At 58.6% G+C, this 67,824-nt stretch overlaps 3 protein-coding genes and 1 long non-coding RNA gene across 8 annotated transcripts in view; 3 read left to right on the top strand and 1 right to left on the bottom strand.

Moving 5' to 3' along the window:
• The window catches only part of AIRE (autoimmune regulator), a 9,912-nt gene extending 9,493 nt beyond the window's left edge, over positions 1-419 (bottom strand). For all 4 annotated transcript variants that reach the window (XM_072970093.1, XM_072970102.1, XM_072970110.1 and 1 more), the window contains exon 1: positions 63-419. In XM_072970093.1, coding sequence (XP_072826194.1) covers positions 63-212 — 150 coding nt within the window. In that variant the 5' untranslated portion in view covers positions 213-419. The remainder of the gene's footprint in view (positions 1-62) is intronic.
• Positions 420-17,142: 16,723 nt separating this feature from the next.
• On the top strand, positions 17,143-30,713 carry DNMT3L (DNA methyltransferase 3 like). Its single transcript, XM_072970080.1, has 11 exons — positions 17,143-17,355; positions 17,635-17,679; positions 18,326-18,405; positions 18,479-18,591; positions 19,350-19,521; positions 21,402-21,489; positions 22,611-22,699; positions 24,527-24,602; positions 25,128-25,267; positions 28,415-28,500; positions 30,247-30,713. Exons 1-11 carry the CDS (start codon positions 17,250-17,252, stop codon positions 30,458-30,460), a joined length of 1,209 nt encoding a protein of 402 aa, XP_072826181.1. The 5' UTR covers positions 17,143-17,249; the 3' UTR covers positions 30,461-30,713.
• Positions 30,714-35,338: 4,625 nt separating this feature from the next.
• Positions 35,339-52,920, top strand: ICOSLG (inducible T cell costimulator ligand). Of its 2 annotated transcripts, none has more exons than XM_072970068.1 (7): positions 35,339-35,869; positions 37,412-37,452; positions 38,350-38,709; positions 39,400-39,684; positions 41,835-41,999; positions 42,870-42,905; positions 52,723-52,920. In XM_072970068.1, the coding sequence occupies exons 1-7, from the start codon at positions 35,856-35,858 to the stop codon at positions 52,734-52,736; spliced, it is 915 nt and encodes a 304-aa protein (XP_072826169.1). In that variant the 5' UTR covers positions 35,339-35,855; the 3' UTR covers positions 52,737-52,920. The 2 variants fall into 2 exon arrangements, with proteins under 2 accessions (XP_072826169.1, XP_072826175.1); XM_072970074.1 differs by lacking the exon at positions 52,723-52,920 and adding an exon at positions 43,786-45,887 and having other exon boundaries at positions 35,342-35,869.
• Positions 52,921-62,309: 9,389 nt separating this feature from the next.
• LOC140686164 (uncharacterized) lies at positions 62,310-63,983 on the top strand. The gene is made up of 4 exons (XR_012059748.1): positions 62,310-62,523; positions 62,665-62,874; positions 62,992-63,078; positions 63,364-63,983. It is a non-coding gene; the product is annotated as an uncharacterized lncRNA (long non-coding RNA).
• The last annotated feature ends 3,841 nt before the right edge of the window (positions 63,984-67,824 follow it).

The following is a 67,824-nucleotide window of genomic DNA, read 5'->3' as shown; positions in this document are numbered from 1 at the left end:
GGCGCTGCGGCGGGGAGACTACCGGCGCGTTTCTGGAGTTTCCGGTCTGCTTGGGGACCCACCTGGAACTTGTCCTCGGGGACCACGTCGTGGTCGGCCAGCGCGTGCAGCAGCGGGAAGGCGCTGTCCACGGCCACGGCGATCTCCGTGCGGTGCAGCCTCAGAAGGCGGCGCAGCGCCGCGTCCCCACCGGCCCGGGCCTCGCCCGCCATCGCGGGGCCCGGGGACGCGGGCCCCCTCTCCCCGCCTGGGATCCCGCTACCTCGGGGCGCCGCCGGACTTGCGGGGTGTCTGGGCCGTGTCTGCCTCCCCCAGGCCGCCGGGCACACCTGGCCGGGAAGGAGGAGCCGGCCCGGCGGGGCCGAGCGCGGCCGCGCCTGTTATACCGGGCTGTCCCCGGAGCGGGCGAGCGCCGCGCAGCCCGAGCCAATCAGGGCGCAGGGCGCTTCCTCCCGGGCGGGGACGGAAACTTCCCTGTGACTGAGCGCGAGAGGGCCCCATCCACCCGCCAGCCCGCGTCTGCACCGGCCAGAGGCTGTTGGCTTTCTTTCCTTGGTAAAGAAGCTTCTGGAATGGGGCCTGACCCGACTCAATTCCCTACATGCGGTTCTGGCCCGCATCCCACAGGGCCTTGTTTAAATGGGGAAAAGCCAGGACAGGCACCCCTCACCTCACCCAGGGCCCGGCCTCAGGCGCCAGAGGGGCAGCTCCGAGAGGCCGAGACACTACTGCCGCCACAGTAGCTGCTCAGGGGTCCCAAGACGGGGGCTGTAGGCGGGGTCAGGTGGAGGGGTGCCTGCCTGGTGGAGGACCTGGACTAGGACTAGCGCACGTCAGCGGGCTCAGCTCTGAGCGTCACCTGGAGGCTGGGTGATGCCGGGCAGTTGCTTTCCTTCTCTGGGCCTCAGTCCTCTCATTTTTAAAATGAGCACATTCCACTGGGAGTCTCCAGCAGCAGCCCACCCTCGACTTCCTCCAGGTGTGTTAGAAAATAAAGCTTCTAGAAGGCGGCTGACCCCGTGGGCAGACAGGCCTGAGTATGCGCTGTGGGAGACTCTGTCTTTGTCTGGCTCACAGCCTAGGGAGGCTCCCCCGGGTGTCTGTGGAACGTGCAGGCAGGACAGGCAGGAATGGTCCCCAAGTCCCACGTGTCCACGGCTGCCACCCTCAACACTGCAGCCGGCGCCCCAGAGGTGGGCGGTGCCAGGGCCCTGCTCCCGTGTCCGTCCCCAGAACATTCTACCAGATAACCAGCCTGTTCTGACCCTGAGTTGCCAGAGAGCTCCACGCTCAGGTCCTGGTCCCTGAAATAACAACCCCCACAGCCCTCGCCAGTGCCCCCTGCGCCAGGCACGGGGCCAATGGACCTCATGTCTCTACGTCCCACCCCCCACCGCAGGCTTGCTCCCCACAGTCCCAGTGTTCAGCACTGAACCGTCAGTGGCCCAGGCCTGGAGATGGGGAAACCAAGGCAGGGTTCCCGCATCAGGAGGAGGGGGCCTTCACAGCTGAGACGTGTGTCCTCTCCCAGCCCAGGGCCCAGCAGCTGCAACCGGCCTTCCCTGTTCTCTCCTGCATGTGTGTCTACTATTAAGACGTGAAAGAAAGCGTGAGCCGAAGTCAGCCCTACACTCAGCGCCCAGCGGGATTCCTGAGTTCTCTGGAGCTCCCAGCCTCCTGGTCACTTCCTGTCACCTCTGATGACACCCGCTGGGCCAGCAGGTCCCCACGTTCACACAGAGGCCCCCAGGGGACCAGGGAGCCGTGCTTCTGGCCTCGGGGTGGCCGGCCCAGAGCCCCTGGGTGCCTTGGCATCACCCAGCACCACCCTGCACCCGGTGCATTTTCTCCCTGGGGGCTGAGTGGTCATCAGGGGTGGGAGAGGGACACCTTAGCCACAAGCCAACTGCTCAAGGGAAGTGACAACTGCTGAGAAAATGGAAGTCTGCACTTCACTTTCCTAAAGCCTCATCCCCTCCCAGGAGCCCCCAGGTCATCAGGCGGGCTTGGCCGCTGCGGACATCACTCAGCCTCTTTCTTGGAGATTAGCAAACGGGCTCCTGTAGAGTTCTGGACTTTCCATCACCCTGGGGGTTTCCAGGCAGCCCTTACCTGCAGGCGACCTGCAGCGGCCGGGGATGTATGGAGGTGGCCCGCGATCACAGCGGCCCGGGCGAGGGCCAGTGCTGCCTCCAGCCAGGTCACTGCCTCGGGAGGCTTGAGCCTGAACTGCTCCTCTAAGCACCGGGGCAGCAACTTGCCTGCCCCTTGGCAGTGCCATCTCAGAGCCTCTGTCTTCACCTGCGAGTAGCCCTTCCTGCCGCGTGGTGGATTTACATACCAGACCCCACCACGCACCGGGCCCTGTTCTGAGTACTTGGCAACTGCACTCACTTAATCTCAGAACTGCCCTGTTGGGTCAGCATTACTATCACCCCCAATCTACAGATGGGGAGACTAAGGCACAAAGAGATTAAGGAGCTTGACCAAAGTCACAAAGCTAGAAAATGGCCTTGGATGAATGGTGCCCAGGTCCAAGATCTCAGCACTTGGGACACCCCTTGGTGCCCAGGTTGTGGCAGGCATCACCAGCTTAGAAGGAGGAGGAAGTGCTTTCTGTGGGAAGTGCTCCGAGGGGGGGAGGGGGGAGGCTGCAGTGGCAGGGTGAGGGCTGGAGGGGCCCTGTCCCTTGGCTGCTGGCTCCTGACCCCTCAAGGAAGCGTGGACACTGAAATATTCCCCTTTGGCTTCAGTCTGTGTGGCTCCCCTGAAGGGGCTGGGTTCCCAGGGGTCGGGAGTCCTGAGCCAGGATGACCTCAGGGGCCTCAGATCGCCAGCCCAGGCCTCAGCTGGAGGAGCAGGGCAGGAGAGGCTCTGGGCCTGCCCCTGAGGACATCCCGGGGGTGGGGCTCGGAGCGGGTGTCTCTCAGTGACTCTCTACCAGGACTTTAGCACCCTCTTGTCCTCCAGCTGGGTGTGTGACCCTCTCCAGACCGCAGTTTCCCCAAGAAAAGATGCTCAACATCATTAATCATTAGGAAAATGCCAAATATCAGCAAGTGAGGTACCACTTCGCATCCACTAGGACGGCTATTAGCAAAACACAGGCAATGACAAGCGTCAGCTCAGCGGAGATGCAGGGAAGCGGGGACCCTCACGCTCTGGTGGTGGGACTGGTGTAAAGTGGAGCAGCCACGCTGGGAGAACGCTTGGCGTCTCCTCAGTGAGGTAAACGCAGTTTCCGTGTGACCCAGCAATGCCACTCCCAGGTGTGCACCCAGAGGAACTGAAGACAGGTACTCAAACAAGAAGTGGTGCACGAATGTTTATGGCAGCGCTATTCACAGCAGCCAAAGGGTGGGAACAGCCCGATGTCCCTCGACAGAAGAATGGATGAAGTGAGGTCCATCATGCAACAACGTGCATGAGCCTGGAAAACGCGACACCAAGTGAGGTAAGCCAGACGGAAAAGGCCTTTAGTGTGTGATTTTATTTACGTGAAGTACCCGCAATAGGCAGAGCCTTAGAGACAGAAAGCAGATTTCTGGGACGTGGGGGAAGCGGAAGGGGGCGTGCATACTTAATGAGTATGGGGTTTCCTTTTGGAGTGCTGAAAAAGTTCTAAAAACAGATAGTGGTGATGGATGTACAACATTGTGATGCACTAATTACTCCTGAAATTTAAACTTCCAAATGGTTAAAATGATCATTTTTATGTTGTGTGCATTTTACCACAATTTAAATTAATTAGTGAAAACAATCAATTGGGCATATTTCTGTAATCTATTTGTGGGTTCTCTATTCCATTCCGTTAATCTCTGTCTGTCCATCCATCCACCTCAGTTAACTACTGTAACTGAATAATAAATCTTTAAACCCAGTAGACCAGTTTCTCCCATTTTATTCTTTTTTCAAAATTGTTTTAACTATTCTAGCTCCTTTGATTTTTCCATATAAATTTCAGAATAATCTTGTCTCTGTCTATAGGAATTCTTGCTAGGGTGTGGATAGAAATGACCGTTTGGGGGAAATTGGCATCTTTATTATGCTGAGTCTTCCAAGCCATGTTTGCATGCTCCTCCACTTATTCAGAACCTCAGTGATTTCTTTCATCAGTGTTTTGTAGTTTCAGCACACAAGTCCTACATACGTTTTGTTAGACTCACGCTTAAGGGTTGAGTTTTTCTGAGCAGGTGTAAGTTTTGTGCTTTTTAACTTAAATGTTGGTGTCCACATACTCATCGTTAGTACTTAGAATTACAGATAACTTTTCACACGTACATCATATGTCCCACAACCTTGCTGAATTCATTTTATTTGTTCTAGGGGTGTTCTCACTTTGTTTTGTTTTGTTACGGAATCCGAGATTCTCTACAATCACGTCCCCTGTAAATAGGAACAGTTTGACTTCTTCCTTCCCAATCCGTATGCCTTTTATTCCCTTTTCTTGCCTTATTGCACAGGCTAGAACGCCCAGCACTATGTTGAACAGAAATGATGAAAGTGAATGTCCTTGCCTTGTTCCTGATCTTAGAGAGAAAGCTGTAGGCTTTTGGTAGATGCTCTTCATTTAAGAAGTTCTCTCTATGCCGACGTTCATGAGAGTTTTTATCATGAATGGGTATTGAACTTTGTTGAATGCTTTTTTGACATTGATTGATATGATCACATGATTTTTCTTCATTAACCTGTTAATACGGCAGATTACATGGATTGATTTTTTTAAAATATTGAACCAGCCTTGCATCCCTGGAATAAATTCCTCTTGGTCATGGTATACATTGTTGAATCTGATTTTCTAATATTTTGTTAAGGGTTTTTGCATTTATATTCATGAGAGGGATGCTGAAATCTCCAATTGTATTATGCATTTGTCTATTTCTCCTATAGGTTTTTTTTCTGACTGTATGTCTGGTTTTGGTATCACAGTGCTGTTAACTTCATACAATGAATCAGGGCGTATTCCTTCTTCTTTTATTTGCTGGAAGAGGTTGTGTAGAATTAGTTTTATTTCTTTTTAAAACATTTGGTAGAAACCTCAGTGAAACAATCTGGCCCTGGAGATTTTTGGGGGGCCAGGGGAGGGCAGTTTTTAAATTAAAAACTCAAATTCCTTAATAGTTACAGGCTATTCTAATTATTTATTCTATATCAGGTTAGTTGTGGCAGTTAGTATTTTTTTAGGAATTGTTCATTTCATCAAAGTTGTCACATTTATGAGTGTAGAGTTGTTCATACTATTCCCTCATTTTCCTTTTGATGTCAATAGTGACATCTCCTGTGTCCGTTTTGATATTAATAATTTGTGTCTTCTCTCTCTCTTTTTTTGGTCACTCATACTAGATAGTTTACTGATTTTTAAATTTTTTTCTCAAAGAACCAGCTCATTGTTTCATTGGTTTTCCCCGTTGTTTTTCTATTTTCAGCTCTTTTTTTCCTGCTTACCTTCCCTGTCTTTCGCTCCTGCTTGCTCTGGCTTTATTTCGCTCTTCTTTGCAGTCCTTGAGGTGCGGGCATAGGGTGCCGCCCTCTTTTCTAATATCCGCGTTCTGTGCTATGAGCTTCTCTCTCCCAGCACTGACTTAGCTGCATCCCACAAGCTTTCATAGGTTGTGTTTTCATTTTTCAATGTGTTTTTTGAGACTCTCTCTTTAATTCATGGATTTTAAGTGTGATGTTTAGTTTCCAAGCATTTGGAGACTTTTCTGTTATCTCTGGATTAATTTCTAGTTTGATTCCACGTGATCAGAGAACACACGTTTTATGGTTCCAATTCTTCTAACTCTGTTGAGGCTTGCTCCATGGCCTAGGAGGTGGTCTAGCTCAATGTATTTCTGTGGACGCTTGAAAAGAATGTGTGTCCTGCTGTCTGGGGTGAAGGGTTCTATAAATGTGGTTAGATCCTGCTGGCCGATGGTGGTGCTGAGTTTCTCTCCGTTTGTCCAGTTGCCCCATCGCGGGCTGAGAGCGGGATGTCGTCTCTTTCTCCTTCAGGTTCTATTAGTTTTGCTTCACATGTTTTGCTGCTCTGTTGTTCGTTGCATTTACACATCTAGGCTTGTATGTCTTTTTGGTGGGTTGACTGTTTTATCATATGATGATAAAGGGTCAGTTGTCAAAGCTCTGGTCATTTTCTTTGCTTTGATGTCAACTTTATCTGATATGAATGTAGCCATGCCAGCTTTCTTTAGATCAGCGTTTGCATGACATATCTTTTTTTTTTCCAGAAAGAAAAAGAAAACCTCTCCACCTGGAAAAAGACATAACAGATGTGAGCCCTGGGGCAGGACAGAGACGGTGAGATGGGGGTTCCCTGTTTAATCTGTACCCTCGAATGTGGTTTGAATTTTAATAACGTGCCTATGTTAATTTGTGCATTAAAAAGAAGAAATAGGATATAATGGAAAATATTCACAGTACCAATCAAAATATCAGATAATTAGAAATAAAGATAGGAAAAAACCTGCAGTGCCCACGTTTCATTTGATTTACTTTATTTTTATTATTTATTTACTTATGTGTTTGTATCTGTTTATTAAAGTATAATTGACATATATAATTTTTAAAAAGAAACAGAAATGTACACCATGATTTATTTTCTTAATTTCATTTTTGAAAGGCAGTGCTTCCTAAAACTAATGTAATTCCAATCCCATTACTAAAGAGGTTTTAGAACTTGCATCTAATGTTCTTTTGGAAGATGAATGAACAAGAGAGGAGACATTTTTGAAGAGGATGGTGCTGCCCCAGATAGCTCACGTATTACAAAACTACAGTGAGGAGGGCAGGAGGGCTGGTGCAGAGAGACGCAGACCTCTGGAGCGAGACCCAGACACCTCTGAGGATGCTCACGTGACGAAGACATCGTGTGGAATGCAGGGAGGAGAAGATGGCTCAGAGCAGCTAATCAGCACGAAAGTCATGACGAACACCAAAAAATATTCTGACTAGACTGAAGACAGAAGTTAAAAAGTGAAGTAAGATGCTAAAATAAAGATGAAGGCTAGTATCATCTTGGGGTGGAGAGGAAACTTTTAAGTATGGCAGGAAAGTGAAAACCATGACAGGTACAACAAAGGCAAGATATTTGTGTGTAAAGATGTACGGAAACATTAAAATCAGTATTCGTGACATACATGGGAGGATGAGGTAAGAGTTAATACCTTTAATATAGAGAGTTCTTGGATCAATAACAAAAAGACAAACACTCAAGTCAAAAAAGAAAAAGGAAGAAACAGAGAGGAGAGACTCGATTTTCATGAAAGGTTTACTCCACCGCCCGACCTCGGGGCTGGAACCCAGCACCACGCCACCATCTACTTGGGTGCGTTGGAGTACTGGCCTGTAGAAGCGTGTAGCCCGTGCACTGGTGGGAGATGGCACTTCCCTTAGTGTCGTCGAGGGGCCGTCTTGGCATAGTGGGCTTGAAGAAACAGCAGGTTAGATCGAGGAAGCGGGCGGGTCAGCACCACACTCTCAGAGACATGAATGCGGTGACACCACTGTGAACGAGGGCCCAGACACCAGGGTCCTGGCCGGCGGCCCTGCTCCCAAGGCCCCCCTGTGGCAGCTGTGGGTGGGGTGCTGATGGGCAGGGGAGCGGTTCTGGGACTGGGCATCTTCAGGACTCACACCCAGCGGCAGAGGAGAGGCAGTCACCTGGGGAGGGGGCGTCTGGTCCTTTTGTGGGTGGCTCACGCCCTTGCTTTCGTGCTCAGGCGGACTGGGAAAGGCTCTAGTTCTTTCCACTCCCACAGTCACACACGGAGTGGCCTGTCCGAGGCCGTGCTCTGTGAGATCAGTGATGTCCACCAGGAGTACACGGAGACCTGGCTGTGAGGCCGGGCCGGCTTGCAGCTGTCAGGGCTACCTGCTCTCCCTGCATATGCAAAGCGTCATTAATGGTCAAGGCAGCTGCAGTGGGGGCAGGGGGGCCGGACCAGAGCCTCAGGACGAGTGGGTCACTTCCTGGTCCTCTGCAGGTCAAGCCCCATGCGAGGGCAGATTTCTCTTTAACTCCCACTGCTCTGTTTTGAGAAGGATGAGTGTTGGTTCATCCATCCATGTGTTCCCTCAGCGAGCGTGACAAGCACCCCCACCCACCAGTGGAAATGGGTCACGTGACCCGATTTGGCCACTGAAACTCTGGGTCGCCGTGTTCCCTCCCCCTGCCCTGCCACACACTCCAGGTGGGAGGGCACTGTCTGCCGCGCAGGGGCCAAGACCCCAATGGTCAGGAGGAGGCGGCAGGTTATCAGCCTGTGCTGCCGCAGCCCTGGGCCCCAGGGTGTTGGTGCTACAGCCCGACTAGCCCACCTGCCGGCGTGTCTAGCCTTGGGCCACAGCCCGCAGCTCCTCCCACGCTCTGGCAGCACAGTCACAGGCAGCCTTGGGAACAGGGCGCCGTGGTCAGGACGGTCTGGGCTGGGCTGTGTACCTTCCCCTGCTTGGAGGTTCACAGTTTCCATCACTGCATAAAGGCTCTGATAAGTCCCACAGGAAAAAAAGTGCCCACTTAACCCTCCACTTCCCCCAAGCCTATTTCAGCAGAGGTTGTTCCCTTCGAGGTACATTTATGAATGCTGCACGTGGAGTTGGATGCATGAAGCATAGGTTGGGGAAATCAGCCCCAGAAACGTAAGGTGACCGAGCCCAGCCCGTCCCAGGAGCCTGCTGTCCCGTGGAAGCATGAGGGTCTGGAGTCGGCAAGCCCACTCTGGGTGGGGACACAGTGCTTTGCACCTCTCCCTCCCCTGCCACGGCCCACGGCCCACGGCCCACTGCCCAGGAGAGGCGGTCTCTGCGCCTCCTCTGCCCAGAAGACCTACAAGCAGCCAGGAGCCCACACCTGGTGTCTGCAGAAAAAGGGACAGACCTGAATCCCAGTCCTCCACGCTCGCTTGCATGCCTGTCGCTTCCCGGATGCGGCTTCGGGACAGTGGTCCCAATGCCCCCCGCCAGTGTGCGTCCCAGGAGAGACTCGGCCCTCCGCCGGCTCCCAGACCCCTCCCTGCTTCGCATGCCTGAAAACCCTTTCTAGTTGCCCGATGTGTGGCCCTGAGACCCCCTGCTACTCTGGGGGCCTGGCAGGAATGTGAAAGGACAGCATGGGGGCTGAGCAGGGTTGGGGGTGTCTCTCCCCAGTGCCAGGAACCCTGGCCAGTGCCCTGGTACCGGGATGGTCTCTGCCCAGGTTGTATGTGGCCACTGCCAGGCCCAGCGGGGCAGGGGGCCGAGGTCCACTGGAGTCAAGATGCCCTTGGTCCTGTGAGCCCAACTGGGATCAAGTTGTGGGTCACCCTGTCAGGCCAGCACACAGAGGGTGTTCGCGGCCACCTGGGGGTGACCACCAGGCCAGGCAGGATCTAACCACGTGCCCACTGTAGCCCTAGGGATGTGGGGGCTCGTGCAGGGCTGTCAATGGGTCCTCACCTCGCCCACACCAGCCCTGCACATGTCCTGCCATAGCAGTCTGGACTGTTGGGGGCAGGGCTGGGGTTCACCCCAGAAGCTTCAGGACCACCACTCGTGGGGTGCGGCTGCTGCTGGGTACGAGGCAAGGGGGAGATTTAGCTCGCTAGTGGTCCCTGTGGAGATGAGATGGAGCCCCGTTTCACGTCCTGCCCTTCGCTCCCATGGTGTGAACGTCAGGCTGCCTGGGGGGTCCGTGGGTGAGGACAGGTGCACATCACCGGCAGAGTGGCCTGACATCTCAGGGTCTAATGCTGGTGGTGGCCTCGGAGACCGAGCCGGTCACCAAGAGGCCAGCTCCTCCGAGACCTGTTTCCAAACCACATGGGCCTCCTTTCTGTGCTTCCCCCTAGACGACATTGGTCTCTGCCAAGCTGCAGCAGGGCCTGCAGGACCCGGGACTCCGACAGGAAGGCACCTGCCCCAGATGTCCTGGGGCCACAGCAGCGCTTGTCCCGCGCTCTGGGACCTTCCATGAGCCTCTGCTCCACGCTGCCAGACCAAGTGCTCCTGACCCCCAGGACGCCCTCCCTGCTCTTCACGTCCAGCAGCGAGACGACCATCCCTTCCCCAGAGCTGGAAGGGGCCCCCAGAATCCCCGCACCCCCTTTCTGTCAGGGAACAACATGGTCAGGGTGGGGCTGCTGCGTGACATGGGGGTCAGGTGACGTGGTCGGGGGGTTGGGCCTGCACCCCAGTCACTCTGGTCCTGATAATCATTTTTAATCTGGTGTCCAAGTTAAAAAGCAAAGCCTAACTAAACAAAAGGAGGAGAAAGCAACCAAGACAAGGTGCTCAGACACGGGGAAAGTGGTTTCACTGTCATCATCAGCATTCGCTTCCCTCCACTCGAAAGAGTTTTAATGAACTCTTTTGGAATAAACGTTCTGGGGGTGGGTACAGCTCAGTGGTGTAGCGCATGCTTAGCGCGCACGAGGCCCTGGGTTCCCTCCTCAGCACTCCATTAAAAACAAGTAAATAAATAAATCTAATTGCCTCCCTTCACCAAAAAACAGAGCACATTTTAAAAACTAGAATAAAGATTCTGAAGTATTTAGAATGATACACTCATGGGTTGGAAGAGCTAATACTGTTAAAACGTCCATCCACCCAAGGCAACCTACAGAGTCGATGAAACCCCTTTCAAAATCAGTGGCATTTTTCAGAGAACCAGAAAAGAGAATCCTAAAGTTTGAGTAGAAACACAAATGATGCAGGAAAAACGGACCTGAAGCGTGAGGAGGGCCGAGTCCCAGGTCTCAGCTCAGCCCGTGGGACGTGCCCCGCCAACAGCAGGTCCTGGCTTCACGTAGGAAAGAATTCAAGAGTGAGCCACAGTTGGAGATTTATTTGGAGAAACACATGCTGTACAGAGTGTAGCCTGTTTCAAAAGACAAGAGAAAGGCCGTGAGGTGTGTGGGTGGTGCCCAGGTTACAGTAAAAGCAGGCACTCGCTCCACAGACAGGTGCAGCCGCCTCCAAAGGGGAGGGAGCAGGAGAGGCGGCGGGAGGGGCGGTGCTGCTGGCTTTTACCGCTGGCTTTTACAGCTTCACACCTGCAGGTGCGAGGGCTACTCCAGCCAACCTGGGGAGGGGGCTGGGGTTCCCGGGGGCTGGGCCACCGCCCACTCCGACCTTCGGTGGTCGGCCTCGGCCTCGGGGCTGTCCTGGCGCCTGCGGGCGTGCTATTTATCATGCTGGTACGCTGCACTGAGCATGTGATGCAGCTCAAGGCCTGCTAGAAGTCAGACCTCCTGCCGTCTTAATCCTCAAGGCCTAGTGGGAGTTGAATCTTCCTCAGCTCTGGTGTTAGTTGCTGCCATTCCTTGAATGGCTGTGCCCTGCCCCCTGCCCTCCTGCCTCACAAAGACCCAGAATTGCCAAAGCAACCCTGAGAAAGAAGAACAAAACTGGAGGTGTCACATGCCCCGACTTCAAACTCTATTACAAAGCTGTTGTAATTACAACAGTGCGGTACTGATTGCTGGTCAAGATGGCAGAGCGGTGAGACCACGGGCTCGCCTCTCCTTGTGACTACAGCAAAACCACAGCTGACGGCTAAACAACCACTGGGGAAAAAAGGCTGGAACCTAGCAAAAGAGAGCTGCTTCAGCTGGAAACACAAAGAGGGGCCCACAGCAGGACGGTAGGAGGGGCGTGCTCAGGACATAATTGGGCCCCATACCCCCGGGGCGGGGGGCGACCCACAAGCTGAAGGACAGGTAAGTTGCAGCGGCCCTCCCGCAGGGGTGAGCGCTCTGAGCCCCGCGTCGGGCTCCCCAGACTGCGGCTCTGGCACTGGGAGGAAGAGGAGACCCCAGGACATCTGGTTTCGAAGGCCAGTTGGACTTAGCTCCAGAAGTCCCACGGGACTGGGATAAACAGAGACTCCACTCCCTTGAGAAGCGTACACAGAAACCCACGTGCACCAGGTCCAAGGGCAGAGGCAGTGATTTCACAGGAACCTGGGCCAGACCTGCCTGCTGGACTTGGAGGGTCTCCTGGGGACGTGGGGGACGGCTGCGGCTCACTCAAGGAACAGAAAAGCTGCTGGTGGACATTTGGGGAGTGTTCATCCACATGAGCTTTGCTGGAGGCTGACACCTTGACTGGATCATTAGCAGCAAGACCCAGCCCCACCCAGCAGCCTGTAAGGAAGCCTCAGACCAAACAACACACAGGGTGGGGACACAGCCCCATCCATCAGCAGACTTCCTGAGCCACAGAGGCCTCTAGACACAGCCCTACCCACCAGAGGTCCAGGACCGAGCTTCACCCGGCAGTGGGCAGGCGCTGGCTGCTCCTGCCAGGAAGCCTGCATAAGCCTCTGTCCAGCCTCACCCACCAGGGCAGGTACCAGAGCTAAGAAAACAAGCCCAGAGCCTGTGGAAGGAGCCCACAAACACGAAAAAAAGAGTGAAAAGAAATGAGGGTAATCTAAGAGAACTCTGGGATAACATGAAGCACATTAATGTTTGCATTATAGGGGTCCCAGAAAGAGAAGAGAGAGAGAAAGAACCTGAAAAAATATGAAAACCAGCAAGAGAGAAGCAACAAATAACATACAAGGGAGCTCCCACAAGGTTATCAGCTGACTTTTCAGCAGAAACTCTGCAGGCCAGAAGGGAGCGGCACGGTCTATTTAAAGTGATGCAAGCCAAGAACACTCTGTCCAGCAAGGCTCTCCTTCAGACTTGAGGGAGAAATCAAGAGCTTCACAGATAAACAAAAGCTACACGATTTCAGCGCCACCAAGCCAGCTTTACAACAAATGTTGAAGGACCTTCTCTAAGTCATCAAGCCACAAGAAAAGAGAACAGAAAGAAGAAAGAGGGAAAAAAAACAAAAGCCCTACAAAAGGTTGCTTTGGCTGTTCGGGGCCTTTCATGGCTCCATAAAACTTCGGAATTGCTTGTCTAGTGCTGTGAGGAATGTCGTGAGTACTTCTACAGCGGTGCCCTGGGTCCGTGGTTGCTTTGGGTGGTGTGGCTGTTTTGATAATGTTGAGTCTTCCAATCCAAGAGCACAAGATACCTTTCCATTTCTTTGCATCATCTTCAGTTTCCTCCGTCAACGTTTTACAGTTTTCAGAGTATAAGTAACCACCTTGGTTAAGTTTATTTCTAGATATTTTGTTGGTTTTGGTGCAATGGAAATGTTTATGCCAGTTATAAAATTCTGGGTTTTGAAGTGCGAAAAAAAAAAAACTGTGAAAGAAGGGCCGCAAATGGCAAAATAACATTCCTTTTTATGGGTGAGTTGTATTCCATTGCATATGCATGCAGCAGCCTTTTTATCCATTCAGCTTTTCACGTGCACTTAGCGTGTTTCCGCTTCCGGGTAGTGATAAATAGTGCTGCTGTTAATAGCAGGGTGTGTGTATCTTTTTGAGTTAATATTTTTGTTTTTCTTGAATACATGCCCAGGAGTGGAACTGCTGGGCCATAGGGTGGTTCTATTTTTAGGTTTTTGAGAAATCTCCATATTGTTTTCCATGGTGGCTGCACCCATTTGCATTCCCACCAACAGTGCACAAAGGCTCCCTTTTCCCCTCATCCCTGCCGACCTTTGTTGCTTGCGTTCTTTCTGATGCTGGCCATGCTGACAGGTGTGCGGTGGGGTCTCACTGTGATTTTGACTTGCATTTCCCTGGTATTAGTGATGCTGAGCAGCTTTTCATGTTCATGTTCCTGTTGGCTGTCTGCATCTTCTCTTTTGGAAAAATGTCTGTTCAGTTCTTCTGCCCATATTTAAATGGGCTCTTTGGTTGTTTGTTTGCTTTTTAATTGAAGTGCAGTTGATTTACAATGTTGTATCTGTTTCTGGTGCACAGCGTGGCTGGACTCGGAGGGCACTGTGCTGAGTGAAGTGAGTCAGACAGAGACAGACAGATACTGTAAGACATCACTTACATGTGGGATCGAAAAAAATACAACAGACTAGTGAGTATAACAGAAAAGAAGCAGACTCACAGACATAGAGAAGGAACCAGCGGTGACCAGAGGGGCGGGGGAGGGGGCGGGGCCAGATGGAGCCGGAGGACTAACAGGCACACACTCACAGGTATAGAATAAGCTACAAGGCCGTGCTGTACCGCATGGGAATACAGCCAACATTTTATAACTATAAATGAAGTATAACCTTTAAAATTCACGAATCACTATATTGTATACCTGTAACATAATACTGTACATCAAATATACTTCAATTTAAAAAATATGTTGTAAAATAAATACATAAATAAATTAAAAACGATAAAAACTGGCTTAAAGGTAAAAAAAAAATTTAAAAACAGTATGGTGTATGGTACTGGCACAAAAACAGCACATAGATCAATGGAACAGAATAGAGAGCCCAGAAGTAAACCCATACATATATGGACAATTAATTTACCACAAAGGAGCCACGAGTATACAGTCTCTTCAATAAATGGTGTTGAGAAAACTGGGCAGCCACATGCAAAAAAATGAGACTGAACCACTATCTTACACCATACACAAAGATTAACTCAAAATGGATTTAAGACTTGAGTGTAAGACCTGAAACCATAAAGCTCCTAGAAGAAAGCATAGATGGTAAACTCTTTGACATCGGTCTTGGTGATGGTTTTTCCGATTTGACACCAAAAGCAAAGGCAACAAAAGCAAAAATAAACAAAAAACTTGATCATACTAAAAACTCCGTCACTGCAAAGGAAACCATCAACAAAATGAAAAGGCAATGAATTGAATGGGAGAAAAGATTTGAAAATCATACATCTGATAAGGGGTTAGTAGCCAAAATATATGAGGAATTCATACAACTCAGCAGCAAAACAACAGACAATTTGATATAAAATCCAGGCAAAGAATCTGAATAAATATTTTTCCAAAGAAGACATACAGATGGCCAACAGGTACAAGAAGATGTGCTCAGCATCACTAATATCAGGGAATTACAAACCCAAACCACAAGGAGATACCACCTCACACCTGTCAGAATGGCCATCACCAAAAAGACAAGAGACAGCAACTGCCGGCGAGGACGTGGAGAAACGAGGCTCCTTGTGCACTGTTGTGAGAATGTAATTGGTGCAGCCACTATGGAAAACAGTATGGAGTTTCCTCAAAAAATGAAAAATAGACCTACTGTATGATCCAGCAATCCCATTTCTGGGTATTCATCCAAAGAAAACGAAAACTACTTTGAGAAGCTATCTGCAGCCCTGTTCATTGCAGCGTATTTACAACATCCAAGACATGGAAACAACCTAAGTGCCCACCAGTGGATGAATGGATAAAGCAAGTGTGCCATGTGTATGTATACACACACACACACACACGCACAATGGCATGGGAAAAAAATGAAATCTTCCCATTTGTGACAACATGGGTTGACCTTGAGGGGATTATGCTCAATGAAGTAAGTCAGAGAAAGACAAATACCATATGATCTCACTTACATGTGGAATTAAGAAGAAGAAGGGAAAAAAACCCCAAACTCGTAGATTCAGAGAAGGTGGCAGTCAGAGGTAGGAACTGGGGGCTGGGTGAAATGAGTGAAGAGGGTCAAAAGGTACAAACTTCCAGGTAAAAAATAAGTCAATCATAGTTAGGGACGTAACGTACAGCATGGTGACTGTAGTTCATTATACTGCATTGTCAAAACAGAAACTAGTTTAGAACAGGTTGTATCTGCAGGAAGTCTGCAAAGCTGATGCAGAATCCCCGCAGCCCCCACCCAGTCTCCCTTACTATCAACGTCTTGCATCCGTGTGATACGTTTGTTACAGTTAATGAGGCAGCACTGACACCGGATTCCTGACACGGCTAAGCCGTGGCTCACTGGACGTCTTTCATTCTCCCCTAATGTTCCTTCTCTGTCCCATTTAGTCCACAAGTCTCCTTAGGCTCCTCTTGGCTGTGACAGTTTTTCAGACTTTCTCTGCTTTTGATGAACTTCACAGTTTTGAGGAGCCCTGGGCAGGTGTTCTGGTGGCTGTCGCTCCCTTGGAATTTTCTGGTGCTTTTGTCATGGGTGGAGGCAGGGGTTATGGGTGGGGAGGGAGCCCACAGAGGGGACAGGCGTTCTCATCTCCTGGTATCTGGGGCATGGACTGTCAACCCGACAGACCACTAGCCAGCAGAGCTGTTTGTCAGCAGAGTTACTCCCGCCACCTCCCAATGCAATTTTTACGAGGATGTCGGGAGACTCAACCCACACCCAAGCCGGAGAGAGAGGAGTTATGCCTCCCCCGGGGTCCCAACCAACACCCCTGCTCCCCGTTCCCCCTCTCCCGCCCCGCTGACTGCCCTTGACCCACCCCACCCCACCGCATTAAGCCCCTCCTCCCCTCCCTCCTGCCCAGAGCACTGAGCGCCCTTAGCCCCGCCCCTGAGCACCCCACCCCCGCACTGAGTGCCCCATTACTGAGCCCCCCTCCCTCGCCCTCAAGACCCCCCTCCTCTGCACGGATCTCTTCTCTTCATCCCTCCCCACTCTGAGGAATCTCCTCCCCCTCACCCCCTTGGGCTCTCTGACCCCCCCCCATCCAGCAGAAGCACCCCCCACATGACCCCTCACCTTTCTACCCAACACCTTCTGGCACTAAGGGCTCCGCTACACTCCCCCCTCCCCCGCTCCTGTCCCGCCCCCGCACGTCACGTGGGGACCCTGCCCCCACTCTGCGTCCCCCAACCCGGCCAGCCCATCACCCCGCTTTCCTGCTGGTTTCTGGAAAGCACTTTCTGCGGTTCCATGGCCCTCTCCTCCCCCGGGACCCTGAGTCTGGAGACCCTGGACGACTCGGACCCTGACCCAGCGGGGACACTGGATGGGGCGCGGTGGCCACCACCCTGTGAAATCCATGAGGCCCTTTCTCCTCCCCAGCCTCCTGCCTTTGAGGGTTCGACCCCAGAGCCCACAGGCTGGGGCCTGGGGGACAGTGTGGGAGGCAGGAACATCGGCCTGGCTGAGGGGCCCACAGCCGCAGGTGGAGGTACAAGGGGGGTGGCGTACCTCGGGCCCTGTAACGCCCTCTGTTCTCCCGCTTGTGGGGAGAAGCGGCCCACCTGACCGACACTGTGGCGGGGGCCTGGGTGGGGGCATCCACCCAGCCCCCTCTCCAGGTGGGCGCTCACCACCCAGATTGGGACAGGGAGGTGTCACCGTGGGAGGCGGGTAGGGGTTAAGCTGGGCGGTCTACTCAGTCCCCACGCTGGGGACCGGAGGCTCCAAGACAGGCTGACGGGCCATTTTCTCCCTCTCTCGTGCGTGTCCTGTCTCCTGGTTTGTGTCCCATGGCCGCTGCCCTAGTTGTGGACCTGGAGGCAGAGCACAGCATGGACGTCATCCTGGTGGGCTCCAGCGAGCTGTCATCCCCTCCGTCACCCAGGTCACGCAGAGGTCAGGGCTCCTTCAGGAACTGGGCCTACCGCTTAGGCTGCTGAGCCCAGGCCCGGGCAGCGTCTGGGGTTCCGTGCTTCTGCAATGTTCACACGTCATCCAGGAGCAGGAGGGCCTGACCCAAAGCGTCCCCACCCCACCCCCAAAGCGCGGATATTCGAGGTGCAGGAGAGGGTGGCGGTGGTCCTCTGGCTCCTGCGACGCCAGCAGATCAACTCGCCTCTCTACCCATTTAAATGAGGAGACAGGCAGAGGAGGGCTGCTGTTTTTCTTTTTCAGATCTTGTCGCCTATGAAGTCCAGGTGAACCAGCGAGACATAGAAGGTGAGAGGCCGGACGGTGGCCCAGGCAAAGGGGCGTCAGCCTCGCCCAGGTGTCCGTCCCTGGGAGGAGGCAGCGCGCGCCCAGCTCACGCCCTCCCCCGCCTCGGCGGCCCCCAATGCTCCATTTAAAGTGTTCACGCCAGTGTCTTTTAACGTATTCACAGATAACGTGCAGCCAACACCACAATCCAGTTTAACGACATTTTCATCACCCTCAGAAAGAAACTGCTCCCCATTAACAGTCACTCCCATTCCTCACCCCTCCACCTCCCCTCTTTCAGCCTCAGGCAACCACGAATCTGCTTTCTTTCTCTGTGGATTTGCCTAAGTGAGATCCTCCGCATTTTCATATGAATTTTAGGATTAGCTTGTCAACTTCTGAAAAAAAAAAAAAACAGAACAAACAAAACCAAAGCCGCTGGGATTCTGAGAGGGATCTGCCGACTGCTCTGGGGAGGCTTGCCGCTCCAACGATACCTCGTCTTCTGATCCATGAGCGTCACGTCTGTTTGATCTTTCATTTCTTTCAACAGCGGCTTATGGTTTTCGCTGCACGGGTCTTGCACTTCTGTTGTTAAACTTGTTACTGTGTCTGTGTCTCTGTCTGACGGTATCATGACACGGCGCCCTGTGCTTTTCCACCTTAGACATGTGCATCTGCTGTGGAAGCTTCCAGGTGCACACGCAGCACCCTCTGTTTGAGGGAGGGATGTGTGCTCCATGCAAGGTAAGCGGGGAGGTCGGCGTGGCTTCGTGGAGGCCTCGGAGCAGAGGAGGCAGCCTGGTTTGCCCTCGCCAAGGACAAGTTTCTGGAGTGCCTCTTCCTGTACGATGACGACGGGTACCAGTCCTACTGCTCCATCTGCTGCGCGGGAGAGACGTTGCTCATCTGCGAGAACCCCGACTGCACCCGGTGAGGCCGCGGTGCCCGGGGGCCGGGGGGGGGGGTGAGGGACCGCTGCCCACAAGCCTAGGAAACTCCCGTCCTTCCGGGCTCCGCACCCAGGAGCGCAGGGGGAGTTCCCCCTAAAAGGATGAGTTTCTCCAAAGCTTTCAGTTTCCGTCTCAAATACTTCATTTGGTGTAGAGCCTTGACCTATGGGAGGGAGGTGTCAAAAGCTGCGTTTGTGATTCTTCTTTCTGTTTTTATCACTGAGACACAGCTGCCCCCTGGATCACAGGCGCCCCTTGCAGCCGGGGTCAGGCAGGGCATGTTCATTTGCCGTTGCACACCAGCCCAAGCTCCACCTGTGGTCCCCTCCCCTCAGTCCTTCCGGGCCACCCTCCTCCACCCCAAATCTACCCCCTACCTTAGGGATTTGGGTTTACTGGGAGACCTGACCTGGTTCCACAGGCTCCGGAGTTTGGAGGAGGAGGAGAGCTGGCTTGGGGGCGTCTCTGAAATCTGCTGTTGCCCCGGGTTCCCCGCTGTCCTCTGCAGATGGCTGGGTTCCTGACTCCCCAGGTCCCTAAGAGCGGCAGGTCCCCTTCCCTGGCCACAGACTCGCCTCCCCGCACGCCACCTCTGTCTCCTCCCTGAGCCTGAGTGTGGCCTCCACCGCGCGCTCAGGGCGAGGAGCGGGCTCACTTCTGCCTGAGGATGCTCCAGGCTGTCGCCAGGCCGTGGCGGCAGCGCCATTCCTGCCGCCGTGGTTTTCTGTCCGGCTCTAGATGCTACTGTTTCGAGTGCGTGGACACGCTGGTCGGCCCGGGGACGTCGGGGAGAGTTCACGCCATGAGTAACTGGGTGTGCTTCCTGTGCCTGCCCTTCCCCCGCAGCGGGCTGCTGCAGAGGAGGAGGAAGTGGCGCGGGTGGCTGAAGGCCTTCTACGACCGCGAGGCGGTGAGGAGCGGGACGGCTGGGCCCCGAGGGCAGGGCGCAGGCACGGCCCTGGCGCTGTTAGTTTCCCTGGTAACTGGCCGCAAAACGCCCATCTGGACACGTGGTGAAGTTAAAGGCTTTTAAGCCGACGCACTTCTCTGTCTTCCTCTTTGAGAGCAGTTTCCGCTAGGTGGTCTATCTGCTAAGAATTACTGTAGCATGGCAATGGTGTTTCTTCCCAGCCTGGAAGGAGGCATTTGTAGGCGGTAGGGGAGGGGCTCAGCAGAGGTGGGCCTTGGAGTCCGGCAATTGGGAGCAAACCCTGCGCAGGGTCAGCCTGGTTCAGCCCGGACAGCATCATGGATGTGGGACCGCTCCAGGATCAAGGCCAGGAGCCGGGAGCTGGGCAGGAGCTGTGGCCTCATCAAAGCGGGTTGAGCTGAGTCCTCCCCAAAAGATACATCTAAGTCCTAACCCCTGGTACCTGTGAACTGGACCCAGTTTGCAAATAGGGTCTTGAGGGAGGTCATCCTGGATCAAGGGGACAGGAAGTGCAATGACTGGTGTCACCTAAGGAGGGGGACCTGGGAGACAGACGCAGAGGGAGGGTGGCCAGGGGATGGGCAGGGGTGTGGACTGACCCGGGCAGCATGGAGCCAGTGCTGGCCTGGGGCTCTCTTCTATGTGCTTGGCGGCCAGGCTGGCTCTGGAGAGTCAGCGCACGGCGTTGCTGGCCACCCACCCACAGGGGCACATGGTGGGCCCACCGTCCCACACTCCCTGACACCGGATGGGAGCAGGCGCCTCTACGGTGCTTGTCAGAATCAAGGCGCCTTGCTCCCAGTGGAGTGTCTTCAGGTCCATTTAGTGGCAGAAACCTTCCCACCCCCCACCCTCCGCGCTGGCAAACTGCAAGGGGAGCTCGCTGCTGAAAGCAAAGGGAGCTGACATTCAGACCTGCTGTTACAACAGCTCAGTGCCAGGCCGCCAGGGGGAGGAGACGCTGCGCCTGCAGCTGCCGTGGGAACCAGGACTGTGTCCCCAGTGTCCTTCAGGGCCGCACCTGTGCCAGGCCCTTCCTGCCCTCCTCACCTCCTCACACCTCTGGGCAGCCCCAGACCACCTGCCCGCCGCCCCGGGCTCACTGGCTCCTCCCCCTTCCCTGGCTGGGCACCGTCCGTCTGCTCCAGCCCTGGGTAGACCCTTCCCCAGTGGCTCAGGGCGTCCTGCGCGCCCCCGGTGCAGGCAGACAGGTTCAGGCCTTGTCTCCCATCCGCAGCTCGACGCCGGGCTCCCCAGAGGCCAGGCACCCCCCAAGGGCAGCCTCCTGGGGGGCGGGGGCTCTGGGGGTGCTTGTTTCGCAGACGGACCCCCGGGTCTCTGCGGTCTGGGTGTCCTGCAGAGAGGCTGGGTTACCCCAGGCCTTCTCGGCTCCATGGTCCTCAGCCTGGCTCCTCCGTGGCCGGACTCAGGCGCTGGCCCAGTCCTGGCCTGGGAACGGCCTGATGCTGGTGGCCTTCCTTTGGGAGTGCTGGGTGACGTGGGCCCTGTTCAGAGCCCACAGAGGGGACGGAGAGGGACGGGTGAATCCCACTGCTGAGCGTGTTTAGAAACACAAGGGAAGCGGCCCCTCTCGGGTGGAATTCTCTTCTTCCGCAATCGGGAACATCCCCTCGAACCTGCGAACCCGCGAACCCACGGTTCCTTTGCTAGAGATGGCCTGGGGCGGGCAGAGTCTTCCCCGGAGGGGGTGTGGCTGGGGGCAGCCGCCCCGCAGGTGTGCCTCTGCTCATCAGGGCAGATGCTTCTGCTGGGCCAGAGAGAATTCTTCTTGTCCCTCATGGGCTCTATGACCACGTAGTCATCAGAACATCCTTTCTTTTTTTCTTTTTTTTAAATAGGAGAGTCCCCTTGAGATGTACAAAACTGTGCCTGTGTGGAAGAGAGAGCCAGTCCGGGTGCTGTCCCTTTTTGGGGACATCAAGAAAGGTGAGTGTGGTGACGTCCGAGGACTCACCCTGGAAGATGGGTCAGCCTGGAGCGAGACCCCAGGGGACCCGGTGTGCGTGTCTGGGGAGGGGGCACATCCCCAGTGTTGCGCTCGCTGCAGGTCTAGAGCCAGGCGCCGAGCACGAAGACGCCTGAGGGTCATTTTCAGGAGGTGTTAGGTTGGGGGGGCGTTGCTGCAGCACTTGGCGCTCATCCCTTCAGCAGCGGAGCCGTGGAGAGAAGGTGCAGGTGGCAGGGTGGCGGCGTGGGGGCCTGATGAGGCCCGTGGGGCCCAGGGCTCTGCCCAGGACAGCACCTGGGCCCCGCCCTGCCCACGGCCACCCAGCCCCAGACACCTCCACACGCCTGGCCACCTTGCAGGGCTCCCCACACCCTGCCTCTCCCCTAGTCTCCCGGATTGCCCTGGCTGGTCACATGCTGCGTTCCAGCCCTGCCTGGCTGTCCTGCCCCTCCGGCCCCAAGCAGACCCCCACCTGCTGGTGCCTTTGGAAATCTTACAGATTCTTCTCGGCCCAGCAGACACAAGAATCCATGAAAATACTCCTTAATCTCTGGCCAGACGGAATGGGGGGTGGGGATCTACCCAGGGCTGTGCGGCGTGCCTGGTGTCATGTGGTCCAGCGCCTCACGCGCACCCGAGTGAGGGACCTGGGGCCTGGGACGCACAGAGCAGACTCATCGTGTGCCCGAAGAGACCCAGGGATCACGGCCCACGGCCACCCAGCCTTCGAGTCCCTGCCTGGATGGCGCATCCCTAGTTCAGTTTGTAGGCTCCTTCCCGTGCCGGGGCCACGGACGCCCCTGCAGCCCAGTGGTGCCACGCAGCCTGGCTGGGTGACGTCGTGTGGGTTGCCACCACCAGGAGTTTCCTAACCCAGAGAGGGGCACCGCAGCCAGGGAACCCTGGTTCTGCAACAAATGGCTCGACTTTCTGAAGTTAGTCCCGGTGGAGGCGGCTGCTTACCCCTGCCGGGTCGTTGAAGAGACGAAGTTTGCTCGTCAACGAGGGGGGCGTTTTCCGAGTGAGTGCTGGCCTTCTGATTCTGCGAGGGGTCAAAACCAGCACTAGCCCTCCTGTGCCCCCTCTGCTCCCCACCCAGAGCTGACGAGTTTGGGCTTTTTGGAAAACGGCTCTGAGCCGGGAAGGCTGAGACATCTGGATGATGTCACCGACGTGGTGAGGAGGGACGTAAGTACTGCTGTGTTCCTCCAGGCACCAAGGGGAGAGCGACGTGCCAGCGGTCCCAGGGGTGCTGTGGGGATAGGGGACGGGGAGGTGGGAGGGTCCCCAGCAGGTCCGGCGTGGGGGGGTCTCGCAGGGACTGGCCCCCACGGTGGGCGAGATGAGAGGACATCTTTGTGGCCCCCACGCTCCCACAGCCCACAGCAGAGCGATTGGCCAAACCTCCTGTCTGGCTTGTTGAAGTCCAAGGGGCCAGTCCCACCCCCTGTGATGACGGGGCAGCCCCAAGACCTCCTTCTGAAATAAGACACTGAGTCTGGGAAGCCACAGCTGCGGATTGTCCGCGCACGTCCTCTGGGTGCTGCTGCGAAGTGGTCAGGGCCCCTGGGAGGCTAGTTCCTGCTGTCCTGGACGGCGGCCTCGGAGAAAGTGCCTGAAAACGACTCGCCAGAGCCCAGCTCGGCCTCGAGCCGTCTCCACAGATGGGAAAGGCCGGAGCCTCCTCCCGTGGCCTCGGGGCAGGAGGACCCTGGGCTCTCGCCCCCACGTGGGCACAGCCTCTCACCCCAGGATTAAAGCCCACTGTCCCCAGAGCCCAGCAACCATGTGCAGAGGGGCTGAGGGGCTGGAGCGCTGGCCATCGAGAGGCGGCAGCAAGGAAACGGCCAACGTGGGGGTGGGCTCTGCCCTGGATGCTGGCCGAGGCCTCACGGCTCTGCTCCCCTCCTGGCCCGGAGCCTGGAGAAGCCTCCTGCAGCATCCCCGGCCCCCATCGCCCCTGGTCCACCCTGCCCTGAGCCAGGACAGTCCTCTTTGTGCCCTCCCCGACGCCTTCAGACGTCCCACCACGAAGCATTTCGGGAGCCTGCCCCCACCCGCACGCCGCCAGCCCCCACCCAGGGCAGGGTCCTCCCTCGCAGGGCAGGATGGTTAAGACGTGACATGAGGGTGACAGGAGGCCTCCCCGAGCTGCAGAACTGCAAGATCCTATCAGAGAACTGGGTGTTCCCTCTGAGGGAACGTGGGGTGGTTAAGGGAGCACGGCAGCCTGTGGCGTACAGTGTTGGGGTGCGGGCCTCGCCAGCCCACGCCCACACCCACCTCCTCTAGTCCCCGCGCCCCTCCCCACCCAGACACCCCCGGGCCTGCTCCGTCAGCCAGCCGTGACAGAGCCCGGTGTCCAGGTGCCACCAGGAGCGCACCTGGGCGGGGTCACAACCCACTGCCACGTGGGGAACAAGGCTGGGGTGGACATTGAGTGCAGGCTTCCGCCAACTGCCGTGGTGGGAGGTGGGGCGTCAAAGGAAGCCAGGTCTGCTCTGGAGGGGGTGCTGTCGGAAAACCAGGGGTCCAGGATTTGGGTCTCTGACTAGATTTTTAAGAACGACAGTGGCTAGAGTCGTCATGAGCAAGCCCCTGGGTCGCCTGGGCCACCTTGGTGGTCTTCCCGCCTCTCAAGGGTGCCGCTGCTGGGCAGCGCTGACCTGTCGGGGGCCTGTAAAGTATTTTCCAGCAGCACACAAAATCCCCATGAATCCCTGGGGGCCCATGTGTCGCGTTTCCACGGGGGTCTGTAAGGGCCACACCTGGTGCGAAGGAATCGTCAGTGGTCAGGTTCCCAGGGCTCTGTGGAGGGCTGGCCTCTCCCAGATGGGAAAGCCAGCTCTGTGTGTCCCCTGAACCACACGGGCAGGTCTGGCCCGGAGGGTCTCATTACCCCCAACCCTCAGGGGCCTTTGGGCTGAGGGTCAGCCTAAGCCGCATGGTTAGACGAGCAAGGTGTGGGGCCCTGGGGGACCCCTCCCACTCCTGAGCCGCCATGCTTTCCTGCAGGTGGAGGAATGGGGCCCCTTCGACCTCACCTATGGCTCTACACCCCCACTTGGCCACACCTGCGACCACCCCCCTGGTAAGAGACCTAAGTCCGCTCCAACTTCGGGGCCTCTTGTCCCCGACCCCCTCCCATGGCCCCAGACCTCCTCAGGGAGGGCAGAAGTGGCAAGTCGTCTGCACTGAGGTGTCACAGACCCACAGAAGTTGTCTGTCTCCAGTGAGTACAGTTTGGTGGTTTTGAAGTGTGCACCCTGTGAAGCCATCATTCTACCCGAGACGGTGACTATGTCTGTCACCCCAGGGCGGCCTGGCACCCCTCCCGCCCTCCTTCCGCTGAGCTGGGTATCCCTGTGAGGTGCTTGCCCGGCTTCTCTGTCACCTGCCTTGTCTCAGTACCGGGCCCACTGGGTGAGGCTGGGTCTGCAGCCCCAGCTGACAGGGAGCCCTGAGCCCTTGAGCCCTCTGTGGGGGCGGGGCTGTCCTGGGGAGCAGGTGGACGCCCGGGGCCCAGGCTGGCCGCACCGCAGTCACCCTGCCCCGCCAGGGCCCCTCACCCCCGCCCCCCCGGGCAGAGCCCAGACGTACCCGCACACCCCCCCAGGGTGGTACCTGTTCCAGTTCCACCGAGTCCTGCAGTACGCGAGGCCCCGGCGGGGCAGCCAGCAGCCCTTCTTCTGGATGTTCGTGGACAATCTGGTGCTGACCGAGGAGGACCGGGCCGTGGCCACTCGCTTCCTGGAGGTGTGTGCGGGCCAGGGCCCGGGGTGCCAGCAGCCCCTTGGTGGGGGTGGCACCCCTTAGATCCCTGCCCCCGAGGCCTGAGTTTTCAGAGTTTGTGGGGAGCACGAGGGCCACCGCACCACTGAGCCCCCACCCCCACTCCCAAGGGTGCCTCCCGGCTGCGCTGGGTTCAGGACGCTGCCCCCGGGGCTCGTGTCCTTCCCCCTCCCCTCACGCCATCTGCGCACACGCCCTGTGCACTTTCACAACTCAGCACACACTGCGCGCCGTCACACACTCACACCCGTGTGCACACACGTCAGTCACGCTCACACCCCACAGCGCACAGTGCACAGGGCACTTGCACACACCACACACACGCACTCACACCCCTCCTGGGCCACCGACAGCCTTGCTGTTTCCTCCGGTCTGAGTCCTGACCATCAGAGCATTCACGTGTGAGCTCAGTGACCAGCCTGTCCAGGGATGACCAGGCCCGTCCTTGCCCGCTACCCCTCCCCGACAAAGGGCAGCCCCAGCCCAGGTCCAGTGTCCCCTCCTCTTGGGACGGCTCCCCAAGTTCAAGGGTTCATAAACTGGTAGCCAAAGCCCACCGCCCCCACCTCCGCCACCCCCTCCGCCTCTGCCCTCAGGTCCTTGGCTTCCTCCAGGACGTCCTCTCAGGCGCCCGGGGCTGCCCGCGCCGCTGCCTTGCGGCTGGCTTTTTGCAATTAACATTTCCCTGGGAAATCCTCCCGTTACGAACGGCTCTTCCCTGTTCTTTGTTTTATTGCATCCGTCTTGCTTTGTGCGGTTTTACTTTGTGTGGAAAATGCATTGAACCTGCTCCCACTAACGGATAAGGGGGATGCTTCTAACCTGTTGCTCTTACAAAGGATACCCAGGGCAGGGGCGCGTGGGGGGACACCTGCGGGATGGAGCCTGGAGTGCAGGTGCAGGACCCAGGCGTGGTCCCCAGGGGTGCAGCGCGCTGCCCGGGAGGGTGTTCCCCGCGGCCCCTCCAGGCGCTGCACTGCGTTTCCCTTGCCCGCCCACAGGCGGCCCCCTCTCTGCGTTCCCTGGCCTTCTCCCAGACGCGGCAGGGTTCCTCCTCCCTCCTCTGCAGTGGGGGTTTCCCCTCTGTGTCAACTGGTTTTGATTTGTGCGTAAGAAACTATTGCTCCACCCACACTAGCCCGACTCGGCCGCCTTCCTGGGCTACTTCGTAGCCGGCAGGACCTGCAGATGGTCCAGTAGCCTGTCTAGGGAGGGGAGCAGATCGTCTGCCAACAGTGACTGTTTCTCCTTCTTTGTTTTGCACCTCGAATGTCTGTTTCTTGTACACATTGCTGGTGCCTCTGGGACAAGGTTGAATCACAGGAGTGACGGGACATGCCTGTCTTGTTCCTGACATTCGTGGAAATGTTTCCAGTGTTTCCTCTACTAAGCTGATGCTGGCTCTCAGGTCGAAGTTGATACAGTCCACTGTGTTAAGGAAATTTCCAGAAGTTCTCCTGGACTTCCGCTTTTTGAGTTATTCTGTCGAGAGTAATTGCTGGATTCTGTCAAGTGTTCTTTCTTATGTCTGTGGAGGTAACGAGACTTCTTCTCTGGCTCTGTGACTGTGACCTCCTAGCAGATTCCCTAGGCACAACTGTCCCTGCTTCCTGGAAAACACTCTTAGTCGCGGCACACGGTTGTGTTGCCGTACTGCTGACTCCCGGTGAACAGCAGTTCACGTGGGGTTTTTGCTCTGATAACAGGACAGAGGTGGGTATGTGAGGTTTCTTGTTTTGTTTCGTGCCGTGTTTTTTTAGTTGAAGTGTTTTGTGCCTCCGCTACTGAGCTTGGGTGTCGGTGCCAGCGTGCTTCCCACGCGTGCCCGAGCCTTTGGCAGGACTCTCCCGGGACGTCGTCTGAGCTGGCCGTGGCTGCCGCTGTTCTCACGTGGGAGTAACTCCTCTGTGGAAACTAATCTATTAAGGTTTTCAGTCTTTTCTGAGGTCAGTTTGGTAAGTTATGCTTTCCCAGAATATAAGCCATTAAATTAAAGTTAACAAATCATTTCTATAGAGTTGGGCAAAGAGTCCTCATGATTCCCGTGCTTTGATCCGCGTGTCTGTGGTTATTTCTCCTTTTTATGAAGCCTGGCAGTTTTAATACTGACACGTCGCCACATACCAGCAGTCAGGACCAGCTTTGTGAGGTGCACCATTTATCAAAAAATCTGTGACTAAGTGATCGTGAGTCCAGCCAAAACCTGGGCAGCAGTGATCAGCACACTTGCAGCACAGCAGATACTGGCTCCTGATGGTTTTGTGAGCACGTCTGGCAGATCAGAATGGGTCCCAAACCAGAAGTCGGCAAAAGAGAAGTTCCACCTGTCCTGTACCTGCTCCCACCTCGCTGTGGACTCGTTCCCGCTGATGGCAGGGAAACAGCGAGACGTGCCGATACAGGACCTGCCTCTTTCTGCTCTGCAGCTGGTGGTCCGTCCAGGTGTGAGCCTCCTCCCGGCCAGGCGTCAGGACACAGGAGGAGGCTGATGTGTCCAGGGCGGTCACGCTCGGGGACGGTTCAAGGAGGTGGAGTCCAGGCCACCTCAAGTTGAGTGTTGGCAGCTGGGTGGCCTCAGTTTCTCCTCCCTGCCCTCATCCTTTCCACAGCTCCCACCACTAGCCCTTCCTCCCCTGGCTGCCGGTGCTTTCCGGGGAGACGTGACCAGGACCCAGGTGCTCACTGGACTCCCCACGGTCCCCGTGAAGCACCAGCCCTTTAGGAAACCCTGCTCTCTGCCCACAGAGCCTCTCATCTCCCTGAGACGAGACTCCCCTGGTTCTAAGACCCAGGACTTCTCTGTCTTCACAGGAACCCACCTCCGCTCTGGAGCGAGTGGGGAGTCCCTGGGCCATGTGCCCTTGGGAATGAAATATCTACCAGTTAAAAGTCTTACAATACTATCTCAGCTTTTTTCCTCATGAGGTGATTTACTACAAAAACAGAGATGTGAGATGTCAGCCATGTGGACCAGAGGACAGTCCAGGGAGGCTGGGGCCCGTGTTCAGGGCTCAGAGATGGTGCCCATGGTGGCCGAGGCCTGTGGGCGCCGTGGGGGTGGAGGTAATGGTCCGGGTCCCCCAGTTCACCGCCAGCATTCTCATCTCTCAGACGGACCCCGTGACCATCCAGCACGTCCGAGGCAGGACCACCCAGAACGCCGTGCACGTGTGGAGCAACATCCCCGCCGTGAGGAGGTACTTCCTGGGCACTCGAGGCCCGGGGAGGCTTGGGTGGGGGGCTGACCAGCGCCGGGTTCACCGAGGTCAGAAGTCTGAGGGAATGGAGGGCTTTCCAGACAGAGCCTCTGCGTCCAGGTTGGGGGCTGTGTCTGGGGGCCTGTGGGGCCACCCCAAGAATTCTAGACAAGCTCTGGGTTGGGGTGCCCCCTTTCCACTTGGAGAACTTCTCCCTGCTTTCGCACTGCTGCCTCTGAGGTTCTCACCTCTGGACGAACTCCTGGACACGGGCCGCATGGCTCGGTGCCCCGGTCCTGGGACGCCCTCCCAAGCCACTAGAGCACCTGCCTCCCTGCACACTCACATTCACACACTCACATGCCCACACCCGCTCACACTCATCACACACACACACACACAGAGCACGCGCTCACACAAGCCTGTGTCCTCACGCTCGCCCCGCCGTGCACTTCTGGGCTGCGCCACTGAGCTGCTTCCAGCCCCTCACACATGCCTGCCCTGGGTCCTCACACACACGCACACACCCTTCTCTGCCTCCCGAGAATTCTCAAGACTGTTCATCCTCACGATCACCCCCTCCGCCTCACCGCCCCGAGCAGCCACCCCGCTGCTCCCCACGCTGGCCCTCCTGTCCTGTCTCTGCCATGCGCCGTCCCCCCAGAGCCCTTGGGCAGGTGGCCATCTTCTCCCCCAAACCCCACGTGTCTGGCCTTTGCCCTTGTGCTGAACCAACGTTGACTGCATCTTACAGGACAGTAAGTCGTGCGTTCTCCCGACAGGAAGTTTCTGGAAACTTCTTCTCGGCACCTCCTGATCCCAGCATTGTCCCGCTGGCGCTGTGTGTGGGGAGGGGGTGGCGGGAACGAGGTGGAGGAGGTTTCCAAAATGTGACCTTCTCAGGAGCCTTGAGAGTCACTCCGCCCCTTCCGCGCGGGGTCTCCCTGCCCCTCGCTCTCCCGCCCACTTCTCCCCCTTGGAGGAGGCGGGGCTGTTCCCAGAAGCGCAGCAGGTGCTTCCCTTCAGGCTCAGGCGTGAGGAGGGAGGCCCACCCTCCCTAGAAGCAGGGACTATTTTGCTGGCTGACCCCCGCCCGGTCCTCCCTTGGCCAGTGGAGCTGCCCCAGGGAGGCGGGCGGGGAGAGTGCCCGGAGGGGCACTGCCTGTTTCTGGTCCCTCGTCTGGCCTTCACTCCCCCAAAGTAAGCCAAGAAGTGTCCCCCAACTCCAGCGAGGTGCCTGGTGCCACGTCCAGGCGCCTTGAGTCCCAGGGTTGCATACCTGGCACGCGGGGCCCCTGCGGGTGTCCTCAGCACGGGTGCCCCGGGACCCACAGGCACGGGCTTGCTGGGCAGCACTGCCCTTGAACACAGCGGGCCTTGCCCACGGTCCCGCCTCCCTTCTCTGTGGGTTTGCTCCGGGGGGGCCTCGCCCCACTGAAAGCAGGACCCGCTGAGCTAAGCCAGTGGTCTGTCCTTGGGGACCCTCTGTGCCCTCTTCCTGTAGGGTGGGCTCCTCCCTGGGGAGGCGGGAGATGTGAGGACCCTGGTCACGCTTGTCTTTCCACCACCGGGGAAAAGACTCACAGAAGATGTGAGGTCTCCTACGGGCGTTCCCACCAGACAGCTCAGGTAGTCCAGTGAGACTGGCGCCCGCCCCTCTCCAGGGGCCCTCCCCGCCCACCGTCCCGGCGCTCCCAGAGCCCGCGGGGTCCTCGGGTGGGCACTGAGCCCCTCTCTCCTTTGCAGCAGGCACTCGGCCCTGGTTTCCCAAGAGGAATTAGCCCTGCTGGCCCAGGACAGGCAGAGAGCGAAGCCCCCCGCCCAGAGGCCAGCTGCGCTGGTGAAGAATTGTTTTCTCCCCTTGAGAGAATATTTCAAGTATTTTTCAACAGAGCTCACTTCCTCTTTACAAATGAGTCATTATACTGTGAAAACAGCAACAAAAAAAGACTTTTCCTAGAACAAAGATAACTTTCCTTACACAGTCTCTTTTTTCCTTTTCAAATTACTATTTATTTGCTTAACTTTGGGTCTCCTGTGGTCGCTACAGCCCTACTGCCCCTTTGGGGGTGGCGCCGCGGGCCTCCCGCCTGCCCTTCGGCGGAGGGGAGCCTCGGGTCTGACTGTGGACGAGACACTGATGTTACTTGGCATATTGTGCTGCTGAAAACGTTTCTGTGCCGCTGAGAAGTTAAAAGTACTTTGTTACGATAGTTGTGGTCCCTTTTGGTGTTCGTGTGTGTGAGCACAGCCTTTGTGTTATTCTGTGGGACATGGGAGCGTCTCTGGGAAAGACGGGCCAGGTGCCCTTACGACCACACGTGCTCCCTTGTGCACGAAGCCGATGTGGCCACGACTGCTGTTTGCTGTGACAGTTAAAACCACTCTCCCTGATTAGAGCCCCACGAAGCACCCCAACCTTTGCGAAGTGTGGGGTAGCGACTCGGTGCGAAGGGAGGGCAGGCTGAACCGGCGGCGCAGGGGCCAAGTGCAGACCACCTGCGACTTTCGGTCCTCCTTGACCCAGAGGGACTTGCTCACAGGAAGCAGGAAGCCCGCTCACCTGGGCTCCCTGGAGGACAGGCCACTGGAGAGCGCTGACTGGAGCTGGTTTCCAGTCACTTGTGATGAATCCCGGAGGGTCTTCCCAGATGAGTCAGGAAATCTCCCGAAGGGATCCAGACTCAGACGAGCGCACAGACTCCACTGTCCTGGCGTCCCCCTGGGAACTGGGGACCCTGTAACTGTCCTAGCACCGGTGCTAGTACGTGGAAGAAGGGTGGGGTTGAAATTGGACCTTCTGACGGTTTTAAAAAACATGTTTTGAAACAGAATAGAAATTGTGCTGGTTAATCTTCTGTGCCAGCTTGGCTAGGCCCAGGTGCCCAGACGTTTGCTGAAACATTATCGCTGCGTTTTCCGTGCAGGCATTTTTGGATTGGATTAATATTTAAATCAGTGGACTTTGAGTAAAGCGGATTACACCCTCCATAACGTGGGTGGGTGCTGTGGTCCGAACGTCTGGGTCCCAAAATTCATCTGCTGAAATCCTAACCTCCGAGGTGATGGTATCAGGAGAGGGGGTGTTGGAGAGGTGACTCCAAAACGGGCTTAGTGCCCTTCGAAAAGAGGTCCCCGGGAGCTCCCTCAGCCCTGCCCACGTGAGGACACACGAGAAGCGTGTGACCAGGAAAGGGGCCCTCACCCGACCCCGCGGCACCTGACCGCCCACTGCCAGACCCGCCACCAGCCAGCAGTATGTTTCTGTTGTTTATCAACTGCAGGCGGGTACAGGGGGCCTCTCCCAAGCCACGGAAGGCCTAACCTCCCTTGAGCAAGAAAGAATTGTCTAGCAGACTGCGGTGGACTCCAAACACAACTCTCCCCCGGCCTCCGGGTGGCCAGCTCACCTGCAGATTTGGGCTTCTCAGGCCTCCATCATCGCGAGTCATTCCTTGAAGTACAGTTCTCTCTTCTTCTCTGTCTACACACACTTACATCCTGTTGATTCTGTTTCTCGGGAGAGCCCTGGCTGACGCAGACATCCTCATAGAATCCATGTGACCTCCTCTTGAGGGTGGACAGAGGACCATCCTGGGCTCTGATGTCACAGGTCTCCCGTCCAGGGGCTAAAGTTCTGTAATGAAACTGAGGTCATGGCAGCCCCAGAAAACATAGAGGGGTGGTAGGGACAGGAGCATTGGAACATGGATGAGACCCTCCTAGGAGGCCACACTCTGGGTCCAAGCTGACCGCAAAGACGTGCTCGTGTCAGCAGCTGACGGGGCGGGGCATGGTGACGGCTGTGCCCTGGCGGCCTGGCTCCAGCTGCTGCTACCCAAGGTCGGCAGGGTCCACCCTCTGTCAGCCTGCTCCTATGCAGGGGCCCAGAGCCACCCCAGTGTTACATCTTCAGCACTCTCTCAAGCATTCTACAGTCTCCCTCTACTATTTTAATCTTACCCACAAGGGTCCTTTGTGAGCCCCTGTGGTTGGCTGAATAACGACCCCAGAAAGATGTCCCTGTCCTAAATCTCAGAACCGTGAATGTCACCTTACGTGGCAAAAAAAGGACTTGGCTGATGGGATGAGATGGAGATAGGGAGACTGGGCTGCACCATGTGTGACCTCGAAGGTCTTCATCAGGGGAGGCGGAGGGAGACCTGACCCCGTCCAGAGGAGACGGACTTGCTGCAAGCCAAGGGATGCCTGGGGCACGCGGGGCAGAAGAGGAAGGAAGGACCCTGGCCTGCAGCCCCTGGAGGAGCCCTGGTTCCAGGCATTCAGCCTCTGGGACTTGAGAGGATGTGTCTCTGTTGTTTTAAGCCCCAATTCTGTGGTGATGGGGTCTTCGCCTTGATAGTCACCCAGGTGGGCTTCTCCCCTACCCCTACAGCCTGAGAAACAGTCGTGGTGAGGGGGTAGGGGAGAGAGGAAAACCTTGCCTCAGCCACAGGGCGCCTCCAAGGGCCGTTCTGCCTGCTCCTTTGTCTTGAAAGCCCCTGTATTTGTAACCCAGACGCCAGTGTCAGTGTGAATGCTCTGTGTGCATTACTTCATAGTAACCACAGACTAACTTAGCTGCTTTAGGAGGAAGATGTTGGAATTGTCCTCGATTCACAAATGGGAAAACAAAAGGCACAGAGGCGTTAAGTAACCTGCCTGTCATCACATGGCTCCTGAGGAGCGGAGCTGGGATCTGACCCAGCACGCACTTGCCAGCCTGAGGTTTCTGGGGCTGGTCTTGTGCCCAGTCTGGGAGCGGGTCCCTCCCCCACCGCCCCAGGATGTCCCAGTCCAGCCCAGCTGCATTCCCAACTACTTCCCTGCTTGCTCAACGAACAGCCGGTTCCTTGGGCCCACAGTCCCCACTCTTGGATGGGCCTGGCAGCAGCACTTGGCCCTCAGAGGACTGGGCCAGTACTGCTGCTCAGGAAACAGAGCCTGGCCCCTCCCCCAGAGCGCCCACCAGCTTGAGGGTGTTAACCCCTTGAAGCCCACCGCCCTCCCTTCCGTGCTACAGTGGGGCAGCGCCCCGGCTTCACTGAAGGGCAGCGCTCTGGACACCGACTGGTCACCGTCCCTTCCCCTTCCACATGAGCGGGCACACTCTCTGAAGGAGACTTTAACCGAGGGAGACTCCCCAGCCCCCAGGACTGTGCCTCTCCAATAACCCGAGGTTGCGTGTGAGGGCCACCCTTCCTGCTCCCCATCCCGGCGGGCAGAGTGGGGAGCCTCGTGGGAGCGGGGGTGGGGTGGGGCGCAACCCAGGCGTCAGCCAATCAGTGCAGCGCAGCCCTCCGCCTGTCCAATCAGAGAGAACCCGGGGTCCGCGGGAGGGACTGGACCCGGGAAGGCGGGGAGGGGGCGCCCCAGCACGCGCTTCCTCCTCGCCTGTGAGCAATGCGAGGGGCTGATCCTCCCGCAACGCAAACGCCGTCCTCCTCTGCCAGCTGTGGCCAACCGTGGGGGAGAGGATCTAAGGCCACCGATATCACTACCACCCCCTCCTCTAGCCCCCCGGCTCTAATACTTGCTAATTACATTCGTTCAAGGCAAGGCATTGGTTTTCTGGCTCTGGGAACGGGGAGCTTCCTGAGACCCGCTCTGTGATTTATGTCCACACCAGGCTCTCCTAGCCAAGTCTTCCTCCCGCTCCCCATCTCCCACCCCCTTTATCACGTCCCCTCTCCCCAAGTTGAGACTGTCTGTGCCCTCACTGGACACTCGAACAGGAGCCCTGGCCGGAAACCCCTGTCCCTCTCCACCCTGCCCCTCACTGAAAGGGAGAGCAGACCCCGCTTGGTCTCTTTGAATGCCCACTGCTCAATCCCCCAGCCTGACCGTGGAGGAGTGAATGAAGCCCCTGGGATCTAGAACTGCATGCCCACCTACCCCTCTGGTCACCTGCAGCCCCGCCCTTCCTGTTCATCACCCTCAGAAGCATCCCCAGCTCCCAGCTCATCCTTTCTGCTTCTTTGTCTTGTTTGTTCTTGTCCTCACAGAAATGTTCATTTCTACCAGGCAGAGATTCTCTTATTTTAACCTTTTATCCTTAGTGTTTTGCACAGGACACAGTAGGTGTGCATTAAATATTTGTTGAAAGAATGACAGCATGCAGGAGGTGGCTGGGGACACGGGAGCTCCCCTTGGCTCTGCCCTTACTATACACCCTACCTCTCCCCCTCCCAAAGGCCGACCTCAGCATCCCCCTCAGCCTGGGCAGTGGGACACACCTCTCCTGCCTGCTCCACCGACAGGAGTCTCCGGACCTGAGGTGCGGCGTCCGGGAGCCCAGGCCCTTCCAGGGGCAGCCTTTGCATGGAGGGCACGCTATGTCCCCAGGGCTCCACCCTGTCACCTCACTGTCACCTACCTGGCGGTGTGGGAGGGGAGAAGGGCAGCCCTGACTGACTTGGGCCTCGCAGAGAGGAGGCCCAGTGGACTGGAAGGGGTGGGAGGGAGGAAGAGTATGGCACGTTTGCCCTTTGATCTGAGGCTCAGTGAAGCTTTTTCCAGGCCGGAAAACGAGAGTGCCAAGTCCCACAAGCTTGGAGGAGCACACTCCAACTGGTTTCCACGCGTGGGCTTCTTCGAGCCTTTAATACGCAAAAATGCTGCGGCGGGTGGCCCAGGACCCACAGGGGATGAGGGAGCAAAGGTGGGGGTGGAGATCCAGGGCTGGCTGGGAAGGGGAGCCGGCCTGCCCGCCTTCCCGCCTTCCTTTCTCACATCCATCCACCCCCGGACAGCCGTGGGGCTCTGGCCTCGCCGGGGGCCGGAGTCCTGGCGCCGGTCCGGGCCCGGGAGGGAGAGCACTGAGCCCCACCCCGCCTAGGGCAGAGACTCAGGACTTGGAGGCGGACAGGCGCAGGCGGAGCCGGGGCGCTCGGGGGCGCGGACGCCCTGCGGGACACTGGGGGGCAGCACGTAGCCTCCCACGGGCCCTCTCGCAGCACATCTGGCCGCCCCCCTCCCTGGGGCCTTTCCACGGCACCTACAGCCCGGTGGACCGGGAGCCCCCGCCCGCGCCCCTCAGGGCCCGACTGGCACCCTCTCGTGGGAAGGGCGGCGTCCTTTGGAGTCAGCGTCCAAGTTTCGGTTCCAGCGCGCCCCGCCTGCGGCCCAGGCCGCGGGAGGAACCGGGCCGGGGGCGGGGCCGGGGGCGGGGCCGGGGCCGGCATCGGGCCGGCGCTCAGCCCCCTCCAGCTCCGCGCCCAGAGCCTCCGAGGCGCGGCGGGAGCGCGGTGGCTGCTGCCTCCGGCGCTCCGAGGGCTCCCGCGGCCCGAGGGCTCTCCTGTTCCTAGTTCTCCCGCGGCCCGAGATCAGCGCTGCCCGAGGTCGCCGCCCCCACCATGCCGCTGAGAGGGTGAGCGGGCGAGCGGGCGCGCCCGGGGGTTGCGGGGGGCTGAGCGGCGGCGCCAGGTCGGGAGCGGCGCCCCGAGCCTAGGGCCGCCCTCCTGGCCGCGCCGCTGGCGCGCCGGGCGCGGGGAGCAGCGGGCGCATCCGGCGGGGCCGCGGGAGGCGCGGCCACCTGCGGGAGGAGGTGTCGGCCCAGGGTCGGCGCGGGGAGAGCGGCGGGGACCGGGCGGCGGCAGCGCGCGGGCGAGCTGGGGGCGGGTCCCTGCTGAGGGTGGGAAAGCAGCTGGAAGGAGAGGAGACAGCGACCCACGCTCACTTCCTGCCCCCGCCCCCGCCCCCAGCGGGTCGCCCAGAAGAACCAGGGGGGTGGCCAGGCTGTGTCAAGGGCACTGTTACTCACTTCGAATGCCAGCCGTGCCCACCGATTGCTGACATCCCTCCCCCTTCGCCCAGCGCCTGGGATTCCCCCTCCTGCTTCAGCAAAGGCAACCGGGGAGGCTCAGGCTCCTGGTCTCCCGCCAGCTGAGGAGGTGGATGACAACTTTGCTCCCAGCTTTTGGCCACAAGGCCCCTTCAGGGAAGCTGTAGGGTTGGCAGGCGGTGCCCCTCCTTGGTGAGCTGGTGAGGTTCCCCATCCTCAGGTGTCCCCACCCTCACAGCCCAGAAGCCTGCTCAGCCCCGGGTCCCACGGCCCAGTCTCTCCAGTTGGAAGTGCGGGTAAAGACTATTCCTGCAAGAAAGGAAAGTAAAGTGCTGGCATGTCACAGCTGCCCTTCGCCACCCACACCCCAGAGCAGTTGGCCCTGCCTGTGCTTTGTCCCCTGTGATCCAGGGAGGAGGGGGCCGGGGCCTGGGCAGGGTGGTGACAGGTGGGGCAGGAGACACCGCGTTCTGGGAGGCCTGCCGGCAGGGCTGTCTAGGCTGAGGCGTGCAAGGTTCAGAGGCTCCCAGACTGAAGGCGCCAGGACCCTGGGGGCGGGGAGAGGGGCTTGCTGGCCCCAGTGCCAAGCTGCCCACCAGCTTGGGCAGAGCCACCAGATCTGGTTTCAGATTGATCCTATTCCTTCGGAAGATTGTTCTGCAGCTCACCAGACCCTGCCAGGGGCGATGGGATGGGATGGGGGAGCATCTTACATCCCCTCTACCTCTCAGATTTTAAATGATGCTCTTGCTGTCAGCCCCTCAACAGTGGGTTTTTTTCTGATTTTATCCAGCATCCTGGACTCCATCCCTGCAAGGCCAGGCCACCGAGGGGTTGGTGACTCCTCTCAGTGCCCTTTAGCACACTCTCACTATCACTCTGAGGGGAGTTTGTTAACATAGGAGCTGGTCCCTTGCAGGGGTCGCCAGCCCCGTGGGACTTCCCGTGCTGGGCAGGGAGGTGGTGGTCCTGGTTCCTTTCCCCGAATCCCTGGATGCCCGGGGAGCCTCGGCTGATGCGCTGGCTGGCTGTGGAGGTAACCCCGTTTCCATGATGGGTGGAACTGTCTCCTGCTCCCATTTGGAAGAAGTGGGCCTCACCTGCCTTTCGGGTTGTTTTTTTTTCCAGTCCTGAGCTGCTCCTGCTGCTACTCTGCGGCCTGCAAGCCGGTAAGTGTGGTCGCTGCTCTTACGGGAGATTTCCAATCCCTTCAGTGCCGAGCAGTGAGGTCCGTGGGGTGCAGGCCTCCCCACTGCCCTTCTTGCTTTTCCAGGGGCCCTTTTGAGAAAGCTGGGCCCCAAGACCAGAGTCATGTGTGGGACTGAAAGCCACAGAGGGGAGCGCTCCTACGGACTCTGTGGTTTTTGTTCTGTTTCGTGTCTGAAGTAGAGTGCAGTTCCTCCCCAGTGATTTAGAACCTCCGCTTCCAGAGGAGCCAGGAGCCAGGCAGCCTGCTTCTCCAGCCCCTTCACTCCCCAAAGCCACCAGCTTCCAGACGAGCATAGAACAGGGATGTGGCACCACAGCTGAGACCAAGGCCTTGACCAGCTTTCCAGCCCATGGGTGATGGGTCAGGGGACATGGCCACTTTCCCTGCGGGCATTCAAGTGGCCATAACAGACCGCCAGACCTCGCTGGGCCTTCCCCAGTGCAGTGCTGGCTGCATTCGAATGTTGTTGAGAAGCTGCTGTTTTCTTTTAAAATATCTGAATTTTTTTGAACCCTTTTTATTTTGAATTCATTATAAAGTCCCAAGAAGTAGCAGAAACAGCGGAAAGTAGCCCTAGGTTCCCACATCCCTGCTTCTCCCAGTGTTGGCATCCCATGCCAGGGCAGAGAACTGACACTGGGCAGGACGTTGGAGCAGCTTGCTGCAGATGTCCGAAGTTTTAAAATAGCATGGCTTTCCTATGTGCATCTTCTGTACACGTTTCTTTCCTGGTGAGATGAGTCAGAATTGGTGTTTGAGTCTTGCAGCCCAGAGGCTCCCCTCCCCCCGACAGTGTGACTCTGAAGCCAGGAGTCACCTGTGGATAATGGATTTTGTACTTTCTGGATCATTGCAGAGATTCAGGAACAGGAGGTCAGAGCAATGGTGGGCAGCGACGTCCAGCTCAGCTGTGTCTACCCTGAAGGAAACAGCTTCGATTTAAATGACCTTTATGTCTACTGGCAAATCCCGGACAAACCAAATACCTACTCCGTGGTGACTTACTACCTCTCGGGGAACAACTCCGCTGGCCACAGCGACAACCACTACAAGGGCCGGGCCCAGCTGTCCCTGGACAGCATGAAGCGGGGTGACTTCTCTCTCCACCTGCGCAACATCACCCCCCAGGACGAACAGAAATTTAACTGCCTGGTGTTTCGGAAATCCTTAGAATTAAAAAAGATTTTGGAAGTTGTGGTCACGCTGCACGTGGCAGGTAAGAGCACGGAAGGGGCAGATCTGATTTCACTGCAGCCTCATGTCCCTGAAGAAGTATCAGTAAGACCCATTTTCTGTAGGCCACTCACCTGTGTCTTCCCGTAAAGAGCGCCCCCATCTCTGTGGTGGGCGCCTGTTTACCCGTGTGACGCCAAAGTGGCTGAAAGACCATTCGGCTCATGGGGAGGTTCTCCATGAGCTGCTTTCACACACAGCCCCCAATCTCACTGCCTTTGCCTTGAGCTCTCCAGCTCAACTCCCACTAGGTTTTTTTAATGAAATGAAGAGGGAGGACTATAAGGCACTAAATGAGATCAGAACTTAGGAATAAAGTTAGAGCCTCTCCTCGGAGCTGCTCAGGGCATAGTTCTGCGGAGACGGGCTGTGTCTGTATCAGGCGAACTGCCAGCTCTCTGTCACTGGACTCCAGGGAGGCCGACCTCCTTGGGGCAGGAAGTGGGTGCCAGTCACCGCCTGCTGGGCTCAGCAGCGCCCCCGTGGGCGGGAAGGGCGACTCTTGGGCAGAGCAGGACCTGTGCGGCTCCCCAGACCACGGCCTTGGTCCCCTAATCCTCCGGGGTCAGGGCGTGACTGCCGCCTCCCTCTAACCTGGCCCTGGGCGCCATGCACCCCTCCGCTTCTGACCCTCAGAACCCGGCACCCCTCAGCCCGTTTTCCTTCTTGGCAGCAAACTACAGCATGCCTGTGGTCAGCGGCCCGTCCCAGGATGAGGAGTTCACCTTCACGTGCACGTCCACAAATGGCTATCCGAGGCCGAACGTGTACTGGATCAACAGGACAGACAACAGCCTGCTGGACCCGGCCCTGCAGAACAGCACCGTGTCCTTGAACGAGCGGGGCCTGTATGACGTGGTCAGCGTCCTGAGGCTCGGGCGGACGCCCAGCGTGAACGTGGGCTGCTGCATAGAGAACGTGCTGCTGCACCAGAACCTGACCGTCAGCAGCTGGACAGGTAGGGTCCCCCGGGTCTGCATGCTGACCCCTGCCCGAGGCTGTGGGCTGGGAATGGCTTGGGGGGTCTCCCCAGGCAGAAGACAAAAGCGCCCGCAGGCTGGCTTGGCGGCAGCATGAGAAAGGGGGCTTGAAATGGGGAGGAAGTGGGAGGCAGGTGTTACCGCGGCGACTGAGGGCAGGAACCTGTTGGGCACTCAGGGCACTTAATCCTCACTCTTGGGGCTCAGATTTGGTGACCCATCTCAACAGGTGAGGGACTGAGGCTCCGAAAGGTCATGTATCATTTCAGAAGTCACAGAACGAGGCAGGAACAGCATCAGGGTGGAAGCCACCCCCTGCACAGCCCCCGCTCTGAAGAACCTGGGACCCCACCCCCCGTGTCGGGGTCCGGCTGGGCCTGACTGCTGGCCCAGGCCTCCCCATGGAAGGGTGCAGGCGGGTGACTCCCTCGGAGAAGCCACAGGCTCTCAGTGTGTCCCTGTCACCAGTGTTGAGATGATGGGGGCGGGGTTCCAGGAAGAGCAGAAGAGCTGCAGGATGGGGCCCATGGGCCTGCCTCCTACAGGAGGAAGACAGGGGGCTATCAGGACCCGCCACAAACCTGCAGGGCCCAGTGCAACATGGAAAGACACGCAGGAATCCTGGTCCAGAAACTGTCAGAGTTCAAGGTGGTGATGGCATCGCATCTCACCAAGTGCAGCCCCGCAGCCTACCCATGGCACGTGCCAGGATGCACCCCAACTGCCGGGAACTCCTGCAGCCAGGCACTCTCTTTCCTGGAATGTGGGTGCAGCCCTGTGGCTCAGCGGTCACGGTCTTTGGGCTGCACCAAAGCCCACCTCTGGCCTCTGCCTCCCAGCGGAGCAGCCAGGCGCAAGGGAAGGGGACCGGGAGGCTCTCTTGGGGCTGTGGTCTTGGCTCCGCTGCTTTGTGGGATCACTGGGAAGCCCGTCAACCACCCCTGGGCCCAGAGCCTCTGAATCGGCACCTCTGGGCTGTCTGGGCATCAGGACATGTGGAGAAGCTTCTAGATGGTTCTAAAGTGCCTGGAAGGCCTAGCCACTGTCTGGCTCGTGGCTTCTCCAGGTTTGGAGAAACACGGGGCATTTGAAACATGCTGCCTGAGGAAGCTGTTGCTTGTCTACCCCTGAGAACCACTCTCCAAGGGGCCAAGTACTCGGACATTAGGACAGGAGGACTGGCGCCCTCGTGCGCTGCCAGAGAGAGTGAAACAGCACAGCACTGTGGGAAGCTGCTGATTCCTTAAAAAGCTAAGCAGAAGTGGCCCAGCAGTCTCACTCCTAAGTGTGAACCCAAGAGCACTGGAAGCGAGACTCAGACCAACGCTTGCACATGAATGCTCACCGAAGCTTGTTCTCAGTAACCAGAAGGTGGGAACAGCGCGAGTGTCCAGGGGTGGATGAAGGGATGGACACAGCGTGTCCACCCACACAGTGGAGTCTTAGCCATGACAAGGTGTGAGACACAGGCCACACAGCAGGGTGGACAAACCACGAAAACGTGATACTCAGTGAGAGAAGCCAGACACAAAAGGCCACACGGTGTGTGATTCCATCTCTTTGAAATGTCCAGAACAGGGAAATCCAAACAGGCAGAAAGTAGCTTGGAGTCCCCGGGGGAGGGGGAGGGGAGGGGCTGCTGGTGGGCAGGGGCTTTCCCTTTGGGGCGGTGAAAAAGTTCCAGAGTTAGACAATGGTATGGCCACGCGGCCTCGTGAGTGTACTGAATGCCACCCAACTGTTCACTTTAAAATGGTTAATTTTATGTTCTGTGAATTTCACTATGTTTTTTTAAAGCCAGCAATTAAGCTAGAAAAAAATTAATTTGATTACATTTAGGAAGCCAGGAAGGCTCCGCTTCCTGCCATGCCCCTCCCCAGGTGTGGGGCTTTAGGTGGGCTGCGAGTACAGGTCACACGGGTAGGGGAGGAGGGTGACGCCACAGGGAGAGACGAGGGCCCATCGGAGAGAGAAAGCCCTTCTCTCCGTCAGCCTCGTAGCTTGAGAGTCACAGAACGCCAGCAGGAGGTCCGCTGGGTCAGCACTCCCCTTAGCGCTGGCTTCTTCAGGTGGAGACACCCCCTTTCCCTGGTGGCCCTAAGTTGGGGGTTGCTCTCCTTTCTTGTAGGAATGTTCACTGGAACCAAAGACAGCTTCACGGAGAACCCAGCTGATGGCACCCGCGAGTGGGGAGGCAGGGCGGTTCCCAGCGTCCTGGCCGTGCTGGCCGTGGTCGTGGCTGTGGCCACTGGCTGGCTGTGCAGGAGCAGGTGCCCCAGCCGGAGCTACACAGGTATCCGAGGGGCCTGCGCTGTAGGCAATGAGCATTTATTTCGTCGGGGTGGGGGCGGCCCTTTTCCAGGACCTGCTCAAGCTCCGCAAGGCTTTCTTTCACGGGAGGCGTGGTTTCCCTGCGGTACTGCGCGTGCGCGCGGCCACGCCGACGCTTCTGGGTGTGGGGCCCCAGTCCCCACGACCCTGGCTCAGCGGGCAGGCGAGTACAGAGATCAGGACCCGGGGCATCTGTGGACACTGAGCCACTGGGATCCCTTCAAGGCGGTCTGGTGGATTCTGGCCAAACACAAAGACGGACCCAGAAAGTATGGGTACTGACCATGCTAAACAAAGAAGCAGAGCTCATGGTGGGGAGCAGAAAAATCCAGAACCCAGGTGTCAACAAGAGGGCCTGCCGTGCTGGCCTGGGCCCCGCCCGGGCCAGTCGGGGGAGAGGCGGGGCACAGCGCAGTCTCCCCAGGCCAGCCTGGTGGTGGAGGTCAGCAGGCGTCCCCAGAGGTCCTGTCACTGAAGCTGGTCTCCTCCTGGACCCCCGGCAGTGGAGGACGGGGAGCTCAGCTGGACTAAGGAGTCATAGCACAGTGGGATGGGGCTTCTCCGTGCTGCCCTGCAGTTTCGCTTGGCTGCTAATTCCATCATCCCAGCAACACTTCCCACTGCCCACGGCCCCACTGTCGACGCTGCCAGGCCGCTGAAGGTGCCCTGAGCTTCTTGAAGTGCTTCTCACGCTTGCCTCTTGCCGTCCTGCCTGAGCAGGGAGCCGCTGGAGACGGCGGGGTGGGGAGGGCTGCTGGGCAGAGGCCCCTGCGGTCTTCAGCGCACTCCCTCTTCACTGCCCACCCTGAGCGTTTCTGGTTTGTTCCAACAGGTGCCCAGCCTTTGAGGCCAGAGCTGGAAGTCACCGGTGAGTTTGCCAAGAGGGAAGGAGGCCTGTGGAGGAGGTGCGGGGGGCTGGGGGGTCTGGGGGCCCGGGCAGGCTGGACTGGCGGCTCTCCCCGTGTCCGCCTTTCAGCCCGAGCGACACTCGATGGGCAGGAAGTAGGTGCTTCCAGGTCCAGAGACACAGTGGAACCCAGGGGGAGGCGTGGCCCACTGGCCCTCCTGGCGTGTGGTCCTGTCTCTGGTGTGCTTGCTGATGTGTGCCACGGGATTTTCCTGGACCACAACCCCAGGCGCCCCCCGCCTTCTCCGTCCTCCCACCATCATGTCCCCACCCCGGCCCACTGTGGGTTCTCCTGCGAGTCCACACCCTTTGTGCAGGCGAGCACCTCACATTCCCGGAGCAAAGACCAGTGAGACTCCCGCCCCAATTTGGGGAAATATTCACACACAGGGTCTTCAGTTTGGGCTTCCCGCCAGCACATGCCGTGGGCTGCGAGGGTCTCCGTAGTCCGACTGGGGGGCTCCACACCTTAGACAAGTGGCCGCGCCTCCCAGAGCCCTGCTTCCCCACCTGTGAGAAGGGCCGTCAGGGGAGGGTGGGCCCAGGGCGCACACAGCCCAGCCAGCGGCACCTGCACACCTGTTCACCAGGTGAGTCCGAGTCGCGTGGCCGCCTGGTGCCGCAGCAGACTCACTTGTCCCTGCGGCCAGTTTCAGGCAACCCCGGAACACAGCTTCCCAAAAAATCAGGGCCTGCCGGACCTCCGTCGCAGGAAGCGCCTCGTGTGCAGGCGTCTCCAGTCCCCCTGTTTTCACCAACCTGAGTCCTGAGATCGGCCTCTGCCCCCAAGGTGAAAGCGAGCTGACTCGCCGCCCACGCCCTCTCCCTCTTTCCTCCCAAGAGCACGTGTGACGAGACGCCGCCCCAGGCCTGGACAGGGCTCCGGGAGAGGCCCAGCAGGGACGTTGGATGGCAGCTTGGGAAGCGACTCTGGCCGGCTGGGCAGAGGGGACCATCTGCGCCGTTAGCACTGGAACGCACTGACGTGGAGCCCCCTGGCTCTGGGGGGACAGGCAGGGCTTCCCCGGGAAGGACCGCACGGACCCCGGGAGCACGTGTTGCGCGCTGCCCTGATCCCAGCAGGCGGCCTTTTCCCAAGGCCAGCAGCTCTGGGCCCGTGAACCCCCGAGTACGTGGGCTCCCTCCTTCACTGCCAAACCAAATGAGAAGGGCTGCAACGGCTCCTTCCCACCCTCGGCCCCCTGGAGCCCGCAGCTCTTCTCAACACCCTGGACTCGCGCCGTGGGACCCGCGTCCGAGGCCGGAGGAAGGGCATCCGGTTCCGAAAGAGGCAAGAGGACGCCTGCCCTCGTCCAGGGTGACCTGGGCTGGGCTGGTCACTCCCGCTGCAGTGGCCTGCGCGCTGGCTCCGCTGTTCAGGCTCGTGCCCCACCTCCGCCTTGAGGGCACAGGGCCCTGGAGTCTGTCACGTGGGACCTAAAGCAGGAAGTGGTGGACACTGAAGACTGCCCGGAATCCGTGTTCTTCTAGGGCATTCGCACTGGAAAGAAAACCTGAGCTCTTTTGTTTTGGTCAAAAGCTAGGTTTTCCTCCTCAAAAGCACAACGGAATTTTTCAGTGTCTGTGCTGGGCTGTGCAGCCATCTGTGCTGGGGACGTCCCGGGGGGGCGCACCTGGAGAGGCAGGAGCCCAGCCTGGGCAGGGCTGAGGCTCGTGTTTCCAGCGGACACTGGCCTGGACAGGTGGTCATCGCGGTCCTTCAGAGTGGGACCGTTCTCCTGGCACGTGGCAGCCTCCCAAATGCAGCAGAAACTCCCTCGAAGTGTGCTGGGCGGCCTCTGTCCCCGGCCCTGTGGCCCACGGCCCCTTGCTGACCTCCCATGAGGACCTGCACAGTCTCAAGGCAAAACCTCGTCTCAAACCCTGGGCTCCTGGGAGCCCACCAGGTCCCCCCAGTGACTGGAGTGGAGCAGTGGCTACGGGGGCGTGCAGCCGGGGCCTGGACCCCACCCAGACGGTTTCCATGTTGGTTCCTGGATTGAAACTAGCAGTTTGTTGTTTTTGGAAGGTTCCACAAAGGAGGCGCACCCCCCAGGAAAACAAGCCTGTTTTGCCCCTGGTCGCTCAGCACCGAAGGGCAGGGTGTGGGAGGCCTGCACCTCCCAGACTCGCAGCAAACTCGGCGAGTCCGGCTCAGTGCCGAGCCTGAGCCAAGATACGTTTTTGGGAACCTCCATGTATTTCTGCACCGCGAGGCCCTCACGCGGCTTTTCCACAAATGTGATGAGGACTCTACTCAGACTTTTAACATGAAAGCATTACAAGACATGCGTTGTTTTCAAAAGAGTCCCAGAAAGCTGACTAGAGCAAGAAGCCCAGGGGCCCTCGTGGGGTGCGGCAGGTGGGTGCGGCAGGTGGGGTGCGGGCCCCTCTGTCCACTGTGATGTGACGCCAGGTGCACCAAGGGGCCCGTTCCACCATCCTGCCCAGGCCCAGCCTGCGGCCTCAGCAGACCCTCAGGGCCCCTGCAGATGCTGGGGCTGGGTTCTCTGTCCTGCAGGATGGGGCAGCTGCAGGGAGACTTTCCACTTTCCTACCAGGAGCAGTTTCCTAGTTGGGGAAGCAGCGGGGGCCGGTGCTCCTGCTTCTGCCCCGTTATGCCCAGGCCCGGGAGGCCGCCCAGGGGCTCTCCCACCCCACGTTTGTGGGTTCTGCCTGGACTGGGGCTCCCAGCCAAGGCCACGCCCTCCAGGTCCCATGCCCCGAGTTATCGTGTCCCTACTGGCTCCCAGCAGACCCTTGCCGCTCCCTCTGGGCCTCGCGGGCTGACAGGCTCTCTGCCTTCCCGGCTCCCTCGGGTCACCCTCGCCCTCTCAGTCTGGGGACGGCTGCCTGCTTCCCATGCTGTGTTGCAGACAGCATGTGAATGCCGTGTTTTGATGTTTCCGGAAGCCTGATTTCTGAGAATCCAAGTTACCAGCCTGCCTTTGTCCAGTTGCCTTGGTCAGCATGCTGGCAAGCTGGTCCACTCAGCTTGCAGTCAGCGACCCGGCCCTGCCCCATCGGTTCTCCCCCGGGGTGGCTCTGTCCCCCAGGGGGTGCTGGGCGAGGTATGAAGACATTTGATGGTCAGTCTTGGGGGTTGCTGTGTCTTCTAGTGGGTGGGAGGCAGGATTCTGCTCAATGTCCCCCAGCACCCAGGACAGCCACCGCAGACGGGCGTCCTGCCCGAAGGTCAGTGGTCCCAGGGATCCCTGCAGCCACCTTCCTGAGGGAGGGCAGGGTCAGCAGAGCCACTGTCCCCGTCCCCATCTGCACTGGGCACAGGGGAGGAGACAGAGTTCTGGGCCAGCCCCAGGGAATGGCGTAGGTCATGGGATGGCTGGGCACAAGAATCCGGGGTGCTGGCACTGCTCTGGGGCGGGGCCCCTGGCCACTCTGGCCGCTGGAGTCCTGGTCTCTGGGTGCTGTGGCTCCTGCTCCTGCTGCACATCCTGAGCACAGTAGGTGTGCACTCAACACCCATCAGAGAGGGAGAGCCCAAGCTGGCAGGTGGGAGGTTCGTCACCAGGGCAGGGGACAGAAGGAAGCAGCAGCTGTGTGCCTGGAGCGCCTCAGTTCTCCCTCCTGCAAGGTGAGGTGGCTGGAACCAGGTGCCTCCTCCGACCCCCGCGGCTCACACACACCCCGTGACCACAGGCACCACAGCCATCCTGGGGAGGGAGGCTGTGGCTTTAGAGAACCCCGCCTGCCCCAGCCCCAGTGCTGTGATGCTGGGCACTGGTCAGGGCAGAGGGCCCAGGGGCTCCGGGCGGTGCTGGAGGCGCGGCAGGTACATCCCACCCGAACCTCCCTGCAAGCCTGGCTTTTCAGAAGGAGGACGTTTTCAGGGAGAAGGCAGCTTACACGTCTGGGCTGGCTCTGCCCTTGGGGACTGACTCCCCCTCCCCCACAGCCCAGGGAAGCAGCGGCGTCCTCCTGGCCCACAGCAGTCCCGCCGCCCTGATGTCAATCCCACCAGCACCCTCCCCCGGCCCGCCCCACAGGCCACGGTCTGACCACAGCCTGCTGCGTCCTGAGTGGCTCCTGGGTCCCCTGAGGGGAGAAGGCTCCTCTGTCACTAGTGAACGCTTCCCCTTTTCCTTGAATCTGGGTTGATGCTGCCACGACCAGGGAGGGGCAGCCAGCTGGGGCTTCTGTGACGGCGCGGGGGCGGAGCAGCTCCGTGGTAGCAGGATGGGACCTTGTCCCGGGGCCATGGGGCTTAGTGTCCGGAGTCCCTGGTGTCTCCGCCACCAGAGGGTAGCCCGCCGGGGATGGGGGCCTTGAGCCCCTGCAAAACCAATATGAACAAGCTCCAACACCCAGGAGCTGTGCAGTCAGCCGCCCGAGTCAGGACCAGAACTGGGGCCACACCAGGATCAGCTCCTGAAGACCTTGATCTGGGTCTTGTGGGAGGGGGAGGTGACCAAGGAGTATCCAGGCCAAGAACTGAGCAGGATCCTCCACCCCCACCACCACCACCCTCCCCCATCTCCTTCCTGCCCCCACTGTCCTCCCTCCCCCACCTCCTTCCCTCCCCAGCGCCCTCCTTCCTTATCATCCTCCCTGGCCCAACCCCCTGCACCAGCCTTGTGGTCTGAGCACAGGCCCTGCCCTTCCCCTGGGAGTGATTCATTGCTCCTCTCTTGTGTTCTCTGGGCCTTCTGTCCCCGAGATTGCAGGTGTCCAAGTCTGCTGTGCGCAGGCCGCCCAGGGAGGGGGAGGGCACTGCCACTTCAGAGTTGGGGTTTCCCCGGCAGGGACAGGACGGGCTGTGAGGAGGGAGTGGTCCCCGAGAAGGCCCAGGTCTGTGCTCTGAGAGGCAGCTGGGTGAGTCAGGGCGCTGCTGGTCTAATGGAAGGAAGGTTGCTCAGAGAGCCTGGTTGTACACATGTGGTTCGCAATGTCCCAGATGCACTGACCCAGGGGCAGGAGAGGTGACACCTGCTCCCAGCAGATCCAGAGCAAGTTCCCCAGTCACCTGAGCCCAGAAAATGACACCAGGGAGCAAATACCATGATTCAGCTAAAATGCAGCCTGAGAGGTGCTGGGCCCAGGAGATGGAGAAACGGGGAGGGGACAGAGGCAGGTTCCTAGAGGGCAGAGGGGAGGGCCCAGCAGGGGCCCAGGGTGCCAGCCTGCAGCCTGGCTGAGGTCCAGACCCAAAGACACGGTCTGGCAGCTGCAGGCTCTTTGCCCCATGTGATGGCCGCACACAGATACAGCCCTATTCACACCACCACAGGGAGCACCTGCCAGGAGCTGGGCCCAGTGAGAGAGCCCCCACTCCCACCCCAATCGGGTTGGGGTCCTGCCCCACGGAAGCATCCCATGGGGCACCACAGCGGAGACCGCGACTGCCTTGGCTGGGGTGCGGGCCCTGATGCCCGCATCATCCTCTTTGTGGTCCCCGCTCCTAGCGGCTGGGCCTGGGGTTGGGCTGCAGGCAACACTGGGGCCCACCAGGGCAGCCGAGACGAGGCAGGTTCTCCCCGCAAAGCCTGGGGAGGGCGGACCCCACCTTGTACTGAGCCTTCCCTGGGACCCACGCCCTCTGCCCGCTGGCTCAGAGCCCTTCAGGTGGCTGGGCGGTGCCGCCCCCCATCCCTGGACACGCATTCTGGACGCGGCCCGGCTGGAGGGGTGCTGGGAATGGAGTTCTTGGTCTCGGGAGGCTGCACGCGTGGACCGGGCAGGGGTGGGGAAGTCGAGGGTGGAGGACAGGGCCAGGTGGGGTGTCCTTCGAAGGAGAAGCGCTGACCGGAGGTGTGACGGGGAAGGTGCCCCAGGGGGCCGCCGGGGCCATGAGGGTGCCGGGGCTTGGGCTCTAGGGGACGAGGTCCAGCAAGTCCTGTCTCAGCCGATCAGCCAGGCCCGGGTCCCTGCGCGCCCCCCGCCCCCGTGGAGGCCGGCCTCTGCCCTCGCCCAAACATCACCATCGGGAACCCACCCCAGACCTCCAGACTCCAAAATCAAGACACTTCAGGGCCACACTTCAGTTTTTAGTGAGGAAAGTTACTTAATTAAAAAAAAAAAAGCACTTCTCAAAAAATGGGGTGGGTGTAAATTGCAGTGCCTGTACCCTAAGCGAGTCCTCACTGAACTGGGTCAAGCCCAGCAGGGCGAGGCGGGGCACGGCGCTGTCCCTGGGAGCAGCCCGCCCACACCGACCTGGGCGGTGCAGCAGCTCCTGTGCTCAGAGCGACGCCCCCGGGCTCGGCTGCAGCTTCCGAGAGCTGGAGGGCCGCGCCCTGCGGAGACTATGTCCCGTGAGCGTGACATGCCGGCCGGAGCGCTGCGGTGGCCGTGGCACCGGAAGGCATGAGCTTCCGATGGCACGGGCCGGCCACCTGGGAGCCAGCACCTGGGGTCGTTGGGGACTTTCCACACCTGCCCTCAACCGCTGGACACGCCCGGGCTGTGTGCACGGAGGCATTTAGCACCTGCCTTGCAGAGATGCTTTCCGTTTATACCCGCGTCTGCAGTCATAATCTTGGAACCTTCTACTTTTGTTTTGTTAACTGATTGGGTTCTCTATTCAGCTTCCAATAAAACCTCCAAATTTGAAAAAGAAAGCCACTTCCTGGGACTCCAAGTAGAACATTTGGGGAGAAAGAGAGTTCAGTCACCGCGTGGATTCAGCACGTCCTCTCTGGGGGCAGGTGGGAACGGGGCGGGGAAGGCGGGGAGAGGGTTGGGCCAGCCCGGACCAGGCGCTGAGGACGGAGAAATCTGCACCTTGTGCCTCGGAGGACAGCGGCATCCACCAGCTGGGGAGAGGGGGTTTATAAACCGTGACCTAATGATGGAATAAACCCAAGAACCCCTCAGGGTCTCTGACAAAATAAAGCATCAGGCAAAAACTAGTGGAAACGTATTACAACAAAGGGCACTGAAGGAGCCGTTAACCCCCCAGGTCTGGGAAGGGCTACCGGCTGTAGATGAGAGACCCACAGTCAAGGGACCCCGTGGTCAGAGGGGGCCCGCCGTGCACTGAGGAAGGGATCATCCTGGACTGTTCTTCAGTAGGAAGAGTCAGGACACTGAGTCAGAATGAGCGGCTTTGGCTCTCAAGAGGCATTCCCGGAGGCGGCTGCTGGCTTGCACCCTGGCCTGGCAGTGGACTTGCGCCACCCTTCTCGGGGACCGTGGCCTCTCCACGGAGGCAGTGGGTGCTGTGTGGGCATCTGCTCTGGGCAGGGTCTGGGCTTCAGGGTCGACAGACAGGGGGTCATGGGGGGAGGGTGCCTGAACCAGGCTTTGACCATCACACACACCCACGTGGGCCAGAGGCGTCCCTGACAACCGTCAGCCCACAGTCCTCGAGAATCAGAATAAAACTCAGCCCCGGGGGAGGCCAAGAAACAGACTCAATTAACTACCTCCCGGACTTCCTGTCGGCCTTTGAGGCCTAACAAGGGAAGTGCCACTTCACAGTCAAGAAGCCACGTCGGAAAGGATCTCTGACGCGTGCAGGCTTCCCAGAGCTAACCTGGCTCTCCTTCCAGAACCTGGAGAATTGGGGGTGCTCCCTGGTTCCCGAGAGGAGCGAGGGCAGCTCTGTGGTCACCCTCGGGGCCAGGGCCTGAGACAGGCAGCCAGGTCTCTCCACCAGGGGCAGAGCCACACTCCGCCCGCCCACCTGCCCTGTGAGGGTTCAGTGAGGACAAATGACAAAAAACATCCAATGCTCAGAAAATAACAGGATGCTGCTAGGGTGTCAGGTCTGCAGTTGTGACCGTGCGGTCGTCCTCCCCTCCAGGGGCCGGGCCAGCACTCTGTTGGGGCAGCACTGTCAGACGGTGGGACGCGCTTCCCTGGGGAGGGGGTACGTATCAGGAGCCTGTCGGCCCCAGTGTCCCGCTGGCCTCGGGCTGGGCTGTGACAGCCCCACCCTGGGGTAGGGGCAGGTGAGGAGGGACCTCCAGGCCCAGCTCCAGAGGCAGAGCCTCTGGTCAGGGCTGGGGGGCGGCCAGCCTGCCAGCTGGGCTCACCCCACGCGTGCAGCTCAGACCCTGTGCCCGGCTTGCCCGTCCCAGCTCTGTGCCGTCTTGACTGTGCCCAGACAGGCTGCAGAGCGTCTGACCAGCCGGTGGGAACGTCACATCCGTCCCGGAACTGGGCCTGGGCCTGTCCCCTGGGGCTGCACCCTGGGCCTGGCCTGAGGGGCAGCCTGTCGGGAGTGCAGCCTGGGCGCTCCATGGTCCATCCCTCCGGCCACGGGGCCCCCGAAGCCCCGAGCCGGTCAGCCGGTAAGAATTACCAGACCACCTGCAGACGCGCGCCCCGCGCCGGGTGGGTCAGGGAGGCACACGCAGGCGCAAGGCAGACACAGAGGTTCAGGTTTAGACAGAATCCACGGCTGACCGAAGGGTGTGATTAGCTGTGGACACAAACTAGTTTTTAAACTGCTTCTGTCAAACTCCAGAACACCTGCAGTTTTTTCTGAAACAATTCCAGAATAGCCAGACTCACTCCACTGACTCTCCAGCCAGCCTCCTGATCGCATGCCACGCGGAAGTCACCGGGCTCCTTTATTCGGACAAGAGCGCGTAGGGGGGCCTCGGGTCCCCGGGCCCCGCCCCCTTCCTCCCTCGGGACTCAGCCAGTGGGGGCGGTGGGAGGGGCAGGGAGGGGAGGGACCGGCATCTCCCCTACTCCCTTCAGAGGAGCGTCTGGCTGTGTCCTGGTCCAGGCCTTGATGAGGTGGTGGCCCTGCTGCAGGTGCTCAGCCGCTGGGCTGAGCCGCTCACGTCTGTCTCAGTGAGCGCAGATCCCGGGCCTTGAAACCCGAGCGCTCCTGCGTTCCGCCCTGTGTGTCTTCCTGGAGCCTCACGGTGACTAGGGAGCGTTTGCAGGGCAGCTTCCTAATAACACGTAACGCAAGTGGGACACGCATGATGGCTGCTTCCCAGGGAGGAAGCCGAGCGCCACCCCCGCCTCCATCGCACCGCGGACAGCGGATCCTTCCGGTCCCATATCCCAGCCCCTTCCTCCGTGCCCAAGTGGTCCCCGCTGCACCACCGGGGCTCCTGGGTGGCCCCCAGTGGGTTTGATGACAGACACACACCTCAGGTCACCTTGGGACTTTCTGGGAACTTTCGGCAAAGCTCCTCACCAGGCCCATCGTGTCCAAAGGCCTGGGATGAGCCCCCGCTGAGCATCCCTGCTGCTAGTGCCTCTGGGACTGGGGAGCTGGCTAATCACAGCTGCAGAACCAGGTGTTGCCTCCTGATTTTACTGAAAGAAGACCAGCCCCAGGGGCTTTGCAACCAAGGCAGTGACTGAGCCGGGCCCACGGGCAGGGCTGCGCCCAGCAAAGACCAGCAGGACACCTGGGCGCAAAGTTGAAGGTGGGCTCACCCATGGGCTGAGGCCCTGCCTTCCTCCTGCAGCTGGGCTCCCTGGGCACCACCAGACCCCGGGCAGTGGGAAACAGTGGTTAAATAGTCAGGAATTTTGCAGACAGCTGTGAGGGCTGTCAACTACTGTGGGAAAGACAGGGCGTTCGCTCGTCAGGGCTGGGGGCAGGTAAGCTCCCTGCTCTCTCTTGCCCGCTCCTAGCACAGGCCCTTCCCTGAATCATTTAATCTGTTCTTGCATTTTCTGTCCTAATGTCCTACCTGGCAAAGTGCTGTTCTGTCCAAAAAAATCCCCAGTACAAATTGGCCCAGGGTACTTTCTCTAAATAACCACCCTCCACCTGGGGCCCAGCGTTTCTTTGCCAAATCCAGGAACGTTGTCAGTGTCTTTTTCTTCTTCTTCTTCTTCTTAGTGACCATTGAGTGACTGCTTTCCGCCGGACCGCCTGAGCGCTGCCCTGGGGACAGCCGCAGCCCCTCGCCCACAGCGCCTCCCGGGGACATCCCCACAGGTGGCATCATCTGCTCGAGAAATGGTCCTTGACTCCTGGACACGTCACTTTTGTGGCTTGATCTGCAGCAGCTCCTTTTGATAAAGGGGATTTCCATCAGTTTGTTAAAAAAGTTTTGTTTTTAACGGCCTCTATTTTTGACAGTTTTATCAGCTGAGGCCCCAGGTTCTTCCTGGGGGTCCGTGATCCAGGAGATCCCTCTGCTCCTGCAGCTGTTCCACTGCAGCCTCCTCTGGGCGCCACGCAGGTGCTGGTTCTGCTCACTCACCCAGCACTCACTCCCTGAACGCTGGCTCCCGCCCCTGAGAGGGGACCGTGTTCCCTGAGTGCCCGGTCGGGGCAGGAAATGCTCCTGGCACCCAGGACGTGGGTGAGCGGCACAGGAGCCGGGCAGAGAGGGTGATGTCAGAGAGATGAGGGTCTGGAAGAGCACGAAGGAGGGGTGGGGTGGAGGGGCCGGTCTGTGTCCCACAGGGGCTTCTGAGGCGGTGAAGTGTGTCCAGACCTACCTCCGTGTATCCCCCACTCCCTCACTCGCTCATTCACCCATTCTGGGCACCCGGATGCCCACGCAACCACGGAGGAGCAGTGGCTGCTGAGAGGTGACACCGGTTGAGTCATCCATCGTCTCCTGAAGGCGTGCGCCGGGCCAGCGCCAGGGCTGACTGCTGGCCGCGAAGCCAGGGGTGTTCCTCCCATGGTGATCTGGGGGGCCTGCAGAGGCGCAGGCTTCGGAGAAGAGGGGACTGCGCAGGGCCTGGCCTTGCCCAGTGAGCTGGGGCCCCACTGACCCGCAGCCCAACATAAGGGGTGACCCAGCTTGTCCTGAGGCTGGCAGACTTCTTTGGAGCCATCAGGACATGCTCGCTCTCGGAAGTGGTGGCTGCCCCTGGTTCCCTCCAGTGCTCCCGCCCTCTGTCGTTTTGCCAGAATCCTCAGCCCACTGCTCAAGGAGGGCTCTTCCTGCCAGGAGGTCCTGGGTCACCCAGCGCCAGGCAGAGTGCTTCTGGTGCCCAACCATCTCCGGGGAGGGGGTGTTGCCTCCCACAGCACAACCTGTCTGCACAGGCTCCAGGCCCCTGGGGTGTTCTGGCACTGGCAGTGGGGCGAGGGCGGCACGTGGTCGGGTCGGAGGGCACTGCCAGGGCGCGCGGGGTGGGAGGTGCCCACCCTCTCCTGACCCCCTCACCAGCTATTGGAAAGGTCTCAAATCTCCGGTTCTTAGCATCGGAAAGGCCTGCCTGCCCGGAGGGCTGGGGTTAACCGCTGTTGGTGGGTGGGGGCGGGGGTGTTAGGGCAGCTCTGAGTCTATGGTCTGGTTTCCCCTGGTGGGTGGAGGGATGAGGGAGGAGGGAGCCCTGAGCTTCTCCCAGGCTGCACAGGAGCCTGAGAAACCTTCCAGAATCTGCTCCCAGACCATGACTCCTGATGTGATCTGATGTAATCTGATGTAGCCGGTGCCCCGGGCTTCAGCTACAGAAAGGCCTGGAAATGACCTGTCAGTGACCTTGGCTCTCAGAGGTCCCAGGAACCACATTAGTTGACCACGTGCAAGTGGTGGGGTCCATCTCTGTGGTCCTGACCCCCGCCCCCGGGGCCCATCTCTGTGGTCCTGATCCCCACAAGAAATCTGCTCTGTGGTTTTGACCCCCTGGGGCCCTGATCTGTAGTTCTGACCACCCCCAGGGACCCATCTCTGTGGTCCTGAGTGCCCCCTCGGGGCCTGTATCTGTGGTCCTAATCCCCACAAGGGCTCTGCTCTTTGGTCCTAATGCCCTCAGGGCCCGTCTCTGCGGTCCAGCCCCTTTTTAGGGCCTGTCTCTGTGGTCCTGACCCCCCTTCAGGCCTATCTCCGTGGTGATGGAAGAAGTTATCTTCTGACCTGGAGACGTGTGAGAAAGCAAGATTTAGAATCCTGTGCCTGGGCCCAGGGCATTTGCACCTAACCCCCCGTGGCTGGGCCTTTATCCTGGCCTCCCTGGTCCATCCTCACACGCCTTCCAGCAACACAGCTGTGCTATGGGCCCCCACCTCAAACCTGCTGTTCTCCGGGCCACCTGCAGAACGAGCCGGACTCTCGGGCCCCCTGCACCCCCCCTGCAGGGGCTCAGGCCGTCCCTGGCCCCCACCAGCGCCTGGTCTCACCTACCCCAGGCTTCCCACCAAGGTGTCCCTTCCCTGTCCTGCCTCTCATCGCCTCCTGTGCCTGCCCAGCTCCAAAGCCCCGTCGTCCGGACAGAGCCTGCCCCGCCGCTCCAGTGGGGACTGATGTGATGGTCCCATCTCCTCCGCAGGAGGCACAATGACAGTTTGGGCCCCGCAGGTCACCCAGGCCTGGCATCCCCCGCGGGACTCTGACTGAGCCGGGCTGCACCCAGTGAAGTGGGCACTGACAGCATTGCCCGCTGTGGTCCCCTCAGAGGCTGTGCGTGCCAGGAAGGAGGGAGGGAAGACCCCCAGCAGGGCCGGGAGCAGCTTGTCCAGGGGAGGGGTGCAGAGGGACCACACAGAGGCAGATGTGGACGGCAGGCCCCCGGCAGGGCTGGGAAGAGAGAACGGGGTGGGGGGGGCATGTGCTGCAGAGGCTGGTCATAGCCCGGGGCGGTGGGGGCAGTGGGAGCAGCCACTCCACAGACTGAACGGCGGGCACCAGTGCTGCCAGCAAGCCCAGCCCAGCCCGAGGAGTCAGTGCAGCTCTGTCCACAGCGGGACCCCCGACTCAGCACCGTGGATGCCTGGGGCCCGGTCACTGTCCTGGGCCATGTGGGGCCGGGATACTTCCCGGTGCTTGGTGACAGCATCTGCCACAGGAATGACAACCCAAACACGTCTGCAGACGTCGCAGGTCAAAACCACAGCAGGTGAGAACTCGGTGTTGGCCAGGCCGCGTCCCCACACAACAGCCTTGTCCAGGCTGCCTGCCCTCAAGGGTCTGGGTCACCAGGCGGGCCACCGGTGGGGCTGATGCTGTTTACGCTCTGCGCGGAGCAGACACACCTGCCCTTCGAGACAGCTTCGGGGCGAAGCCCCCTACCAATGAACAAGCGAAAGAAGGGGGAGCACGAGCAGGAGGCATCGCCCGGCCCTCCGCCTCCCTGGCCCCGAGGTGAGGTCGCCGTCCAACTTTGGAAAACCCCTCCAGAAAGCCTAGGGCAAGAGCAGGTGTGAGTTCACGCTCGGGAAGAACCAGAAACAGCGGTGACGCATCAACGCCTGGGCAGCCACCTGGAACACCTGGACCGAGCCCTGCGCGGGTGGGGGCTGGGCGCAGAGCAGGGACGCGGGGCTGGGCCCCCGTGACCAGGGCACCGCGCTGGCCCAGCACAGGGCCAGCCCCAGGAGAGGGCAAAGGTCACAAGTGGCCTCTGGCCCGGAGCGATCCTGAGCCCCGCCCACCACCGCGGCCGCTGGAGTTACTAGTACTGCTCTTGCTGACGGCAGCAGCCAGCGGCTGAGTGCAGGGGGATGGGGCGGGGGAGGGGAAGGGATGCAGCAAGAGGGGGCAGCTGGCGGCGGCTCGGGGCCCAGCTGTAGTGCGCTCGGCCCGGGCTGACCAGATGCCCCAGCTGATGTCCCCACATTGCCACCAGGGACACAGACCCGCCAGCGGCCCTCAGTGCTGCCCTGGGGCCAATGACGCACCCCCTCCTGCCAGGCTGCCACATTAGGAGGCCAGCCCGTCCCACTGAGCCGGCCCCTGAGCCCTGTCCCCCACAGCCGTTTCCTGAGGCTCCCGTGTGTGTCTCCTCCTCGGGGGCTGAGGTCCGGGGCCTCCGCAAACCTGAGCAGATCTGCTGGGGTTATTTCCTTCTGGTTCCAGAGCTGACGTGCCTTGCAGGGTTAAAGCCACTCTGACTTAGTTTTCCTTTTCTTAAATCACGAGTCAACGGTGGAGCAGGTGCTCAGATCAGCAGCTAAGAGATGCATCTTACATCCAGAAGCTTCTGTCTGGCCATCTCTCAATCATCCACGTTAAAAGACAGCCTTCATAAAGAGGCCAAATCATGGCTCTGAAGCAGATAGACAATAAACGCATACTGACGATTTTATTTAACTTGTATTTAGTAGGGGAGCTGGTAAGATGTTCCAGCCAGGTCAAAGGAGAGTGAAAAAGCATAAATTTACAGGGAGAAAAGGAATAGATGGAGCTGGCTGGTCCACGGTTGGGCAGAGGGAAGTCAGCCTTGCTCCCGCCACCACTCCCCTGCAGAATTCATCTGCATCCCAGCCAGTCTCCTGAGACACAGACTGGGAGGCTTAAAGCAGCAGAGCTTTCCCCTCCCACAGTTCCCGAGACCAGAGTCCTCTCCAGGTGTCCCAGGTTTGATTCCTTCTGGAGGCTCCGGAGAGGCTCCCTCCTTACCAGCAGTCCTGGAGCTGCTTGTCTCGTAAATTCATCACTCCACTCGCTGCCTCCTTCTTCCCACGGCTTCTCCTCTGTCCAGGTGCCTCACATCTCCTCTCCTTTCTCTTACGAACACACCAGTCACTGGCTTCAGGGTCCACCCTAAATCTAGGGTGCTCTTACCCAAAAAGTCTTACCTTGATGACATCTGCAGAGACCTGTCTCATTAGGTCACATGCATGGGAACCAGGCGTGAGCGCCTGGACGTGTCTCTGGGGGCACCATTCAACCCACTGTCCATAAATAAGACTTACCTGGATTGCTATCGTTTACCCAACATTTACAGAGTGTAAACGTGTCCGAAGGCGGCAAGGGAGTAGACTCGAAAGCCCCAGGAGGAGCTGGGGACAGCCCCTCGTCTTTGAATCGTTGCTGCTTTCTCCGGATTGCCTTACACTCAGTCCTCAAAATTGTGTCTAGGCTCCCAGAATGACAGACATGTCTTTTTATGCCCATTGGCCACTGGGTGCTGTAGGCACTGGACCTGGGGGAACTGGGGGACCTAGGGGAGCTGGCAAGCTGTGCTGTGGACAGGGGATCTGGGGCCCATGGGGCCCACCTGGAAAGCCCAAACCACCACCACACAACCCCGATCTTCTGCCCTCTCCTCCTTGCCTCCCGCAGTTCCTTCCACTACTAGAGGGCCTGCCTGCCTCAGGGCCTTTGCGCGTGCTGCTCTCCTAATGGGCTCCTCTCCAGGGGTCGGCAGGCATTGCCCCTCTTCAGTTGGTTTCTGTTCAGAGGAGCCCCCTGCACCTGCCCTCCCAGCCCCACTGCACTCTGCGCCACACGCTGTGAATCTGCCTCAGGCCGTGAGCTCTGGACTCCGTCCTCTCCACCCTGCATCCCCAGCACCCAGAACTGCGCCTGCCCTATAGCCATCACTGCCAGCACCTTTCCAAGGATGAGGGCCTGCCCTCGCTGCCGGCCTGGGAGGAAAGTGGCTCCCTCCTGGCCTCCCCCGACCCCCACCCAGCTCCATCTCCTCATACTTGGTCTGGGCCGGCCCAGGTGGAATGGTACCTGGGTCCCCTCTACCTCCTGGCTCGGAACACAGAGCCCGGCAGGGGGCTGCCTCCCTTTCACGGCCAGGGCTGAAGGATGGGGTGAAGGAGGGAATGACCACCTATTTACAGGGAACAAGGAACCAGGCTGGACGGGAGGCGTCGGGTGGGCGGAGGAGGCCCCCGGGGAGGGAGGCAGTGGGCTCACAGAGAAGGACGACAGGCGCCTTCTGTCCCGCAGGGGCTGCGGAGTCAGAGCCCGCTGCCCACGCTGTGCTCAGGCCCCAGGGTGGGATGCGGGCCCCGGGGCAGGAGGGAATCGGGTGGTCCTGGCCCCGTCCCTGGGGGCCACCTGGAGCCCTGCTTCCGTGGGAGCCGTGCCTGAAGCCTCTTCCACGGTCCAGGTGGGACGGGCGCTCCGTCAGCGCAGGCTCAGGGAGGGCCGTGGACAGAAGCAGGCTGGGGTCCCCGGGGACATTCCAGGTGCTTTCAGGAGACCCATGCACGTTTCTCTGCCCCCTACGCGCACAGGGACTCAGAAAGCCCCGCAGACGGGGTCACGGGGGTTGCTTTCCAGAGAAGCAGGTCCCGAGTCTGCGCTTGGACCACGTCCCTCCAAATACACGGCTCCCGGCAAAGCAAACAGAGCCAGACCCGGCGCTGCAGCGTGTCCTCCGGCCCGACTCGAGCCCCTGCCACAGACTCACCCAGGTGGGCAAACGCCTGTCCTCCCGTCCCTCCGCGCGTCTTCAGCTGGGGGGCCTTCCCCGCCTGGCCCGGGGACGCAGCGGGCAGGGGGGACCCCCGCCCCTGTCCTCTGGCAGCCCACCACCCCTCCTCCTCCAGGAAAGCCCCTCACCCTACAGGTGCCCTAACACGGGGCATCAGGTCACCTGCTGGGCCTCAGCCAGAGGGAGGGGGTTGGGCCCCTATTTGCAAGAACTGCTGTGCAGGGAGCGGTATAGCTCAAGCGGCAGAGCACATGCTTAGTGCGCATGAGGCCCTGGGTTCAGCCCCCGGTACCTCCTCTAAAATAAATAAATAAGCCTAATTACCTCCCCTCAACAACAAAAGAAAAAAATTACCTCCCAAGGGGCCTGGGAGGGGGCTGTGGCTCTGAGACCCCGGGAGGGGAGGGGAGAGCTCAGGAGGATGGGGGGCGGCTCTGCAGGGCACTCGGGAGACCCGGGGGCCCAGTCCCTGGCGAGCAGGCAGGTGCAGGTGCATTTGCAGCCCGAGGAGTGAGGCCACCACGCTGAGGAGTGAGGAGGCAGAGGAGGCCCTAAACGGGGCGCGCCCACACTCGGAGGCAGGGAGGAGCGTCAGCAAGGGTCCGCGCCGGGCGGCCCGTCTGGGTGGCGCTGAGAGCGGGACCCTCTCTTCGCTGTGCTCGGTGTGTTTCCAGGAGGCCACCTCCTGGCCACAAGGATCCACTTAAGTGCCCCCCAAAATGAACAACAATAATAACAGCCCCCACTAGATGCATCACTGTGAACTTCAGAATATCAAGGGGGGAAAGGAGGTCATGAAAGATCTTTGAGGAGCAAAATACCTGCCACCCACGGAGGAGTGAGGACTGACTGTCTGCAGCTGGAGGTACAGAGGTCGGCAGAGTGGTCCATCCAGATGCTGCCGGAGGTTACTTTTGCTGAGAATTCACTCACTGAACAAACGATCCGTCAAGTGCAAAAGTGGCTAAGGCTGTTTTCAGACACGTAAAAGCCCAGAAAACACACTGCCCACACACCCTTTCTTAGGACACAACTTTAGCAAAATGAGGAGATAAACCAAGAAAGAAAAAGATGTGGGTCCCTGAAGCAGTCTCTCCAGCTCATGGGGACAGTGTTGGGAAAGCCAGGACAGTCCCTCTGAGCAGGTGTGGAGAGCAGCCAGTTCAACGCGGAGCAGGAGGATGGAGGGCTCTGGAGGGAAGTCCCTGGGGATGGGAAAGGATCCCTGATACTGTGGATTGAGTTGTGTCCAGGAAGAAATGTGCAAGCCCTGCCCCCCCGGTACCGTGAAGGTGACTGTATTTGGAAACAGCGTCTTTGCAGATGTGATCCAATTAAGGGGCAGCAACACAGGGCCAGAGCAGGCCCTCACCCAGTATGACCGGTGTCCTTATAAGAAGAGGAGAGACAAACAGACACAGAGAGATGACCATGTGACGAGGAAGGCAGAGATTGAGCTGATGTGGCTTCCAGCCAAGGAAATCCAAGGACTGCTGGCAACTGTCAGAAACTGCAAAAAACAAGGAAGGATCCTCCCTCAGCATTGTTGCAAAAGGAGCATGGCCCTGCTGGCACCTTGATATTGGACTTCCTGCCCCCTGAACTGTGAAAGAATAAACTTCTGTTGTTTTAAGCCATGCCACTTTGTGGCCCTTGAGTACACAGCCAGAGGAAACCAATGCACCTGACGTGAGGGAGAGTTGGGGGAAAATGAGGGTATGATTAAAACAGTGTAAGGGAAAAAAACAAAGGCATGTGGAAAGGCCAGGAAAAACATAAAGCAGTATCGGAAAAGATGTGTGACAGCGTACACCACTGGTCTTTGCTATAAGCACTATTTCTTCAATCAAAATAACACAAACATTGTTTATAAATTAAAAATCGTGATATTGAGAGGATGGGGAGGAGAAATTAGGACGCAAAAGAGCTAAAATCCAATCATTCATAGCAAGAAGCCAGCAAATAAGGTCTAAAAACAGTAAACCAAGAAGTAGCCGCATGAACCTGGGTTTCCCTCTCTGCGGTGGCCACCCCTCCCCTGCTGCCCTCCCTCCCCATCCTGCTGACTGGTGGTGTGGGCTACGCCATGGCTGACCCTCAGGGGTCCCTGTCGTCAAAAAAGTCATACCATGAAAGAAAAAATGACATTGACTGTCTCAGAGCACAAATAAGGTGTTTATACTGCTTCTCAGTGAATGGGCCAGGAGCACACGGCAGCTGTATTTCCATTTGGCCAGTAAGAGAATCAGTTCCATACAAGTTTGTACATGGATTCTTCCTGGCGAGATATTTCATAGAAAAGAATAAAAGATGGTTAGATGATTGCCGTTAGACTAAATTTTAGGTAAATATATACATAAAGCCTCCCAGAAGGTTGGGGGGCCTTCCATTCCAGAGTAGGCCAGTGGTTTGGATGTGAGATTTATTTTTTGGTTTTAAGTAGGAGAAGGAACTGCAGCAAGAAAGGAGAACGCCCGAGCTCTTTCCCAAGGCAGCGTCTCCTCTGCGAGACTGCAGTATTTGTCTTAGAAACCGTCCTGGATTAATTTTTGTTTTCTTATAAGAAGCAGCAGGAATGGTAACAATTAGACCCCATCACCACAAAGAGCAGCATTCCAAGGGAATTTCACATTTTGGGGAAAAAAAAGTAGAACTTTGGTTTACTTTGCTCCGTCCTGTAAACAGCCTCAGGCCTTGGTGCTGAGTACAGGGCCCACAGCTGTGAGTGGGACACTGGCCCGCCCAGGGTAGCACTGTGAGGAGTGGGGATCCTGAGAGGTTTAGAGAGAATGGGTGTGTTCCAGGCCTGGGTGCCTCTTCGAGGTGCCACGCCCAGCAGCTCCCCGGGGTTCAGACTCAGGGTGCAGAGCAGCCTGCATCGTGCTGGTTTCACTGGGGGCTCCCTGAAGCCCAGTGACGTGAGGGCAGAAGGGGAGGCAAGTGGGGCTGCTCCTTCCCCTGATCCCCCGCCCCGCCGCAAGCCGCAAGCTGACGCCCAGGGCCCCGGTCCCCTCCCGCAGGGACCGCGCCGCCACAGCGGGAGCCAGCCGGAGCCCATTCTCCTGGGACACTCGGGCCGGCGGCCGGGCTCGGAAGGCTGTGCTCACAGCCACCAGCTAGAGCGGGCGCCAGAGCCTCCTTAACCACGCAGCTCGAATGAGAGTCCTCTTACTATTCCAAGTGGCAAAATAAACATGCGTGTCAAGGTTCTGGACCAGGGCCACCCGTCTGTTAAGACGGATTTGCAGCTGTTTGTTGCTACTTATGAAATAATTGCGTCTTGTTTTGAATGCGGCTTTTCTTAAATGCGGTCTTGTTATGTGAGTTTTTGCAGCCGCTCCACGGATGTCTCCACTCTCACGCTGCTTAAACGTGTTTTATGGTTATTTGGAGAATGGTTGTGCATGAGTTTGCTAATAAGTGACCACAACCGAGCGGCTTAAAACTACGCGAATCTATTATCTTGGAGTTAGGAGGTCAGAAGCCCTAAATCGAGCTCGGTGTGTGGCCAGGGCTGCTTTCCCTCTGGCGGCCTCCTCGACTTCCTCCTCTGCCTTTCAAGGTCGGCACCACGTCTCTTGCCCTCTCTGGCCTCTGCTTCCATGGCCACTTCTCTCTCCGACCTTTCTGCCTTCTGAGGATAACCTCCCTTCTCAAGACCTTTACTTTAATCCCATCTGCAAAATCTCTTTTACCCTCTCAGATGACATAATCCCAGATCCCAGAGATGAAGGTGCGAATCCCTGGGGACTGATGTTTGGCTTCTGCAATGGGACCTGGTGGAGTCTGCAGAGCTTCCAGTTACCCGGGAAAGGGTTTGAAGACGAACACGGACAAAGGCTACCAGAAACGACCCTCAGATGAGAGCTCTCGGTGGTCACCTCGGTGGGCCAGCCCGAGGTGGGAGGAGCAGGTACACAAAGTGTCTTTTACATTCTTCGGATTTGTTTGTTTTATTAAGTGCAGTTATTATAAAATAATATTTCTTCAATTACAAAAAAAAAAAAGAATGCTATGTTCCTATTCCCAGGATGCTGGTCATCGGAGGAGATGCACCTGTGTATAAGGTGCTGCCAGCCGGTGCCCGTGCAGTGGAGAAGTTTGTACCAAGGGCCAGGTGAGCCCAGGGGGCCAGGGGGCCAGAACAGAGGGGCCTCTCTAGGCCAGTGGCCTTCAAACTGGGGACGCAGCAATGCCTAGCACTTCCTGAGGGGACAGGGAGGGGCCCCTATGTTCTCTTCCAGTGTCCGTGGTGGCCTGCAAGTGTCCCCAGGACTCTGGGGCTTCTGGGTGCTCTGAGTCCCCCAAGGCACCGTGTGGGGGGTCAGGAGGGGAGGTGATGCTCTGCGGTCAGGGAGCCAGACCCTAGGGAGACCCTAACCCTAACTTCCCACCTTCTCAGCTGCAGCCAGTGCCCCTCCCGGGGGTGTGACACCATGGGAGGAAAAGCGCCCGGTCAGCCAACGGTTCAGGCCGAGGCTCTGACCCCACAAGCGGGTGAGACAACGTCCTGCAGGGCCACGTGGGCAAGCCGCCCTGGACAGAAGTCACATCCACTCGTGCTGCTGCCGACAGAAACAAGCTGCCTTCCACCCGGGGTCCCCACCGGCTGTTGTGACACTCAGATCCCCTCGTCCCCTGACCACACGGGAAACTGGGCCTCTGAGCTGATGGCAGCAGCGGTGTTAACTGCTTCCTGCTGGGCTCGTATTTATCACTGGTGAGCACGGAGCCTCGCCCACGGCACACACACGCGCACGCACTTGCACACTCACTCCTGGGTTCACACCTGAACCCGACACTGCCTCACACACACACTCACCAGGGACACCAGCCTGGGCGGCGCCCCCTTAGCCAAGAGCATCCCCTTCAGCCGCGCGTGACTTCACATTGCTGAAACACGGGGACAAGACAAAGAGCGATGACTTTCTGTGTTCACGGCGTAGTGAGCGGGCAGGTTGCCTCCACACGACACCGCCTTCCTCCCGGCGCTTACAGCACACGCGGCTGTACGCTGAAAAGAATGACTTCATGGTCGCTTTTTTTTACTTTTAAATTTTTATTATTTTTTGGAGGGGGAGCCAAGTTTATTTTCAGTGGAGGCACTGGGGAATGAACCCCTCCTGCGTGCCAACTAAGCACGCGCTCTACCGCTGAGCCAGCCCCCCAACCACCAGTTACCTCTTACATCTTGACGTGACTGCTTAAACTCAGGATGAAAAATTTTGGCCGGGGGAGACTGCATGTACACACAGGAGTGGCCAGATCACGTGAAAGATGAGACTCGGACTCAGCCTTCAGCAACCTGCCCAGGTGGCCGACCTGCCGCCTCCAGGACCAGCTGGGGTGGCCGCGTGAGTCACCCTGGCTCCAGGCCAGACCGCTGCCTCCCGAGACCGTCCCGGAAGCAAAAGCAGTCGGCCCAGAACCGACAGAGCTTGGCCCGTGACCGCCCGCCGGCCTCCCTAAGTTTGTCGCCTATTCCAGCTCAGGACCTACGGGAGGGAGCCAGGTGTACACCCTGAACAGTCACAGGGGACGCGCTTCTGGTCCACCCCCACCTCCCTGCTGCCCCACGCAGCTCTTCCCGCCTCCAGGCTGCCCGGAACACTGAATAAAGAGCCTTTGACTTGGGTGGTCTTTGTTATCTCCGCTGTTGTTAGGCTGGGCAGGGGCCCGGCAGATGGGAGGGGGCACTGGAGATTGGGGGCTGGTGAGCGGCAGCCTCAGCACCCAAATGTCATCCCATGGGCCACTGGGGACCGCCAAGGGGCTCGCCGAGGGAGGTGGCACCATCGATCGGTGTGGGCAGGGGAGCACGCTGCCAGCGGGGGCTGGGGGTGCTGAACGGACCTGGAGACACGGGAGGTGGGGGGAGGTGCGCACCTCATTTTTCCCCGACCCCCGGCTCATCCGACGGGGCTGAGGCTCGTCCCTGTCCCCGGGGAACTGGAGAAGGCGCCTGTGGTTTAACCCCAGACAAGTCTGCACCCTACCCGGTCAGAGTCCATTCCAGGACGCCTGCCCCGTGCGGCCCCTCAGGGACAAGACGCCTTCCCTCTGTGGCTCTGCCCTGCTCTCACCTAGGTGGGGACCAGGAGGAGTTTGGAGGCCCAGGTGTGGGAGGGTGGCAGGAGGGGCTCCTGGCCACGGGGCTGGGGTGAAATGCAGCCTGGGCTCCTGGGCTGAGGGGCAGGTGAGGATGAGGACACAGTGACCCCACCACTCCCTCCCTGCTCCTACTTTCTTCCTTTGAAAAATGAGCAGAGATGGCTGAGAGGGTCAGTGCGGTGTCACCATGGTGTCACACACACAGGGTCAGAGCACAGCCAGCCAGGTTGGTGCTCCTGGGTGTCAGCGAGTGTCCCCACTCTAACCACACCCAGACGACTGGGGTCCCCTGCCCAGGCCCCACACACAGCCACCCGGGACCCAGGGTCCGGGCTCTTCATCCATTCACGTGACGTCACTGACTGGGAAGCCATCACACCGAAGTGTCACAGACACGCTTAGGGAGGTGCCTTTCAGCCCTGGGTCCAGGGAGGGAGGCGGTCCTCCCATCACAGAGGCCTAAGGCCGTCTCCCCAGCCCCCAGGCCGCAGGAGGGCCCAGCTTCCCAGATAGAGCTCGAGCCCAGAGCACACGGGCCAGAGACGTCAGCTGTGCATTGTGCAGGTGTCCCGGGTAACAAACGAGATCAATGGCGACCCGCCACCAAGAGTGAGCTTGGTCAGCAGCCCCGGCAGCCCAGCAGGAGCCCAGCCTAGGTGTGTGGAGGAGGGAGACGGGTCAGTAGGTCCGGGGGCCTGGCTGGTGTGTTTGGTGGTGAGGGGACAATCCAAGTCCTTGAGAGGAAGAGGAGCCGGAAGCATCGTTCAGAAGCCACCACTGGCCTTTCTGGATCCTCACACCTCGGCCATTGTACCTGGACTGTGAGCTGCACGGGGCTCCCAGCTTTTAAAACGATGCCAGTTCCCACACCTGTCATCCTCCTGAAGCCCTGAATCACACCTTTCTTTGCATGGGGACTGCAGGCGTCCAGGCGGGCGGTCAGCATGCAGGCGCCCAGCGTGGGCAGGGCTCGCCTCGCCCTGGGCGTGCATGGTCTACACCGGCCCCACCCGGACACAGCCGAGGAGCCGCCTGGCCAGCAGGGCGAGGGGGAGGGAGCACAGCTGGGAGTGGCCGCGCATCACAGCCACACACGGCGCACAGACGCCCCGCACATGTGAGGAGCAGGCTTAGCAGGACCGGGCCAGTGAACAGACGGAGGTTCCCAAGGCCACCTGGAGGGGTGGAGGGCGGCCCGGCGGGAGGCGGGGGTGGGCAGCGCTGCTGGCTCCAAGGAAAGACGGGGTGGGGGAGGTGGGGGCCGGGCCGGAGGCGAAGCCTCTGGACAGCAGGGACAGGGTGGAGCCCGCCGAGCACCTGCTAGAACCCTCGCACTCACCCCGTCTCCCACGGCCCGGCCCAGAGCGTGCTGGGCCCTGGGACGGCGGCGGCCAGTGAGACCGCTCACGTTGTCCGACTTCCATCTGTATGTGCGTGTTTACTGTTTGCAGCTGAGTGTTCTGGGATGTCTGGGTCCGTCTCTGTGTTGACTCACAAATCCAAGCCAAGGTTAAGCAACTGGTCTTCATCAAACATTCACTCTATCCCAGAGCCAGAACCGGCCAGAAGCAGGACTAGAACAGAGGGAAATGTCCAGGGGCAAGCATGGGGAGTGAGGCGGGCAGCCCCATAAAAAGACCGGCAGGACCCGCAGACAGGGCCACTACTCTCCTGCCGGCACCATCCGGTTCCCTGGCCCAGAGGCTCCATCTCACTTTTTGCCTCTGAACCGGCTTACTTACCCCTAAAATCCTATTGGTTCCCTGAGCTCACTTCTGATTGGTTATTTCCTTCAGCCCTGATTGGTTATTTCTCTCACTCCCGATTGGTCCATTTCTACAAAGCTTGTTCCTAATTAGTCAACTTCTGTTATACCTTATTTGCATATGATGTTGCAAAGTGTAAACTGGCAGCCTGTAAAAGCCGGCGTAAACCCACAGACGGGTCCTGAGCTTGGAGTGTTATCTCCTCTGGCGTAACAAACCTGAGTTTTCTCCAGCTCTCCGAGTGCTGCCTGGTCTCTCGCCCGGATCCGGGTTGCTGTCACAACTGAGCTGGAACACATTTTCCCTACAACGTTTGCACGTCTTCTTAAAGACACCCACCCACATGTCCACGTGCTAGAGAGTGAAGTAGGACCCTCCCCTCACACCTCACACAAGAATGAGCTCGAACCGGACCAGAGGCAAAGCGGCAGGAGCTACAACAGTAGAACCCTCACGTGGAAACAGGACAAGCCTCGCGACGTGGGCTGGGCAGCGGCTCCTTGGATCTGACACGGGAGCACAAGCAGCAAAAGAAAAACGAGATGAATCTGATTTACAGCAAAATTGAACCTCTGTGCATCAAAGTATACTATCGACAGAGTGAAAGACAAACCTCAGCATGAGGGGAAACATTCGCGTGTCATCTAAGGGGCTATGCCCAGAATATACAAGGAACTCCTAGAACTCAACAGCAGAAAACAAATGGCCCTGATTTTCAAAATGGGCAAAGGACTTGAATAGACGTCTTTCCAAAGGAGACAAGAAGAATTGGAAACGAGCACCTGGAAAGATGCTCAACATGGCTGATCAGGAGCGAATGCAAAGCAAAACCACACAAGGAGGGAGGGTACAGCGAGCTCGGGGGTAGAGTGTGCGCTTCACGTGTAGCAGGGCCTGGGTTCAATCCCCAGTACCTCCATTTTTAAAAATTAAGCAAATAAGCCCAGTTACCCTCTCCCCCCAAAAAAGAGCTTTGAAAAAACGCA

The sequence above is a fragment of the Vicugna pacos genome, chromosome 1 (assembly GCF_048564905.1).
Source record: "Vicugna pacos chromosome 1, VicPac4, whole genome shotgun sequence".
In the NCBI taxonomy this organism is placed as follows: Eukaryota; Metazoa; Chordata; class Mammalia; order Artiodactyla; family Camelidae; genus Vicugna; species Vicugna pacos.
Note: the sequence above shows the minus strand (reverse complement) of the source record. Positions and strands in the feature narration are given on the sequence as shown.

Excerpts from the sequence above, each read along its gene's own strand:
- DNMT3L (XM_072970080.1), top strand. The coding sequence starts at position 17,250 with ATGGCCGCTGCCCTAGTTGTGGACCTGGAGGCAGAGCACAGCATGGAC. Across the intron at positions 17,680-18,325 it reads GAACCAGCGAGACATAGAAG|ACATGTGCATCTGCTGTGGA; the intron begins GTGAGAGGCCGG and ends TTTCCACCTTAG. Across the intron at positions 24,603-25,127 it reads CACCTGCGACCACCCCCCTG|GGTGGTACCTGTTCCAGTTC; the intron begins GTAAGAGACCTA and ends ACACCCCCCCAG.
- ICOSLG (XM_072970068.1), top strand. Across the intron at positions 38,710-39,399 it reads GGTCACGCTGCACGTGGCAG|CAAACTACAGCATGCCTGTG; the intron begins GTAAGAGCACGG and ends CCTTCTTGGCAG. Across the intron at positions 42,000-42,869 it reads CCCCAGCCGGAGCTACACAG|GTGCCCAGCCTTTGAGGCCA; the intron begins GTATCCGAGGGG and ends TTGTTCCAACAG.